Source organism: Hibiscus syriacus, unplaced genomic scaffold, assembly GCF_006381635.1.
Source record: "Hibiscus syriacus cultivar Baekdansim isolate YM2019G1 unplaced genomic scaffold, ASM638163v2 tig00110890_pilon, whole genome shotgun sequence".
Lineage (NCBI taxonomy): Eukaryota > Viridiplantae > Streptophyta > Magnoliopsida > Malvales > Malvaceae > Hibiscus > Hibiscus syriacus.
Genome location: NW_024062900.1, coordinates 15,201,325 through 15,271,234, shown reverse-complemented (window position 1 = coordinate 15,271,234; position 69,910 = coordinate 15,201,325). Strand labels below are relative to the sequence as shown.

The 69,910-nt window shown below is 34.3% G+C and overlaps 4 protein-coding genes and 1 pseudogene across 11 annotated transcripts; 2 read left to right on the top strand and 3 right to left on the bottom strand.

Annotated features, from left to right (window-relative positions):
- Positions 1 to 10,480: 10,480 nt before the first annotated feature.
- Positions 10,481 to 12,179, top strand: LOC120144765 (annotated as a pseudogene).
- A 16,724-nt stretch (positions 12,180 to 28,903) lies between these two features.
- On the top strand, positions 28,904 to 30,195 carry LOC120144842 (pentatricopeptide repeat-containing protein At4g38150-like). Its single transcript, XM_039158804.1, has one exon. It carries the CDS (start codon positions 29,098 to 29,100, stop codon positions 30,106 to 30,108), a length of 1,011 nt encoding a protein of 336 aa, XP_039014735.1. The 5' UTR covers positions 28,904 to 29,097; the 3' UTR covers positions 30,109 to 30,195.
- A 974-nt stretch (positions 30,196 to 31,169) lies between these two features.
- On the bottom strand, positions 31,170 to 32,267 carry LOC120144764. The gene is made up of 3 exons (XM_039158747.1): positions 32,019 to 32,267; positions 31,416 to 31,889; positions 31,170 to 31,373 (listed from the first exon to the last, which is right to left on the bottom strand). Exons 1-3 carry the CDS (start codon positions 32,265 to 32,267, stop codon positions 31,170 to 31,172), a joined length of 927 nt encoding a protein of 308 aa, XP_039014678.1.
- A 6,304-nt stretch (positions 32,268 to 38,571) lies between these two features.
- On the bottom strand, positions 38,572 to 49,655 carry LOC120144840 (phototropin-2-like). 7 transcript variants are annotated; one of them, XM_039158801.1, is made up of 25 exons: positions 49,214 to 49,543; positions 48,681 to 49,090; positions 48,184 to 48,366; positions 48,003 to 48,094; positions 47,831 to 47,933; positions 47,660 to 47,764; positions 47,314 to 47,530; positions 46,981 to 47,051; positions 46,447 to 46,553; positions 46,310 to 46,359; positions 46,117 to 46,221; positions 45,889 to 45,948; positions 42,840 to 42,929; positions 42,617 to 42,693; positions 41,504 to 41,588; positions 41,178 to 41,258; positions 40,706 to 40,809; positions 40,499 to 40,548; positions 40,273 to 40,379; positions 40,039 to 40,161; positions 39,877 to 39,928; positions 39,662 to 39,774; positions 39,258 to 39,398; positions 39,030 to 39,145; positions 38,572 to 38,893 (listed from the first exon to the last, which is right to left on the bottom strand). In XM_039158801.1, exons 1-24 carry the CDS (start codon positions 49,361 to 49,363, stop codon positions 39,032 to 39,034), a joined length of 2,790 nt encoding a protein of 929 aa, XP_039014732.1. In that variant the 5' UTR covers positions 49,364 to 49,543; the 3' UTR covers positions 38,572 to 38,893; positions 39,030 to 39,031. The 7 variants fall into 7 exon arrangements, with proteins under 7 accessions (XP_039014732.1, XP_039014727.1, XP_039014728.1 ...); XM_039158796.1 differs by adding an exon at positions 49,570 to 49,655 and having other exon boundaries at positions 47,660 to 47,933; positions 48,681 to 49,395; XM_039158797.1 differs by adding an exon at positions 49,600 to 49,632 and having other exon boundaries at positions 47,660 to 47,933; positions 48,681 to 49,399.
- Positions 49,656 to 51,202: 1,547 nt separating this feature from the next.
- LOC120144841 (ankyrin repeat domain-containing protein 2A-like) lies at positions 51,203 to 54,375 on the bottom strand. 2 transcript variants are annotated; one of them, XM_039158802.1, is made up of 9 exons: positions 54,276 to 54,375; positions 53,764 to 53,933; positions 53,392 to 53,604; positions 53,126 to 53,274; positions 52,813 to 52,981; positions 52,631 to 52,723; positions 51,696 to 51,835; positions 51,479 to 51,616; positions 51,203 to 51,314 (listed from the first exon to the last, which is right to left on the bottom strand). In XM_039158802.1, exons 1-8 carry the CDS (start codon positions 54,310 to 54,312, stop codon positions 51,517 to 51,519), a joined length of 1,071 nt encoding a protein of 356 aa, XP_039014733.1. In that variant the 5' UTR covers positions 54,313 to 54,375; the 3' UTR covers positions 51,203 to 51,314; positions 51,479 to 51,516. The 2 variants fall into 2 exon arrangements, with proteins under 2 accessions (XP_039014733.1, XP_039014734.1); XM_039158803.1 differs by lacking the exon at positions 51,203 to 51,314 and having other exon boundaries at positions 51,365 to 51,616; positions 53,764 to 53,909; positions 54,276 to 54,348.
- Positions 54,376 to 69,910: the final 15,535 nt, after the last annotated feature.

Sequence of the window (69,910 nt, the reverse complement as noted above, 5' to 3'; positions counted from 1 at the left end):
CGCTGATCTTATGGAACTTCCTTTAGGGGAGTTCGATCTAATCTTGGGATGGATTGCTTGAATAAACACAAGGTAAATTTGGATTGCGAATACAAACATGCTACTCTGAAGACTTCAGATGGTCGGACTATTGTGTTAATTGGTGAACGGCGTGGCTATCTCTCCAATATTGTTTCAACTATGGAAATTGATCGTATGATCAGTAAGGGGTATGAGACTTTCATTGCCTGTATTCTGAACACTAAAGGTTCCTTGTCCACGATCGAGGAGATTCGTACAGTTAGTGAGTTTTTTGATGTTTTTCCGGAGGAGCTGCTTGGGTTACCTCCTAATAGAGAGGTAGAGTTCGAGATTGAGACTTATCCAGGATCTTCACCTATTTCTATGGCACCTTATTGCATGGCTCCAAAGGAACTTAAGGAGTTGAAGGTCCAATTACAAGAATTATTCGATCGAGGATTTATTCGGCATAGTACCTCACCCTGGGGAGCTCTAGTTTTGTTTGTGAAAAAGAAGGATGGGTCGCTAAGGCTATGTATTGACTATCGGAAGTTGAACAAGATGACGGTCAAGAATAAGTACCCATTACCCAGGATTGATGACTTATTTGATCAGTTACGAGGAGCTATTGTATTCTCTAAGATTGATCTTCGTTCAGGGTATTATCAATTGAAAATTAAGGGGTCCGATGTTGCAAAAACAGCCATTCGCACTAGATATGGTCATTATGAATTCTTAGTAATGCCTTTTGGTTTAACGAACGCTCCCGCAGCTTTTATGGATTTGATGAATCGTGTGTTCCGGACATATTTGGATCAATTTGTGGTTGTCTTTATTGATGATATTCTAGTATATTCTCGGACGGAAGCAGAGCATGACGAGCATTTGAAGATTTTTCTGCGGACATTGAGAGAGCATCGACTATATGCCAAACTAAGCAAGTGTGAGTTTTGGCTTCAAGAAGTGTCATTTTTGGGGAACATTATTTATGCTTGAGGTATTCAGGTCGATCCAAGCAAGATCGAGGCTATTGTGAATTGGAAACAACCCAAGAATGTCTCTGAGGTTCGTAGTTTTTTGGGCTTGGCTGGATATTATCGACGTTTTGTCGAGGGCTTCTCGATCATTGCTGCTCCTTTGACAAATCTGTTAAGGAAGAATGTGCCGTTTGATTGTGGCGAGGCACAATAGAAGAGCTTTGAGAAATTAAAGGCAGTTTTGACTCAAGCACCAGTATTGATTCAACTAGAGTCCGAGAAGGATTTTACAGTGTATAGTGATGCTTCACATTCAGGACTTGGATGTGTTCTAATGCAGGAAAGTAAGGTGGTGGCTTATGTGTCCCGTCAACTGCGACCGCATGAGTGTAATTATCCTACTCATGATTTGGAGTTAGTAGCAGTGATTTTTTCCTTGAAGATTTGGAGACACTATCTTTATGGAGAGAAGTGTTACATTTTCACTGATCATAAGAGCTTAAAGTATCTTCTGACCTAGAAGGAGCTTAATTTGAGACAATGGCGCTGGCTAGGGCTTCTAAAGGATTATGATTGTGTGATTGATTATCACCCTGATAAAGCTAACATTGTGGCGGATGCTTTGAGTCGAAAGGTGGTATCGGAATTGAGGTCTTTAATGGCCAGGATGAATTTATATGATAATGGCACTTTGTTAGCAAAATTACAAGTTAAGCCGACTTTGGTTGATGAAATTGAAGTTAAGCAGCCCCTTGATAGCTCCTTGCTATCCATCTTTGAGCAAGTAGAGCAGGGGACAAGCTCAGATTACGCTCTTGATTAGGATGAAGTTTTATGCTTTAAGGGTCGATATTGTGTGCCTGATGATGCTGAGTTGAGGCAGATTATTCTTAATGAGGCTCACAGTAGTCAATATGCTATGTACCCCGGTGGAGATAAGATGTACCAGAATTTGAGGGAGAGGTATCATTGGGTCGGCATGAAGAAGGACATCTCGGATTTTGTGGCTAGGTGTTTGACTTGTCAGCAAGTTAAAGCAGAGCATCAACATCCATCAGGTTTGTTACAGCCTATTAAGATTCCTGAATGGAAATGGGAGCGTATTACTATGGATTTTGTTATCGGATTACCTATGACTCCTTCGAAAAAAGATTCAGTGTGGGTGATTGTGGACAGACTTACAAAGTCAGCTCACTTCATTCATGTGCGGGTAAATTATACTTTGGACAAGCTGACGAGATTGTATATTTCGAAGATTGTTAGATTGCATGGTGTTCCATTTTCTATTATTTGTGATCGAGATCCGAGATTTACTTCGAGATTTTGGAAGGCGCTACATACAGCTTTGGGAACAAGATTGGATTATGGTACATCATTTCATCCACAAACTGATGGCCAACCGGAGAGGGTCATTCAGATTCTGGAAGATATGTTGAGGGGTTGCGTAATTGAATTTCATAGTAGCTGGGAGAACTTTTTGTTGTTGGCTGAATTTTCTTACAATAACAGTTATCAGACCAGCATTCGTATGGCACCCTACGAAGCGCACAATGGGCGTAAATGTCGTACTCCAATATGTTGGACTGAGTTGCGTGACCGGAAGACTTTGAGACCTGAGTTAATACGCGAGACGGAGGACACAGTCAAATTGATTCGTGACCGTCTGAAAGAGGCATTTGATAGACAAAAGTTTTATGCAGATTAAAGGATGAAAGATATTCAATTTGAAGTTGGAGATCAGGTCTTTTTAAAAGTATCACCCTGGAAGAAAGTATTGAGATTCGAGCATAAGGGTAAATTGAGCCCAAGATTTATTGGACCATTTCGTATTTTGAAGAGGATAGGACCTGTTGCATATCAGCTGGAGTTGCCTCCTGAGCTCAATCGTATTCATGATGTCTTTCATGTATCAATGTTGAGGCGATACCGTCCAGATCCAGGTCACATCATTCAGGTTGAAGAGGTAGAGCTAAGACCTGATTTGTCATATGAGGAGGAGCCCATTCAGATCTTGGAAAGTGATGAGCGAGTTCTTCAGAATAGACGTATCCCGATGGTAAAAGTTCAATGGAGTAACCGAAGCCCCTCTGAAGCTACTTGGGAGACATTGGAGTCAATGGAGGCTCTGTTTCCTCAACTATTCTTATAAGGTAAATTTCGAGGACGAAATTTCTTGTAGAGGGGGAGAATTGTAACAACCCGAGAGAAAAAAAATCATTAAATCGGTGTAATTTGGTGAAATTTAGTGACTAATTAAAAAGTTTACAAAACTTGTAGTCCATTTTAGAAGTAAAAGAAATTCAGGGACCAATCCCCCAATTTTGCCAAGGAGTGTCGGCAGCTTATAATCATAAATATGTGCAATGTGTTTTCTGGTTTCATACCAGAAAACAATTGCAAAACTTTACTCTCCCGCACTCTTCTTCAAGCTCAATTCCGACGCCGTCCGAGCTCCAATCGTAAAATTAAAACCACCGTCATGTTCATCTTCGACCCGTGATCAAAACCCAGTAAACCAATTATAGCGAAGCGCTGCCAAACGACGTGAATTTCGAGTCAAATTCTCGATGTTTTTTTAGCACCACCGCTGGGAAAATCTTAAATTCATCTCCGATCGTTGATCGGTTTTCGACACCTGCCGCACCATCGTGTTCCTCTTGTCGTTCCGAGTCTGACGGTGTCGTCCTTGTCTCCGTAGGCGGCGGCGCGTGTGGGAGGTGGAGCGGTCAAAGATTCGACCGAGTAGGAATCGAGCTTCTAACTATTGGAGACCGGACGACGCCTCACGCGCCGCCTTTGCGCGTGGGGGAGCTTCGAACTGGTTGATTTCATGTTGACCGGCTTGACCGGTCCAAACCGGTTTGACCGGTCTGACCCGACCAGTTGACCGACCCGACCCGACCTAGTGACATTCTGGGAATTTTTGTGAAAAAGGTGATATTCTGGGAAATATTTTGAAAAAGGTGACATTCTGGTAATTATTTTGAAAAAGGTGACATTCTGGAAATTTTCGAATGTGGACTATTGAACCCCTTTGACCATAACTTTGACCGGCTTTAAACGGCCATTAAACGACCTTTGATTTTGTTCGAGTATACCTATTCTGACATTTTTCGACATGTGAATCCGTTTCCGAAGTCCGTTTCACCAAATTCGAACCCGAAGACCTCCAAATCATCAGTCAAACCCCGTTGAATTTTATTTTGACCAAGAATTTGAATTTTCGAAAAGTCATACTTTATGTTTTTCGACGTTCTGATTCCGATTCCACAATCCGTTTGGTAAAATTCAGACTTGAAATCCTCCAAATTAATAGTCAAACCTGGAAAATGCTTATATACTTAAGAATTTTAGCTTTAATCAATTAAGTAAGACTTGATGTTAATAAATTATTATTGTTTGAAGGTACAAGAGACTCTCCGGATCGTTCGACAGCTCGACCCAGCTCTTCTAGATCAGTTAAACCACGAGTGCCAGTATTCACCCGTAAGACCCGTAAATCTTATAATTTCAGAAATTGATTATGTTACCCTCTAGTAATGAAGTGTTATTATGAATTAGGTTCGAAAACTGTAGCAGAGCGTGGTGAGGCCAGTACTCAGTAGATCTACAGTTTGATCCTATTATCGAGGTGTGTTCCCTAAGTATTATTTAATTATTTTATCTGTTTTGAAATATGGTAAGTTGAAAGCTATGATTTATTGTTTATTGATGGTTTATGGAGAATGGCTGATATATGACTATTGGTTTTCATTAATATATGAAAACGATGTTTACTGATTTATGGAAATTATGCTTACTGCATAAATAGTATTTTTGAAATACTGATTTTGGGTTCGATTAAATTACGGAGGTATAACTCTGATCAAGCTGGTAAACCTTACGGACTTAATGGACTCTTGGGTAGGCTCACGAGCCCCAAGATGCTCTATTAGGTTGGTCCTCTTTGCTATGTGCTTAAAGTAAGCCCTATGGACCTAAGGATACAGGTCCAAAAGCTTATCCTTAGGTAGGCTTCCTTTTTGCTGTGTGCTTAAGGTAGCCCTACGGACGCGGTTCTGGGGAACTGCGGTTGGTGTATAGGAGAAGGGATTTAAACTACGAGTTTCAAAAGTTAAACTTCATTATGATTTTATGATGATTTACTGAACTATTACTCGGTTATTGTACCTACTATGATTTTATTGTACTATTGAGACACACTGAGCCTAGCTCACTTTTCGAAAATATTTTTTTTCCTTTCAGATATTGTTGGTTAGATACCCCAGATCGAGCACTTGGAGAATCAACATATATCTTGAAGTACATCTATTTGTAATGCTTTTATATTTCAAGTTGACTTTATTTTGGTAGCATAGGCCTTTATTTGAAGTATTTGTTTCAGAAATGAATATTATTCCGCTATTGATAATTGGTTTATAGTGATCCAAATTCTATGACATGTTTCAAAAATTAAATTTTTAACTATTTAGTTTTATATTCATGAGTTAAGTTTTATATTCATGAGTTAGTTTTTATCGTAATTTATTATATCCTTTTATAAATGTATTTATAATGTGATTTTACATTGATCGAATAAGGGTTTCGGGAAATGTCTTTTAAAATCATGGATGTAATCCGCTAGACTTAGTCGAAACGCATAGGCTGAGTCTAGGGGGTTACAATTGATGCAAGGACTGTATTGAATGTAAGGTGAAATTCATTTTGTGAGATTATATAAACAATAAATATGTTATTTACCATCATAAAAGATTAGTTTATATTAAAATAATTTAATATGATTAAAATTAACTAGGCTTTAATAATTTTAAATAAAATATAACACACGTATAGATATCTTAATAACTAATTTTTCATTTATGAACAAACTAGAAATGAAGGTTAACGTTAGGGGTGTTCGCGGTCGGTTTGGATCGGTTTTTGGCTAAATATTCATCCGATCCGAAAGTATAAATGTTTGCGGTTTGGATCGGTTTGGATGTTTCTAAAAAATCTGATCTGATCTAATTAAGTGTGGCTTGACTTGGTTTGGATCGATTTTTGGATTCTAATTTTTCAAAATAATTCTTTAATTTTTTTCATAAAAAAACAACATATGAATAACAAAAAACAAAGATAATATATATTTAACAAATGCAAGCTTATGAAGCTTACAAAGAGAATATACAACAAATCAAGAAACGAATAAGTTTCTCGTCAGTAAGTCACCCATAAAAGTAAAACGGCACATTTTCTAAGTTTTGCCCGATAATTTTCTCTCTACCTCAGAACTGAGGAAATACCAAAAGACTATATTATCCTTCTTTGCTATTATCATTTATTGCACCATTTTTTTCATTGGCATCGATGACTAGAATCTGGAGCAAAATTGTTACGTGTGTGTCGAGGAAAGCTGAATATGTATATGTATCTGGGTTTTGTGAGATTTTGTGGGGCTTTTGATGGGTTTGTTTCAAGCTTGTGAATTCAATATTCCATTTCATCGGTTCGGTTTGGATCGATTCCGGATTTCCAAACCGAAACCGAACCGAACATATCGGTTTTTTTAACAAAAACAAACACATTAAATCGGTTTCGATTTTGTTGGTTATCGATTTTTTGGACCGATTGTCGGTTATTTTTTTGGATCAGATTAGATCTGAACACCCTTAATTAACGCGCGTGATTGTTTATTAAGGTTATGATAAAATATACATGAATTTAATTTTTATGATATCCTCTCTTTAATATGATCAAAAGTGTTATTTTGTAAAATATTTGTGTGTTAATTTGGAAGATCAAATCACAAGATTCAATGTCTTTTACTTATTAACTGATTCAAATATGCTTTTACATCTAATTTTTATTCTTGATAATTTTATGTGGATACTAATTTTTATTAAACTGATGAAAATTTTAATACGGAGGATTAAATTTATTAAATTATTTTAAATTAAAATAAAATTAATAAGATACTATTAATTTGGGAACTAAAGAAATTATTTTATCAGATCACATCAAATCTACGTTTTGATTTTAATGACAAAGTGATCTTTTTGTAATAATATTTTAACTGACTTAAATGACCGTGGATATGAGTGTAATTTACCAAAATATATCAAACGTCCTTATACTTTTCTAAAATTAAAATTTAATCACCATGCATTATTTTGAAAATCTTAACTTATATTCAATCTTATAGTTAATTACTAATCTAGTAGGTAAATAAAAAAATGAAAAATAATTTTTTAATCCATAATATATAATTGATTAATTGACTAATTTAGATAAAATATTATATAAATATATCAGAGAAATAGATTCTGTAATTTTATTTACTTTATTCGTATTGAAAATTTAAACCCTTATTATTACTAAGGAAGTATAGTGTTTCTAACACAATACTAATAATATCAACATTAAATTTTTTAATTTTAATATAATACAAAAACTTTAACGTATTTAAACATTCAGTTAAATTAGTTTAACATTTCTTTTGAAAAATGACTTTTAAAAGTGTTATAGAGATAACTTTTAAAAATATATTTAAAAAATACAGTTTAAAATTTAACTATTTGATATTGATGTTAAAAAGTAATTTTGAAAAGATAAATCATTCATTTTAGAAATTGTGTTGTAAATTAAAAATATAACATTAAATTATATTTACACTTATTAATATTATGATATATAAAATATATCTACATAAAATATAGTAAAAATGTAAAAATATATTTTAAGAAAACTCATTAATAATAATTGTATATATGAAATATTTTATTAAAAATATATGTTATCAATACTTTTTAACATTTGAATTTTAAAATAACATTTTAATTATTTTGATTTAACCATAATTACTCATTTAAAATTTAAAATAAAACAATTTAAATGATAAATTCATCTTTTAACCATTCTTTAAAAATAAAAGTTATATAATATTAATTAAAAAATCATTATTATATATAAAATATACCAATTTAAACTATAAAAAATATAAACTACAAGGCTCTACAGAAAGAATTTAAACTTAAGTTAGATTGACATAAAAATATTTGTATTTATTTAAAACCCAATATGTAAGGTGACACAACATTTGAACATATTAGAAAATATTTGAAAATACAATATTTAAGACTCATTCACAGTCCGAGTGTTTAAACTGAAAGCTCTGATATCACCACGTGTAACCCCCTAAACCTGGCCTGGGAATTACAACCGAATTCAGGCGGTCACATGTCGTATACAAAATCATTTTAGTTAAAATAATATGTATAACGATAAACATATACATATACTAACATCAAAAGTTTGTATATACATGTCCAAAAATAAAATATCGGTAATACAAATACATTATCAGTAATAAAACACGTGTCACCCAAAATATAACAGAAAATGAATGTAGAAATATACAGTGATACAAAACAGAGAATACGATAGTTTAATTTATTAAAACTTTAAGACATGCCATATATTAGAATCAGATACAAAAATACGATAACTAGAGATTAGGTTGTAAGAATAAGGTAACCATATATCATACAATCAGAGTATGTAATAAAATTAGAAATTTAAAACAGTTTAGACAAATATTTCAAAACAAAACTGTAACACTAATAGGAACATACCTATATCGATTTGAGAAGTTTAGGATACTCTCGGGTCTGCCTATCACTTTCAGTGACATTGCTAGATCCTACGAATCGGAATAATAGAAATCAAAATCCTAATAAATAAGTAATAAACTTTAATTCAACTACTTACAAAATCCTACGAGTAGCTCTCGAAGAACGTGAATTTTACTGATCAAACGGATGGAAAACATCATATCTAGTCAACCTTCGATAAGGGGAATCACGAGTACCTTTATGAAAATATATCACATATTAATTCTATAATCAAATCTCAAATAAGTAGTAAAATTGAAAATACTAAGTATTTTCGGATTAACGGGCTCGATTCGGGGCTTTCGGGTCAAAATTTGACAAAACAGACTGCAAATTTGGACTCAGGACGTTGAAAAACATTAGGATAGATGATCTTAGAAAAAGTCGACGTCAACCAACGATCAATGACTCGGCTAGATACGGCTTGACTCGATTATGTTCGGCTCTGCTCGGCTTGCCTCAATCCGGTTTGGTTTGGTCCGGTTTAGAAATGGGCGGTCTGAATTTTGGGTTTGGGCTAGACAGTACACGGGTCAGGTGGGATGCATATACAAGTCGGATTAGGTTAGCTCGTTGGGTCGACCCGCTTTTAGACTATTTAGTAACACTGACGCGTGAGGGCACGTGAGATAGTTTCCAGCAATGTAAAAATTACCAAAAAAAATTTAAATTTATTTTTAAGTGTTTTAAGGAACTTACCTAGCTTGGTTTAGCACAGTGAACGACGAAGAGTCCGATTACGCTTCGTCAAAAAATTGATTCACCGTACCCCTCCACATGCCAGCAAAAATAGTGATAAAGCGGACATCAATAGACTCAAAATGATACAAGGACTTCAGTGGTATGTGTGGTGTCGGAAACAAAGCTACGGTGGGTGACGGAACGACGTTTGAAGTTTTTGAAAAAATACTAGAAAGGAAAGTTTTGAAGAGAGAGAATGATTATTTCTAAATAAATTTTTTTTTTGGATTTGAGTGTTTTAAACCCAATTTCAAGGAAATGACATAAACATGTCATGTCACAATAGAATTCATATATATTTTTAATTTGATAACAATTTTTTAAATTTAGTTCTTTAATTTTTCATAATTTTTTTTAATTATTCGATTTATCATTTATTTTAAATATATTTTTTATTAAATTTGAGCCACATGTTTATATGTCACAATAGAATATCTATGTAACTTTAATTCTTACTTTTTTTTTACTAAAATTGTGCTCTCTTTTTTTATTTAGTCTTTAACTTTGTATTTTACTCAATTTGGTCTTTTTTTACTATACATTTTTACAAATTCTTTATTCCATCAATTTCTTGACTCCTTTATAAACTCATCAATATTTTACTTTCAAAATACCTTTTTTAAAATATAATATTATGAATATATTTTATAATTTTATATTGTATTTGATACATTAAATAACATTATAATGTAAAAGTTATATATATATATATATATATATATATATATATATATATAGTTAAAGAAAGTCAAAAAATTAGAACAAATTATTGTTATAATATTATAAATAATTATAATAAAATCAATATAGAAATTTAAATAATTCAACACGAATTTTTTAAATTTAATTCGACTTAAAATTATCAAATTAAATAGAAATTATAAAATATAATTTAATTTTTTTACTCGACACAATTGAATTGAATGCGCTCTCCTAATTAAAATGGTAGTGTTATAATCTAACGGTGATAAAAGTGGTAGCAAGTCATAGACCCAGAAAACGAAGGCGTAGCAAAACCACCTCCCCAATCCCTCATTCCCTCGAACCATGCGAAATTTGCAGACTTTTTTCCATTGCTTGCCTTCCCTGTGTTCTCCATTTTTACCCTTCTATATTTCAATCCCCCTTTCTTCATATAATTCCCATTTTTAGTTCTAGATTTGTAGGGTTTCTCCCAATTTCTCCATAAACCTACCTCTCCCATCGCGTTTTTAATGTCTTTCATGTCCAAGCTTACTTCTTTTTTTGCCACTTCAATTCAACTTTCACGAAATTAATTTATTTTCCTTAAAAAACAATAATAAAAAAGAAGATAAATTAAATGGACCTGGAGGTTCTTGAATTCGATATTGGCTTAGGCGGAGGTGGCAGCATCTGTCGAGACGGGGATGACGATGCCAATATAGTGTTAGACGTTGAGGAGGACATGGCTGACAGTCCCGCTCCTTCTTCACTTCTTGCTTCCAATAGCGATGGAGGTGGCTTCGTAAACGGCAGCGGCGTATTTTTCCTTCCGGAAGGGGACCTACTGGATCTTGAGCCATACGAAGGTATGGATTTTGAGTCCGAAGAAGCCGCAAAGGCCTTTTACAATTCTTATGCTCGCCGCGTGGGTTTTAGTACCCGCGTGAGTTCTTCTCGGCGTTCTAGGCGCGACGGAGCAATTTTTCAGAGACAGTTTGTTTGTGCTAAAGAAGGGTTTAGGAATTTGAATGAGAAAAGAACGAAAGATAGGGAGATTAAGCGTCCTCGTACCATTACTAGAGTGGGATGCAATCATGCAAGGCTTCTTTGTCGGTTAAAGTGCAGGATTATGGGAAATGGGTTGTAGCTGGATTTGTTAGGGAACATAATCATGAGCTTGTTCCTCCAGATCAGGTTCATTGTCTTCGGTCTCATAGGCAAATATCCGGGCCCGCAAAGACTTTGATTGATACATTGCAGGCTGCTGGGATGGGCCCCCGAAGGATTATGTCTGCTTTAATAAAAGAATATGGTAGAATTAGTAAGGTTGGATTTACAGAAGTGGATTGTAGGAACTATACGAGGAATAATCGGCAGAGGAGATTGGAAGGAGATATTCAACTGCTTTTGGATTATTTGAGGCAAATGCAAGCTGAAAACCCGAATTTCTTTTTCGCTTTTGAGGGTGATGAGGATCAAGCTTTGACAAGTAATGTGTTTTGGGCTGACCACAAGGCTAGGATGAATTATACTTACTTTGGGGATACTGTTACCTTTGATACTACCTGTAGGTCACGATGATGTTATTCGGTCAGCCATTACACAGGTTTTCCCTGAGACTCGGCACCGTTTCTGCAAAGGGCACATCTTCAAGAAATGCCAAGAGAAGTTATCCCATGTGTTCCTTAAGCATTCAACTTTTGAAGCAGATTTCCACAAGTCTGTTGAGGAGTTTGAGTCATGTTGGTTTCTCTTGTAGATCGATATGAACTCAGGGATCATGAATGGCTTCAGATGATGTACGATGACCGCTGCCATTAAATCCCTGTATATCTGCGAGACACCTTGTTTGCCGAAATGTCTATAACCCAACGAAGTGATAGCATGAACTCTTACTTTGATGGTTTTTTGAACGCTTCAACCAATCTGAATCAGTTCTTTAAGCTCTATGAGAAAGCTCTGGAGAGTCGAAATGAGAAAGAAGTGAAAGCAGATTATGATACAATGAACAATTCCCCTGATCTAAAGACCTCATCTCCAATGGCGAAACAGACGTCTGAGCTTTATACCAGAACTATTTATGAGATTTCAAGAGGAGCTAGTTGGGACTTAGACATTCATGGTGTAGATACCCGTTTTTGTCATGGTTCTAACTTCTTCTTCTTCTTCTTCTTATTATTATATTAATATTTATTTACATATTTTGTAGGCCCGAAACTAAGGCCCAAACAATAAAAAACTCGAAGCCCAGAATACAAAAACACCCAACTCGAGGCCCAACAAGGAGTCCACGTATGAACCCAAATGCAGCTAGGGTTTCCAGCTCCAGCTCCCCAATCCTCAAAATCACTCTATTTAAAATCCAATTTATTTAACTCAAAATCAATTTATTGGGTATCAATACTTTCCTCTTATGGTATCGATACTTCCCCGAGTATTGGTACTAAAATTACATTCGATGTTTTGGAAAATACCTTAGTATCGATACTCCTCCTGAGAGTATCAATAAACTACCCTCAGTATCGATACCCCTATTAGTATCGATACTAAAATTGAATTCGATGCTTTGAAAAATACCTTGATATCGATACCCCTACTAAGAGTATCAATACTCTATCATAGGTATCAATACTCCCATGAGTACCGATGCTAAAATTGACTACTAGAATCCGATCAGGTCCCCGAGTATCGATACTAGGCCTTTGAGTATCGATGCCTCCTAAGCAGTATCATCGATAAGCCTTGCTGGGGTATCGATACCCTCCTCATAACCCTTTGAAATTTGCCTACTCTTGACGAGCAATATAGGTATTATTCATACAATATCGATACCATCAACCTAAAAAACTTTGTTTCTCTCGTCTAAGACCTTCCAAATCACTCCTAGAGTTTCTTTAAGGCCCCAAAATAGTGTTTAAAGCTTATTTAGTACTTAAAGGTCATAAAAGGTCATTACTTTATGCATGAATAACAACAATTTTCTCGTTTTCATGCTTTGAACCCCCAAAAGGCACCCAAATAATTCATACACTCATACAAGCATCAAAATTACACATGCTGATCTACAAGTAGTAAAGAAAGGTTAGAAGTGTGTTACCTAACACCTAGGGGTTGTATAAACAACCTCAAATTCACTTAAGGACCTTTTTCTCTTTGCCCTTCCTCTTTGAGCCATCACCCACTTCTCTTATTAGAACACATAATGTTTGAGATATTATATCAACTTAAAGACTTAGGAGAGGTAGAAACAAGATTTTAAGCATTAAAATGAACTAGAATCCTCATAGGGTTCCCCAACTCATAAACCCCTACTAAACCTCTCTCATGGCCAAAACTCTAAAGGAGGAGCTTGATTGGAAGCTTAGGAGATGATGATTCTATTTCTTACCTTCACTAATCTAGAATGAGAATGAATATTATCAAGTCTTCACTTTTGTTTGGCCACAAGAAAGAGAATGAAAGAGATTTAAATGGCGAGAAAAAGACAAAGAATGGAGGAAAAAGATATATGAGAGTTTCTACGTGGGTGACTTCATCCCAATTAAAGATTTTCAGCTTTTGAAAATAAGGGGGGTAAATTGTTTCTTTGGTTCTTCTTAGTTTAACCTTATAGTAAAAATATCATATTTAGACCATAGTGGGCTCTAACCAAGCCCAATTTACTTCATATTTGGGTAAAAGCTTTTCACATGCTTAATGGATTTATAAATTTTTCTCTCGAGTTAGCTCAAATCTAATAACCTGAAAATCGAGGTGTTACATAAAATCTTGATGTAATTGTTAGATCTAAATCATAATAAATATGAAAATTAATCAGGATCTAATCATGTCAAACAATCAAGAATAAAATACTAAATTTGCGGAAGCGTACCTGAATTAATTGATATGTTAAAATCCTTGAATCTTTCTTTGGTTGTAATCTTCCAAGAAGAGAAAGTTCTCTTAAGTATAAACTCTTTGACGGGGATAAGAGTAAATACAAGATAGTTTATTTCTTGGGGACCATAACACCTTTATATAGCTGATTTAAGAATTAGTTATTGTCTATACTTATAACTCTGCCCCTCATCGAATTATAAATTCTACTTTAATAGTATCTACATTTTTATTTACATGAAACTTCTAATACTTTATGCCTTTATAACATAATTGGTCACTTAATTTATGTCATATTTTATGATAACTTTAAACATTATAAATATGTGTCCATAATTATGGATTTTAATCTAACAATCTTCCACTTGGGCAATATATGTTTCATGATAAATGTATAACCTTATGAACTCAAAATTTGTTATCATACAATATGTATTCTATAACAATCTCATCCATCAACTATATCCATATAGGATCAAAGCGGCCTTCGTCGTATCAATCATGAATAGACCCATCAATGGCCATATATACAATCATAGTCAAATGACATAGATCAATCAGGGAGTGTATCATGGAAATTACATGCAATGTGAACCACATATGTCTATTTTCAACTGGTCCTCTTTAAACATTAGTGATATCAAATTTTACCAAAACCAGAGTGGATAAACCAAAATAAACTTTATTTCTGCATAAAATAACTTTAACATAAATATCCTTAAACTGAATTAACTAAAATTGTGTCTATAAAAAACGATCATCAAAATCACAAAGTCCCACTAAAATTGAACATCCTTAAATGATATTACACCTACATGAGTAGTGTGCTCATGAAAAACCTTAGGTGACAGTTCTATAGTAAGTGTGCGGTTATGAGTTTGTACCATCATGCTCTATAAATACACAATTACTCTAAATTTTCTTTAACAAATATAAACATAATGTTTGTGTGCTTAGACTTAAGGTGTTTTTGTTATATATGGAATAAAGAACTACAACTTAGTTGTCATAAAATAACTCAAGTGGGATTTCTTATTAATCCATAATTAGCAGTTCATGTAACAAAATTTTGCATCCATATTCTAATAAGTTGAAGTCCATAAACATGATGATCTCTTACTTACTAGACCTCAAATATGTGAGCATGTAACATTTTTGTTCTTAAATAAATTGTATGAATCAATTTGGCTGCTATCTAACGATCAATGCCCAAATTACTTAAATATTTGCTTAATATCCTAAAATCACATGCTTTGAATGAATGTGTATAAACCTGAGTATACATTAAATTCTTTATTTATTTTGATGCGCAAGGAACCTTTTACATTCCTTAGTTTCAAAATCATCCTTAGGGCACTGATTAAGACTAAATTTGGTTCCTTTAGCAATAAGGGATATTATTTGATTTACTCCCACTGAACTTATAATATACACAATTATCAACCAAATTCATCTCAAAACCAAATGATATAATCACTTGGTGAAGTTTGTTATATAATTATCGGGAGTATTACTTGAACATATAAATGAATTTTCTTAATTTGCATATTATTAATTTTGTATTATTAGATACAATTTTCTAATTACATCATATAAAATATTTCATCAATGTTACTTTTAAGAAACACAAATTTAAAATCCAATTTATTTAACTCAAAATAAAATATGAGCAACAAGTACCATAATTATCCTGAAAGAGTCGTTCAATGAAACCAAAGAGAAAGTCTCTACAAAATTAATGCCTTCTTCAAGAGTATGTCCTTTATATACAAGACATGCCTTATACCTGTAAGCATCACCTTTTGCATCCATTTTGGTTTTAAATATCCATTTGCAACCAATTAGTTTTGCACCTTCAGGTAATGAGACAAGTTCTTAAACTTTATTATCTTGTATAGAACCTATACTCTTCTTCCATGACATTAATCCACTTATGAGAGTTAGAACTTTTATGACATAACAGAAGTTGATTATATTATCCTCCATCATTCCATTGTCATCATTATTTCTTGTAGGAACATAATAATCTAAAATGATAATTCTCGCATCTCGTCGATCTTCCTAATTACATTTGTTCTTTGAGATTGTTGAGTTTGATATTCGGTAACAATTTTTTTCTTAATTGGAGAATTGTTTAAAATAATTTTATTGGGATTTTAGACTCACTTCTTGATTAACAACATGTATGAACACATGAATATCATCAAAAGTTATAATAGTAATTGAGTTATAATCCAATTTCTCTTCAAAATTAATTCCTTAAACCTTATTTCTCCCTCCAAACTCAACATTCTAAAAGACAGTGTTATAGATCACACCTTAAAAATATTTTTAATTATGAGATCATAAAACTTATAACCCCTGAACTGCTCAAAATAACCAAAGTAGTTGCTTACTATTTTAGAATTTAATTTCTCCTCATATGTCCCCAACTTAACTTAAAAGAGAACAACCTTTTTGTAACATATTTGAATAAGATAAAACAAAATTATTTTCTTTAACAAGTGTCATTATTTTCTTAAATATCGTCTCGAAAAAGTAAGTGTTTTTATTCTTGAATAAGATAAAACAAAATTTGAGGAGTCGCCACCAATCATTTATTGAGGTGTGATTGGTCACAAAAAATGCTATATTATTTTAATAAAATTTATAAAAATAATATTAAAGCAACACGAAAAGGGTCTGCTTACCAGAAAAAGAGTTCGTGAGTCGATTATGTGTGGGGAAGGATTAACATCTCCACAACGCCCAAAATTGGTACCTTTGTTTATTAATTAATGTCTTTGTAGTAAAAATTTATAAATTTGACTTTAATTTAATTTTTGATCCCATAAAAAATATTAGGGATATTATTTTATACTAACAAATCATTTAAAATACATTTCTAATAAGTTAAGGAAATATTTTTATGATTTATTGTACAAAATAATATAACCTGAATACATATAATAAATTTAATGATTAATTCATAAAAATATAAAAATTCTAGGTCACTATTGCAAATACTTCATATTTTAGGTACTACAAGTGTAAATTAACCATAAATAATTATACGGGATTAAAATATTAATTATTAAAATAACAGGGACTATAATGGATATTTTACACTAAATATATATATAAATATTGTTAAGGACTAAAAAGAAATAAAATAAAATGCAAATATCAAATTAAAATGCACATAAACCTGATTTCAGTGACTAAAATTGAAGAATTACAAATTACAAATTAAAATGCACATAAACCTGATTTCAGTGACTAAAATTGAAGAATTACAAATTACAGGGACTTCAGACGAGGTTTGCCCATTTCCGAAATTATGCAAATGTCCCTCCCCAAAATGATGTCGTTTGGGGAAGGATATAAATAGGCCAAAACCGGCCCTAATGCCTCCCCATCTTCATTATTTTCATTTTTCTTCTCTCTATAACTCCCTCATCGTAGGGAGAACCAACTACCGTCGGCCACCGATTTTCGACGCAGACAACCACCTCGGGCCACTATCCACGGTGGCTGAAAAACATCAAAATCCCTCCAAATACTCCTCTTAACCCCCAAACACTAATCTAACCTTGTTTTCAACCGAACACTATCATAGCGACATAGATCTACGAATTTTATCTTAAAAATACGATTGACTTCCTGAGGGTAAATTTCTTTTGTTCTCTTATTTTCTATTTTTCTTTTCTATTGCTTGATGATTTCTTGGTTTCCTTCATTGATTGTTGCCTCTGTTTTTTCTATATATAGATCTCTTCGAATCTGCATGTCTCATTTCTCTCGTTCTCTATCTCTGTCTTTGTCTTTCCCTGTCTGTATATGTCTCTTCGTTGTCTATTTTTTATTATAGGTTTGGGGTTTATATAGCCCCCTGGGTACTCGTTCGCAATGATGAAACATAGGTGAGTCACCAGAGCTACGGTGGTGACTCACCCTAGGGCTGTGAGGTATGTGGTGAATGTTGCATCTTCTGGATTCTTCTAATGAGGCGGTGGTGGCATGGTAGCATCAGAGTGGACCATCTGGAGCGGCGGTCGGATATCATCATTATCCTAAGGCGACGACCGGAATAGCCCCTAGGGTTGTAATGAAACCCTAGGGTTTCTGCTGGATGAATATGGGGTGTTCATCTCTATCTTTGATTGAACGGTGGTGGTCTGTGATGGCTGAAATAAGATGTGGAAACCCTAGCTACTGAGTTCGGGCCTTCTGGATCGTTTGGGCCTAGACCGGGTCTGGGTCTGGACCAGGTTCTGGATCTGTTGGACTTCTCAGGTTCAGACCTCCAGTGCATCTTCGGGTTTGGGCCTCTGGGTTCTTAGCTGTAAATGAGGCTCCATCTTATTTTATATTTGGGCCCCGATTTATTTATTTGGTCTTGTAATAATAATATTATTTAATAATAATAATAATAATAATAAATATAATTATATTACTACGTAAACTCAGACGAATATTATTGTCGACAACTGCCCCTCTTTGCTCATTTTTATGTTAACAAGAATAGAGAAAAGATAAAAAGATAAGAAATTTTCGTCTAGTTGACTTCTCTTTACTAAGAAATCAAAAATTTTACTAGGAAGTCAATAAAGACTAAACATCATGCGTGAAGATCTTACGGATAGCCCTAAGGAATTATCATCTTGCTCGAAAGACTGACAGATGACCCTAAGGATTTATAAATTTGTGGGAAATAATTTACTGGGTAAGAAACTTTAGAAATCACTTTCTTACTTTTCAAAAATTTCATTTTCTTGAACATTAAATTAGAAACTTTGAAAATCATTTTCTCATTTTCAAGTGAAAATCATGTGTAAACATCTTACCCAAAGGTATGACGGATGACCCTATAGACTTATCATCTTGCTTAAAAGACTGACAGATGACCCTAAGGATTTAAGTATCATGCTTGAAAGACTGAAAGATGACCCGAAGGATTTACAAATTTGGGAAATTATTTACTGGGTAAGAAACTTTGAAAATCATTTTCTCATTTTCATGTGAAAATCATGTGTAAACATCCTAGCCAAAGGTCTGACGGATGGTCCTAAGGACTTATCATCTTGCTGAAAAGACTGATAGATGACCCTAAGGATTTAAGCATCATGCTCGAAAGACTGACAAATGACCCGAAGGATTTACAAATTTGGGAAATAATTTACTGGGTAAGAAACTTTGAAAATCACTTTCTTACTTTTCAATAATTTCATTTTTAGAAAAGATTAAATGAGAAACTTTGAAAATCATTTTCTGATTTTTCGAACAACTTGATGATTGGGTAACATGTCGCAAAATAATGCTTCTTCTATGGATTGTGTCCATCTATTCTTCAGATGTTTGCATCTCCAAACATGATTCCTGTATTTGAGATTTGAATTCTACCTTATACTTGTAAGGTATTTTGTCATCATAAATCTTTTTTCATACGAAGATGTGTTTATGCAAATGCAATCAAATGTATCAATGTAATGCATTTTCTTTTATGCAAATGATGTTATTATGAATACATGAATATTGATTCAATATTAGTTTGACTCCAAAGTGGTGAATTTGATCTTCTTTTACTTGATCATTCCTTTCCAGGGTTTACTTCAGATATCAGTGTAGCAACTTATCCTTTCAAGCTTGCATTTCCGAAGAGCCATCTGATCAACTTGTATCTTTGTGTCTTCTTTGTCTCAATTTACATTAAAGTCTCAGAAGAAATGTTTCATTTATGGAACTCTTGCCTTAGTCAGAATTATAACCTTGTTGTCCCCATTTTGTCCTTGATAAAACCAGTTTTCTTCGCTTGAACTTGAAATCCAATAAAGCTTTTATCTTTGAAAGGAAAATCTATCATCTTTGAAGAATGTAAATATGTCAAACCTAATAAGGATTAATTAGGAGAGCATCGTCTGTTATAATTTAACTCTTGAAACACATCACAAGGAGGATTTATCCTAATTCCTTTCATGTCTCCACATCTATTTGGATCTCGAAAAATTCTATTTAGACCATAACAGGTCGAGATGTTTAGCAACAACCTATCATTCAATCTTAGTTGGCTCCACTAGCTTTTTGTTGTTAAAATTTCAATGCCCCTTCCATGAAATGAAATCTTCATCATTTATCACTTCTAACCTTGGGGTTTTAGAATAAAAACTTCATCTTGGGCCAACAATTGGAAACACCATATGATCGTAACATTGGTTCAGCACCATAATCACTAGTTCGTAGAACATTTGACAACACATTCATTCTTTCCTGTGGCTTCTGCCTAGATTTTTCATCCAGAGAATTCTTTGCATGGTGTTCAGAGCTTTTGTATGATGTCACAAGGACACTTAAGAAAAAGTCTCAGTGAGAATACAAGTGAGACTCTTTGGCTTGCCAGCATTGAATCACCAAAATAATGCAATTGTATGATGAATAAAATAATTATGTATAGTAAGCTTCACTGTCACTGTTTCACTATTTTCATTCTTCATATCTTTCTATCTCATTGAAAATATTTTCTTAATTCAATGATCTTATATTCTTGGATAATATGGGCCCCCCAAAATGCCCCAATATTTGCTGATATGAACGTTCAAAATGTGTTCAACATTGTTTATTATGATATGAGCCTTCAAAATGTCCCAACAATTTTCATACTGATGTGAGCCTTCAAAATGCCCCATATGGATCATTTCTTTCTGAAATGGGCCTTCAAAATGCCCCAAAATTATATTTCTGGTTAAAATGGGCCTTCAAAATGTCCCGACATTTACATGCTGATGTGAGCCTTCAAGATGTTCCAAATTTTCATACTAATGTCAGCCTTCAAGATGTCCCAACATTCTAAGTTGTAAGGTTCACTCTCAATGTCCATTGGCTTTGAATCTCATGATCCCCACGAGGTCTAATTTTGGTAATGCCCCATTGTGGGTACTCGTGGCTCTACTCGTGCCCAAATCTCTTAATCTTGAATTCTCTCATTCTAGTGTTACTAAACAGAAGTGTTGTCAAGTAACTTGAAGGATTCTTTTAATGTTGTCACAAACTTAAGAAGTAATCAATCATTCTAACATAAATGTCTGAGATATGTACATCTTCCAAATAAGGTGATCATCTTCTTTTTAACTGGTCGTATTCTTGCCTTTTTTACTATACATTGAGAAATGTGCCCCTTTTTTCGAATAAGGTGATCATCTTCTTCTTGACGGGTCGTATTCTTGCCTTTTTGCTATACATTCAAATATGTGCCCTTTTTTGAATAGGGTAAATCACATTCTTCTTGACGGGTTGTCACAAAAGGAATGTTATAAGTTCAATTCTTCAACCTTTTAGATCTCCCAGATTACTTGCTTTCAAGAATATGGAGTGCTTCATAATTTTGGCATTGCTTACTTTTTCTCCAATAGAGGTAGAATAAACATCAATTTGCTTTAAGAACCTTTCTCATTTGAGACTGTCCTATTTGAAAATGTTTTTCCTCCTTTCTTTATCAAAGAATGAAAGAATTTTGTAAAGTATTGTTCCTGAATTCAGGTTCATAATAGAAGCAAATTATAAACATGAGTTCAAAGAATATCAAAAGAATCAATAACTTTTTAATGTTTTAGAGTTATATCTCTTTGACAAGTATCAAAATTGATGAGTTGATTTTAGGCTAGTTTTCCTATTTTCTATGGTTTCATCTATTAAATATGTCACTTGTCTTTCACTCTTTGTGAACATTGCCACATGCCTCACTTTCTTAGCTGGGTATTTTAACTGGATGCGAAAAAAATGACGCAACTAGCATAACCAGTTACTAGACTTTCTAGAATACTTATATTTCGATTCTCTAAAATCTTCTATTTGTGCAAGATTTTTAGACTCCTTTAATCAAGACAGTGCGAAAATATCAGTCTAAAAATGAAATTTTTGTGTGCTCGTGTGAATTTGACTATAACATGTGTTCCTTAACTCCCTTAGTCCATCTTTACCGAAAATTCCCTATTTAGTAACCTTTTCCATTTTTAGCTAGCTGAATTCAGCTTTATTGTATATATAATATAATATAATATAATAACCTTTATCAGGCTAGTTGAAACTTATCCATAAAGCCGAGGCGATTATCCAATTGCTCTGGAGGGATAACTCAAGCTTTATTGCATATAATAGTAATATAATCTGGGTATGCGAATTCAACTTCTTAAACTTGTTAAGAAGAACCTGTTATAGTTTAAGTGTTTTTTTGGAAGTTAGAAAATCTCATCGTTAGAGTTCAGTTTCCAAGCAACTGACTTAAACTAAATTTACCTATTTGTGAAGATTATGATCAATATTGAACGTCATTAATAGAAAACTAGTGTAGTTGGTTTTGCAATATTATACACATAAGATGCCCCATATTGTACGCTCCTATATATAAATACTCAGCCTTTTGTTTAATTCATTGCAATGGAGAAGGCTATCTCATATTTGAAAGAGGATGATATGGTGCTTGAGTGTATTTCTTCTGAGGTAAGGTCAAGGGTATTTGTTTTACCAGTTTTCAAACTTGATATTTGTCAAAGATGTATAACTCTAATCATAAATATTTTTTAATCCAGTTGATATTCAAAGAACTTCAATATTGCAAAATTGATTCAATGCTCATAACCTTTAAAAGCAACACAATATTTATTTAAATAACCTTACAAGAAGGCTGAGAAAGAAACAAAAAAACATGTTCAAACAAGATACTGCAAAATAAGATAAAGCTTCATGACTTATGACATGATCTCTTCTTTATTAACATGCCCCATTACTTATTCATTGTGACGACAATTGACTTCATCATGTTTTGATGTCCTACTTGAGTTTGTCATCCATTGTTCCACTAATTCTCATGTCAATGTCCTATTGTCAACAAGCACTTCTATATCCTTTAACAGTGGTCTACAATTCCCTGTAGAATATCTAGATACTCCCAAGTGGAAATCACAAACACTATCCTGATCATAGCTATGAGTAGAAGGGTTTGGTGGTACTTTCGTTGGTCGCGGTGTGATGTATTGACCTTTAATCAAATGAGGGTACAAATATAAGATAGAAGTTTGGAACACCTCCAAAGTATTTCTCAATCGTATGACTTTCTTTGGTCAGTCCGAACGACTAATTGCTCCTTTTCTTTTTCGATTATGGGGACTCTGGATGTGACGTTAATTTACATCATTAGCTTTCGCTTTTTGATTAGTCGGGCTTTTGGATGTGACTTTTAAGTTTCCTTCATTGATTGCATTTTCATTCAATTCTCCACTTGTCACAAGATGCTTAAATTCATTTTTTGAATTTACCAGCATTAACTCATAGAAAAGAGCTGGAAGAGAATCATGAAACATATATGATATCTTTTCTTCTATCATGGGAGGTTGAACTTGTGTTGCCACTCCTCTTCATCTTAAGGCATACTCTTTAAATCTTTCAGTGGTTTTTACCCTTATTCCTTGAAGATCCTTACGTTTGGGAGCTAAATTTTTAACATATCGATATTATCCCAAAAATACATCAACTAGATCAACCCATCTCTTGATCTGATCTTGATTCAAATAATTGTACTATACTACTATTGGCCCAACGAGACTATCATGAAATGAGTAAATTAACAAATCATCAAAATTTAGGTACATTTCCATTTTTCTACAAAATATTCTCAGGTGGATTAAGGGACAACTTGTGCCATCATATTTCTCAAAATCAGACATCTTGAATTTATAGGGAATAACCAAATCTGGAACCAAACTGAGCTCTTTTGCTTCTAGTTCTTTGTTGGAGGCATTAACACCTTTTATATTATTGATTGTTTCTTCTACCCTGTTGAATCCCTCCTCATATTGTGCATAGTTAATGAGGTTATTATTTAGGTTAGAGTGGGATACCCCAGGTATGTTATCATTCCTGACACATTAATCTAATAGCCATGTTGCTCTTTAGCAATTATATCTCATTCATCAACAGTCTTTGGTTGTAATCAATTGGATAATCTGATTTGATCCATCTTGTAGAGATCTCGATACTTCATTTCTCGTAACCCAGTCAATTATTCTGGTAACTGATCTTGTGATCCCCCATGAGATTGCTCTATTGTTTCCATGAGGATGATACAATAATATGAATGAATGATATTGGTTTTACTGTTACAAAATCTTTCATGAATTATTTACATGTTCATGTAATTAATGTATGTAGTGATACTTAAATAAATAAATGTAATGTAAATGCAAAAATGCAAAAATGGGAATGCAAACTATGCAATTCAAATACATGCAAAAGGTATCATTCGAGAGTGATCATCTTAAAACAACTTTCATTGAACACAAAAGTTTCGATACATCAAACAAACTTTACATATAAGGGATATCTTTCACTCCTAATTTCTCTATTTCCCTCAAAAGCCAAATTAACTTCCACTCATGCTCAGGTGTAGAGTTGTCAATTTGCTTTAACTCTTGCGTAAAGCCAGCTAAATCAACCAGTTTATGAGCCACTTTGATCGCTTGGGCAGCAACTTCCTTTATGACATTGTCTTTTTCCTTCATATTTTGAATCAATTATTGGATTTGTAGACAATATTGTTCATTTTACCTTGTAAGTGAATCTTTGTGGTCAAGAAGTTCTTGTACAATATCCTAAAATGTCATCAATTTCGTTTTTCTGGCTTTAGTGACTTCTAGTTCAACTTCAATTTTACACTGATGGATCTGATATGAATCTTCCATCTTGATTATAACTCTATTCAACATTTGATTTTCGGCTTGACATCCTTCCAAATCGACGATGGTTTTATATCGCATTTCTTCTGCAACCTGTAAATCATGAGAAAACTTCTTGGCTCCATATTTCATGTGACTTGCAATTCTTTTTCAGTTTAGTGACCCCTATTATCCACTTTTTCGGGGTATTTCCTAAACCAGCCTTTTGAAAGGCTTGACTGATCTTTTGGAAATCCTCACGCATGGTTTCAATCTCTGTACTCAATTTATCATTTTCAGTTTTCAAATGATAAATTTGAGCCTCATACTTCAGTAGAACTTCTTCTTTCTGGATTACTTTCGCGACATCTCGGAGCAAATTTAGATGTCGATCAAGTTCCTCTTTCAAAAGGGAGAAACATTTCCTTTTCAGCTCCCTTATATGAAGATCCTTATTCTCAAAATTGAGTAGGTGAAACTATTAACCCTGGTTGGAAGCTGGTTCCAGGGTTTCGACTACTGGAACGGTGTATCAACACCAATCTCGATGAAGACATCATCTCTTTCTTTAACAAAAAGATTTTCGGGACATAATTTGTGTTAAAAGTTATAAAGCGATAAAGTTCGGTATTGAAATCGAATAATCGGAATTTCATAAAAACTTGAAGGATGTTAGAAAAAAGGTTGGAAGCATTATTTCCATATTTTAGGTTAGAGAAATTTATTACAGAACAATGTAATTTATCAGTTTGGGTTGAATAGTGGAATTTTAGTGACTAAAATGCAATTTTTGAAAATTTCATGGTCAAATTAGAAAGTCAAAGCCAAGTTGATTCATCTTTGACCAAGGAATATTTTAATGGAAGATAATAAAATGACATTTGGTAATTTTCAAGATACATTAATGGTATTTTTATAATTTCTCATTAATTGAATTTTAAATTCAATTAAATTAGATAAATGCCATGTGTATTATTCGTTAAATACTAGAATAATCAAGAGAAACCATCAAATTTTCAGCCAAATCCCTCCTTAAGGAAGAAACATCAAGATCTTCAAGGTATGAATTTTTAATTTGATTTTCAAGCTTATTTGATTGGTTTTTGATTAAGTTATTAGATAGAGAATTAACCTACATAAAATTCTCTATCATTTGGTACCAATATTGTTTGGTGAAGATGCTTGTGTGTTGTGATTTGATGATTAGAGTTTAAGAAGGGTTTGGTGATCTTGAAGAATTGGTGAAGGATTTTTATGTTTTTGATGTTGGTGATTATTTTTAAAGCATGTATGATGATTAAAATTATTTGTACATGCATATATAAGGTTTGGACATACTTGGGTTTGTGAGAATGATGGGATTTTGATTCAATTTGATGTTGTGATGATTAGAAATGCATGAATTTAATCATAGGAGGTTGAATTCATGCTTGAAATTGAACAAAAAGTCCCCCTTAGGTGACAAGAAGCATTCGACCATAGGGAAGAAATTGGGGGGGGGGATGTTGAAAATTGTCCTATGGATTATAAATTATATTAGAAGTACTCTATGTGAATTGGAGATTGATTTGGATCAATTTAGAACCTTGAAAGTGTAAAAGGGCTAGTTTACAAGTTTTAAGAATTGTGGGACATTAATGTCTAAATGTGAGTTTTGGGGTGTTCAATATTAATTTTTAATATTAAAATACTGGAAAATTAAGATTGGAAAGTTGTTTGGAACCAAATTTCAAAATTTGGGGTGGAATTCAAAAAGTCCAAGAAAATAGGGGTCTTGTTTACAAGTTATAAAATGTAAGAGTATCATTTGGGTAAATTATGTTAATGCTGGAAATTTGAATTAATTTGCTGATTTTTGGAATTTAATATTGAATTGGGGTTGAACGTCAAGTTTATTAAATTGGATGGTTAAAATTGAAAAGTCGAAGATAATTTAGGATGAATTTGCAAGCTTTTGAATGTTTAAGGGTTGATTTGAAGATTTATGAAAGTGTTGGAATTTCACGTGAATAATGTGATATGATCATAATAGTAAAGGGCTATTTATGAATTTAATGGAAAATTTGAGGTGAATTTTAGAAAGAATTCAAAATTTTGGTTTAAATGTGTAATTGGCAAAAGTTGAGGGATTTAAGTTGGAAATAAATATTTATGGAACCTAAGGAGTATTTTGAGAAGTTTGAATTTTGGATGAAAGCATGATTTAAGTTGTATCGAATTAGTATCGATTTTTATATTATATACAATTTTATATTTTAAGTTTAAATTATGTTAGTATGATACTAACTTATAGTTGAATATATTTATATTGTCAGACTATGATAAATCTATTGATACGAACGAATCGAAAGGAAAGTAAAAGTACACATCGATGACGACTTGCGATAAGTCAACCACACATTATTTATTTCAAATATATGAATTATGTTTTGATTGTGGAATTATATCCGTAATATTTAATAAGTTTTATGAATGATTTTGGATATGAACTACCCATATCATGTTTTGCGAATATGATCTGAATATAATTATGATTTAGATATGATTTTTATCAGATAATTATGAATTGAAATGAAAGCCTATTGTATGTTGTATTGAAAGTCAAAGGTACAATTGGTATGCTATGAGGTGGAGTGATTATATACTAATTTTGATATATTGTGGTGTACTGGTAAGTACACTAGTAAATATATATATTCCGTTGTGATTGCACTTTTTGTGCATATTGTGATTTCCGATGTGATAGCATTGTGTGTGCTTATATGTTTCGATTCTAATAATAGCACTGAGATGATTATTGTGCACATTCGTCTGGCTCACGTACCTTATATTCTCTTAAATATAGTTTGGGTTGTAAAATTAAAATATAAAAGTTTTAAAAAGTGTCTAAATAAAAAGAAATGTTGACTGATTATTTTGTCTGATATGACATATTATGATTTTGTAAAAAAAATTATAAGATGATTCTTTTCAGGTTTTTGATAAAGATACAACATAAGATATCATGTTTGAACGTTTTGAAAGTTTTTTTGAATTGTTTTTAATATTTTTATATATTTCGATACTTTATTTATTTATTCTCATATTTAGTATTCATACCTCACTAAGTTGTACTTAGCGTGTGATGATTTTCATGCGTAGGGTCTGATAGAGATGCGAACGTACTGTGAGGAGCCTCCCGAGCATCTTGTGAAGACCGCCTATAATATCAGTATTAGTAAGACATCATCGATGTTTCTTTTGACTAGTAGTGACATGTATAATTATGTTATTACTCTGCTTTATCAATTTTTGATTAAATGTTTTGTAACAGTAAATTAAGAGTGTTTATTTTAACTAGTTTAGTTTATCAATATTTAGTATGCATAGAATAATATTATGTTTTTAAATAATATGGAAATTCAAGTAGATATATATGGTTTTAAAGTTGAAATATGAATGCTAATTTTTTTAAGTAATTGTGAATAGTAAATATTAGTCAGTTTGATGTTATTTTTAGATGTTTACGGGTTATGGGTATTATATGCACTCTAAAGTTCTAAATGTAATTTTTAGAATAGAATTTTTTCTTTTTCTTTATATATAGTTTTTTTTCATTTATTCATCCTGGTTTTTATGATACACTTTTGGTTAAATAAATATATTATTTTATTAAAAATCATGAATTTAATTATATTATAAATATATATTTTTAGTGTTTTTATTTTTAAAATAATATTAATTATAATTTATTGTTATAATTTAGTTTTAGAAGAAATTAACAGTTATATGTCAAATTTATGGAGTTTAGGTTATTTTTTATTGGTCAAACGAAAATTGGATTTGCTTTCGGGAGGTAAAAATTGATTGAGAATTTTAGGGTCTAACATTCGTTAATAATGACGATTTAATGTGGTTGGAAGCAATCGAGGACGGTAGTGACTGTTGGTGACGTGAAATTTTGATTAACTTATGAATTAAATTGATATTTTATCTAAAATTTAAGAATTAAATTATTATTTTAATTAAAATTTAAATATAAAATTAATATTTTATAGAATATCTAAATATCAAACTGACAATCAACTTCTTTTTAATAAGTATTAGTTGATAACATCCCAAAAACTTAAATATTAATTGATAACATAAATGACTAAAACGTTATAAATAAATAATATAAGGACTAAAGCGTTATTTTTAAAATTTGACGAGTGTGAATACTTATGGAACAAAAGTGACCATTTCATTAGTTTACCCTAAATGTTTCCCCCTCCATCTGTTGCCTTTTGGGCAGAAACCTAAATTATATGAGCGTTAACCCTCACTCCCTGTTAAACCCATAGCAGTTCCTTTGAATTGTAAAAAGAAAAAGATCAATCTTTGATTCTTCTGGGCGCAAAAACCTAACTCCTCTCAGCGTAGAACCTCATCCCCTGTCAAATCCATAGCTGTTTCTTTGAATTGGAGAAGAAAAGAACAGCCTTCGACGGTACTCGAAACCAAATCAACATGGAATTATCACAATATCGGAGGGTTTTCGTGAAGCTGATGAAGATTTTCGCCATGAAGCCCCATTACCCCATTTCAAGAGCATCTCCTTCGATGTATCTCTTGCAAACGCGCCTCTTAAGCGATAGAAGACGACCCATCAGAGAAAACGAACCCATCGGTTTTAATGGCAATGAGAACGATGATGAGGTTCCTCAACGTATCCCCAATAGGCCCTTAAGGGATCAAAGGCCTTTCAATATCTCTTCTCGAGAAACCAAAGGAACCAACTTTCAGCACTCCACGGCCATATTTGCTTCTGATCTTATAAAGAAGATAGAAGATTCTCAATCTGATGTGCACTTCCTGGAAAGGTTCAAGCTTGGGCTTGATAACAAGAGAGAAAAACTGCCCTCAGATTCAGTAGGTATAAATAGGAAAGAGCACGAAGAAAAGGTTCCCCCACCACAGGATGCTGATGAGATTTTCAAGAAAATGAAAGAAAACGGTCTTATCCCGAATGCTGTAGCCATGCTTGATGGTCTGTGTAAAGATGGGCTTATCCAAGAAGCAATGAAGCTTTTCGGATTAATGAGGGAAAAGGGTACAATCCCGGAAGTTGTTGTATACACAGCTGTTGTTGATGGCTTCTGCAAAGCACACAAACTTGATGATGCAAAGAGAATTTTCAGGAAGATGCAATCCAAAGGTGTGGTTCCCAATGCCTTTAGTTATAGTGTTCTGATTCAAGGATTGTATAAATGTAATCATTTGGATGATGCTATTGAGTTTTGTTTGGAAATGCTTGACGCCGGCCATTCTCCAAATGTCATCACTTTTGTGGGCTTGGTTGAGGGGTTGTGTAAGGAGAAGGGCGTGGAAGAAGCAGAAAAGGTTATTGGAACTTTAAAACAGAAGGGATTTTTGGTTAATGATAAAGCTTTGAGACAGTTTCTGGACAAGAAAGCACCTTTTTCACCTTTGGTTTGGGAAGCAATATTTGGGAAGAAAACATCTCAGAAAACATTCTAACTCCTTTTTTAAGTTTCATTGCCCTGCCCCTTTTTTCTTGGTTTCCTGTTATATGTTCACATTTATGATATGGAGGCTTCTTAGACTTAATGCATGGATGTTACCTCTTCTTTTCTTTTTACAACTCATTTCTTTATTTTGCTGCCTGAATGTGTTGGTTGGTATGCTTTTCAACTGTTATCTGCATGATAAGATCAAAGCAACAATAATGGTGCCTTTGCAGATAATTGCTGGTATGTTGTGTCCTAAACTGTAGACATTGCAGGAAAAAAACAAGTCATATCAGAATATATGTGACATAATGATTTGATAAATGGGTTAGCCTTAACTGTAAGGAGAGAAACAAAAGGATAGGGAAACATGGAAATCATCGTTATTATTATGAGGCTTGCCCGGACAGCTTATGTATATCTGCCATGGAGAGGGCACACCAGATGCTTTAAAGTTCAACGGTCAAATGTACAGGAAGTTCTTAAAAATATTGAAGATTTGTTTAGTATTAAACTCACAGGAACCAAGATTAATAGGTCTGATAGGGTGAACCAGCGATTGTGTATAGATTGGAATATAGGCTCATAAGCATATTATTTGATTTGTACTTGTACATGGTGTAAAACAGTACCACTGTAGCAGTTTTTCTTCTTTCTTAATACCAAATTTATCCCCCAAAAAATGTTGATATGCAGAGTTCTCATTTCATATCAGTTGCTCCAGTGATAAGAATGCCTAAGGTAATTCACGTGTGAATTATGTTTATTGTTTAAGCTGTGTAAACCATTGCAAATAGAGATCCTAATTAATATCCCTTACCTTCATAATATCGCTTGTACCTTATAGTTGCATAAGCATCTAGTATTTTTTTTATAAGAATAGTAGGCCTCATTAAAAAAACCCCTTCATGATTTAAGGAACTTGAAAAATAGTTCTTTAATCAGCGGAAGGAGGAAAAGAATGCCCTAGGAGTTTATTAACAACAATATCAACATAGGAATACAACACCTAACTCCCTTAAGGAGATAAAAAAACCAAAAGGAAACATCCTTTTAAAAATAACATGAGAATTAACCAATGCCAGCCTTAGCTAGGGCATCTGCCTCTAGGTTGGCAGTCCTATTAACCCATCTAATAACGTCTTCACAATCTCTGAGTTTTTGAATAATATCTTTAACAATATGAACATAAACAACAGGACATAGAACAACGTCCTTAACCCAGTCAACAACCACTCTACTATCACTCTTGATAATCAAACGTTCCTTATATCTCTATCGAATAGATTCAAAGAAAACCAGACCCTTTAGGATAACTTTCAATTCCATCAATGTAGGAGGCCCTGGACCAGCAGGCTCTTTGAAAGATGCTAGTATCGAACCAGATATGTCTTTAAGAACACCACCTAAACCACTCCTCTTCCAATCACTAGTAGTAGCAGCATCCACATTAAGTTTAATAAGGTCCTTGGGAGGAGGGGACCACAAACACTTTGATAAAATCCGATTAGAATATGGTAAGCAAGAATCCCCTAAGGAAGGATCAAAAATAAGACAATCCTTAGAGATAGAAACCTGAGAATATTTTGCTAAAAACCATGAAGTAAGCCTGAACCTTGCTAAAAAGAAAATTTCAGCTTGATCTAACTTCCCTCCTTCAAACACAATAGAATTCCTAGTTTTCCATATTGTCCATTGAACCACTCCAGGAATAAATGACCATATGAGAGAGTTAGACCTCAATTCTGCCCAGGCTAGAAGAAAACTTTTAGCATCCACTTGAAAAACAGACTGAATATTCCAGTAGCACATGAACTTGTTCCATATTGACCAAACCACCGAACAAGAAAAGAATAAATGGGAGGGGGACTATTCCATTAACTTACATAAAGGACATAACAGATCAACTATGCCCTTTACTTGTTTAACCAAAGTTGTCTTCACTGGCAATTTCTGCAAAATCACTTGCCATAGAAAAGTCTCCACTCTTGGAGGCAGCAGGCCCCTCCAAACAACAGTCTTCCAAAAATGAGCTTCTTCCGAATCTGAACTCCCCGAATAACATAAATTAGCACAAGATTTAACTGAGAAAACCCCATCTTCAGAGCCCTTCCAAATCAGCCCATCAGCAGAATCATCAGAAATAGAGAAGACCGAAATGACAGCCATTAAATTTGTCCATTGCTCATATTCCCAGTCATTCAAATCCTTCTCAGTTGAACATTCCAAAACCAGTCCCACGAGCTAAATTCCCCAAATTGGAATAATTTACCTGTTTTATTTACTGTAATAGAGAACAGTCTAAGGAAAATGACCATTAAAGGATTATCCATAGCCCAAACGTCTTGCCAAAATTGAATAATTCTCCCATTTCAAATTTTATAATTGTATTTACTCCTGATTTTACAGCCAACATAATATGCTTTATAATGATTACTCACCATAGCTCTCTAAATCCAAGAGAACTTAGGGGAAACATTATTGTCAAACAACATTAAAGATGAGTCCATTTTGTATTTAGTACAAATCATTTCCCTCCAAACAGCCTTCCTCTGACCACACTTAAATTAGGAATCCCCAAACCTCCTTCAATCTTTGGTTTACAAACCTCTGACCAACTCACCCAATGGATCTTATTTTTCCATTCCCTCTTCCCCATAAGAAATTGGATATAATTGAATTAAGGGACTTGTAGACCGAAACTGGGACCTTGAACAATGAAAAATAATATGTAGGAAGAGAACATAAAACTGATTTAATTAAAACCAACCTCCTTGTCAATGAAAGAGTGGATGATTTCCAGCCCGCTAACATTTTATTAAAACTCTGTACCACTGGATCCCACAGTTTGTTAGAATTTTTGTGTGCTCCAAGGGGAAGTCCCAAATACTCTGAAGTAAAATTGCCCACCGAACATTCAATCGTAGCTGCCCAATCCTTAATTTCCTCTTCATTCGAGTTAATCCCAAACAATTTACACTTCTTCAAATTTAATTGAAGACCAGACATAATTTCAAACACTCGGAGCACCCTCTTCACATTCAAAATCTGCTTTTTCGATGCACCACATAATATAATGCGATCGTCAGCAAATTGAAGATGAGTTAAATTAAAATTTCCCTCCTCCCTATTAATGACCAGACTTGAAAATAGCCCCTTTGAAACTGCCTTAAGAATCAATAAATTCAAAAGTTCTCATACTATATTAAACAGTAAAGGAGACAATGAACAACCTTGTCGAAGACCCTTAGCCATTGAAAATTCCTCAGTCAGAACCCCATTCACCAATATTGAAACAGTAGCTGTTGTGATGCATTTCGAAATCTAACCTCCCCATGTATTACCAAAGCCCAATTTCCTCATTACTTTGAACAAAATAGGCCAATTGATTGTATCATAAGCCTTCTTGAAGTCAACTTTGAAAACACAGCCCTTTAATCCATTCTTCCTCCAAAAATCGATCTCTTCATTAGCTATTAAAGAGCAATCCAAAATTTGTCGACCGGGGATAAAAGCGAATTGAGAAGGGCTGATTAAATATGATATACAACTTCTAAGTCTCCTCGATAGACACTTAGACAAGATCTTGTATAGCCCACCAACTAATCTAATAGGTCTAAAATCTTCTAGGCCACCAGTGTTATAGTTCTTTGGAATGAGAGTGATAAAAGTATGGTTTATTCCATGTTCCCATTCTTTCCCCAAGTAGAAATTATGAAAGAATTTCATAATATCTTTCTTAAGGTTGGTTGTCCCTTGTTCCCATATGTAATGGGGTAAGGGGGAGGTAAGATAGTAGACTGCCTCCAATACTAGGTTAAAAACAATTTCCGTAGGAGACCTCCGAATTATGAAATGCCCTCCATGGGACTCGATCCCATGACCTCAAGGTTAAGAACCTTGTGCTCTACCAACTGAGCTGGATGGTCATATAATATCTTTCTTAAGGACATGCCAAAACCTTTTGAAAAATCCCAGATTTAAACCATCAGGCCCCGGAGCCTTGTTGCTGTCACATGACTTCAAAGTTCCCCAAACTTCCTCCTCAGAAAATTCCTTTTCTAATAACTGTCTCTGCTCCACAGTAATTCTGGAAAAATCCAACCTTATATCATCAGTTTCTAATGTAGATTGCTCATTGTAAATCTTAAAGAAATAATCTTTTACTAAGGCCTTAATATCTGTCGGGTCCTCAACTGAATCACCCCTAAATTTAAGAGAAACCAGAGTATTCCTCTTTTTCCTGACTGTAGCACACATCTGAAAAAAATTTAGTATTACCATCCCCATCCTCTATCCACTTTGATCAAGAGTAATGAAACCAAATCTGCTTCTGAATTTTATAAAGATTCCACAATTCTGCTCTGTGAGATTTCAATTATGCTAAAACTCCACTGTCAATAACACCTTGATGTTGCTGAATATCAACCTCTAACTGCTGAATTTTCTTTTCTAATTCAGAAATCATGGCTACTGGATATTGATGTCTCTTCTCAGCCCACTTTTTAATTGCATGTTTTGTACTTCTTAGTAAACTGAACACACCAGCCTTTTTATGAGCTTTCTTGCAGTTTTGAATTGATGATTTAACCAGATCCTCAAAACCCTCCTCCTCCATCAAATAGTTGAAAAGTGTGAACGGTTTTTGACCCCACTCAACACCTTTATTCACAAGAACTATAGCATTATGATCCGACACAGACCTAGGGAGTAGTGACTGAACAATATCTGGAAACGAAACCAAGAACTGACTGTCAACCAAAAACTGATCCAATCTTACAAAAGTGGGATTATCTTGGTTATTGCACCAAGTAAACCTACCCCTATTCATAGGAAGATCAATTAGACCAGTTTGAAGGATAAACTGACTAAATATCTCCACAGAACTTTTATTTAAACCTCTGCCCACCTTCTCTTCTTCTTGTAAATAAACATTAAAATCCCCTCCCACACAAAGAGGATAATTCTGCCCCCTAAGGAACATGCTCAATTCTTCAAAAAAAAAAAACTAGGTTTATCCTCCTCCACTGATGGTCCATAAACATTGATGAAACCACATCTGTAATTATTATCCCGAAATTTACCAAAAATTACTATAAATCTCCTGCAAACATACTGTTTTTCTAGATCAAAAATATTGTCGTCCCAACAACACAATAAACCCCCTGATAATCCGATCGAAGGAGATTCTAAAACACCTTTTATATTATTGATCCCACTTCTTCTGAAAAAAGACCTATGGATTTTCTCTGACTAGGTTTCTTGCAGCCAAAGAAAAGTAGGATATATACTAGAAACTAAATTTTAAACAACCATTTTTTTTTCTTTTTTCCCTAAACCCCTAACATTCCATGAACAAATTATTAACTTTGACTTCATCATAAAAGAGAAAAATGCAAACTGAAAACCTCTACCAGTATCACCTTAATTAACCCCATTCAAACTTTTCTCTAAAGCCATGATTTTCTCCAGAAATGCTTCTTTCCTTTCCTTAAAAGACACCCCCAGAAGCTCACTCACCTGCCAAGTAGCTAGAGCTTCTTCCATTAGAACCGAGAAGTCTGAAGAGGAGACTGTATCAATGCTTACTTGTTCAAGGGCATCCCGTAACAAATTCCTTTTTGTCCTTCTAATTAACAAGCCAGATTTGAATCTTAAACAGTCTCCTTCTTAAAAGTAGCCATCAATCTCCCTAACCTCACTCCCATCCACTGTGCCACTGTCAATATTAAAAACTTTGCTCCCATTTACAATAAAAAATGGTGGTAAACAAAGATGTTTATTAGCACTAAAAACCACATCAATCTTTCCCTGACTAACTCTGACCCCATCAGCTACAGGCGTTAACTTTAGCAAATCCCCATGCCAATATCTCCTTTCCTTCGACCTTCTGTAGACCCTTTTACATCTGCCCATGCTTCTAGTTTCTGACACATCACTCTTTGGTTTAATCTGACTTCTGGATCAGTGTAGTTGTCTCCTCCTTGAATTATTCCCTGAATCAGATGTAACTAATTCAACCGGCCTTAATTTTTCTTTTTCTACTTCTATCTCAGCATTAACCAACTGCACTTCCATTGAGCTCTTTTCCAAAACTTCAATCTTTTTACTACCTTTTTCTTTTAAGTCTGGATCATGAACCATTTCCCAAACTTATTTTTTTAAAATGCTGGCCCAGAAGGAAAAACTGTAATTCCTTTGGACCCAGACTGGCCAGAATCCTCATATTGGGCTTAAGATCCACCAGTCAAAAAATTTGAATTTCTAATCCCCAAACCTGCAAACTCTTCTACTTTTATACTCCCAACATGTTGAATTCTGGCAGCCCACATTTAATGTCTTTCCTCTCTAAGAAAAGTCTAGATAGTTGTATATCATCACCAACTCCTCCAGAACCATGAAAAACTACCTGATCAATCCAATTGTCCACTGTCAGACGATATTTCCCTGCTCCACCTGCTGCACTATCTAACCACATTTTATCATCCTCTTCCTCAGACATCGTCTCAAAAAATCCCCCACCAGAACCTTTCACCGGAAAATTACTGAAGAAAGAACTTGAGTATTCGTTTGCCGATCTGACCTTGATACTAACTTTGAAAGATCTTTCATAAGATCCACGAGTGATCACATATGGAACATCAAAGGGGCTAGCCACCCTCAATAAAATTCTTGCCAATGTGAGGTCTTCTCTTTTCCTTGTAACATCATGTATATCAACCACTATACCCCATCTACCAGCTGTCTTCTCGAAGAAAGATTCATTCCAGCATAACAGAGAAACCCCTAATAATTCCACCAGACAGAAAGCCATTGGAACTCCCTCATCATTCATTAATGGTTCCACTCGATCAAACCATTGTAGAAAAGCCTCTTCCCTGTTCTCCCAAATGTCCAGCATCTCCTCGTGAGTTTTAAAAACTATAGCGCAAGAGTTCCATACATAACCCCATCTAACAATTTGGACATCATAGACATCCTTAACTAATGCATTTTGAATAAACTCAGCCTGAAAAGAATGTCTGATAATCCCCGCTAAAGACCTCTTCGCCCAACTTGAACTTTCTGATGGAATATGCATTTCCAAAATATTTTTCTTGACACTCCTATGGTGATCATCGGAAGGCATGTCTTTTTTTCCCATTGCATCTCTATGTGACATCAAAGCATCTCTATAAGTTCTGTCGTCCCTTATGCTTCTGTTGGAGTTTCCTCCTTTTTTTGACGTTGAGGACTCTGCATTATTCTGACTATAAACCTTGTTTGAATAAATATGCTTCCCCCTAACCTTGGACGCCCATCCTTGTATCTAGCCAGACTAACAGTGATCTTCCTTCCGTCTATCACAACACCATTCAAATCATCCACAGCCCTCTTCAAACCAACCTCACTCTTAAAATGAACAAAAACAAAGGTGGAAAATTTGTATTTTGGATTTTTAGTTTCTAAGACCATGTACTAAGAATAAATCCCTTAAAGTACGTCGAGAAACCCTCCTACTGAGATTGTCAACAAAAGCCGAACCAACTCTCATCGGAAACTAGCTTTTCTTTCAAATTCTCTCTCTCTCTACGTTTTTCTCTCTCTCACTCATCTTTTTTTTCTAATGTCGGAGAACAAAGCTCTCAAGCATCTAGTGATGTCTTGCAAGTGCTGCTGATGTAATTAGATGAAAGCTGCTTCTCGAATCAAATAGTTGTTTTATATATTTTGAGATTACCAAGGTTTGATCCCTGACTAGAGAACCTGATAGTCCAGCACTCTACTAATAGAATCGCATGGTTCTTGACCACAAGAAGTCATTATTTTTCTGGTCAGGTGTTGTATATTCTTCAAATGGTCATTCCTCAATATCTTTCTTGATAATTTCAGATAAGCGTATTTCTCGTGTTATTCCCTTTTTTGTTGCATAACATAGAGCTATATTATTCTTCAATATTATATGCTGAGGTTTTGTGAATAAATGTCAAGAATGGCAGCAGATGTTAGAGGCAGCCGTTGCTATGGTCGATGGCTAAGCTTCAAGCAGATATAAAGAAAACGACGTTAACTTTCTAGGGATTTGTGGTTGATTAGCTATTAGCTTAATGTTTTCCCCTTTAATTGATTCACATGTTCAATGCAGTTAGGAGGAAATTGCATAATTTTTGAGTGGTGAATCATTGATTCCTGCTTCCTTTGTATTTGTTTCTTCCTTTTCAGTTGAGGAGAGCTGAAACAGGCAGTTGTTGGCTTGTTGAAGCAATCATGTCATATTGGTAATACTTGCTAAATCTGGAAAGAATGAGGATAAGATCTGGGTAAAAGAAGTGAAAAAGAGGTTGATGTGAGTCCAATCTCCATTTTCAGAGACAATTCAGACTTCCGTATCAAGTGCTCTGGAACAAATTTATATATTTGATCATAGAAGAATAAGCCAAACTATCTGGTGTTCTGTTTTGCTAATCTCGGAGTTTCATATCAGCTATCCCTGTTTTCATTAAGCAAAATCTTATAGCATTTAAATTTAGTATACAATTCCCTGTATCAAGTCAAAGTCATGGTACAGCTTCACTATGGAGTTTTTCACCAGGAGGCTCCTCCAAGTAACTGACTTAAAGGTATGACATTGATTTACCTGCCACTTGTGTCTCCCAGCCTAACCAGCCAAAATAGTCTATATGTTAATAAGGACTGATTTGTCGATCTTTAGTAATCAGCGAGTGTACTGTCACCTGGCTAGCTTCATCTTGAGTCGCACTGGGAAGCATCTTGTTTGTTGTCGTACTGCAATGTCCCATTTTAAGAGTTTATACCCGTTTAGTGTAAAGAGTAGAATCTACGATTCATTCTTTCTGAAATTATTATGAACAAGGTAAATCAGCATTGCTACATAATCCATATCCGTATGATGTGTTGATAGTTTTTTAAAGCTACGATTGGTTAACGAACCTTTAGAAGAAAGTATCCAAGTCAATAGAACTAACAAGCACTTCTTCCCACTTTACGTCTTCGGTTCTTGTATCTTTCTTGTTTAAATGAAGAGGTACTTCCAATAGCGGTGGGCTCTGCAAGTGAAAAACAGTAATCAAAACAATGTATCAGGAGAAGCAGCAACAAGGTATCTTCTTATCATTTGAATTGGTTTCAGTTTTCTAATGTATCAGGAAGTGTTATTACCGTGTATCGTATAAGAGGCCAATTAATGCCGTGGAAGAAAGGGTGTTGTTTAATTTCAGTGGCGCCAGTTCTCGACCCTAAACGGCCGGAGGGGTCTCGGTTTAACAATGCGTTAATCAACTGCCTAGCTGCAAGACTAACCTGTATTTCAGTTCAGCGGCACAGGTAAACAGTTATATCACAGAATCTGGTTCTTGTATTTCATCTGATGCATCTAGAAAACAATATGAACATGCGGAGAATCTAAATATTTAAAATTGCATGAACATACTGATTGTAGTTCAAAATCCATAAAGATTATGTTTATGCCAAGCAATTATGTTATGTCATCTTCGAAAAGATGGTGAAAGTTGTATAATCTACTGTTATATAAATCATTCATACTCGATGGATTCGAATTGTACCGGAATGCTACTTGGGAAAGTGAGTTCTTTGTTCAAGATGTTGTAGAAAGTCTTCTGCCTGTTTTTACCCCGAAAAGGCGTCCGGCTGTAGAGCATCTCATACAGCAAAATACCTAAATTCCAAATGTAATTCCATGCATGTCATGTTTAACAGAATATTAGCAATGCTCTAGACCCAGTTTAGAAGGAATGATACAAAATCACCATTTACTTACCAAGAGACCACCAATCAATGGTGCTACTGTGTCCCGCACCGGTAATAATTTCCTGAAAGCAAGAAATATGAAAGGGAACATATTATTTGTTGCAACTACAATAAATCATAAATAGAGTTGAACTTATGAACATTAAGCATGAAATGAATAAAATCATTTTACTGGAGCAATGTATTCTTCGGTTCCAACAAATGAATTCGACTCTGTAGATGGCTCTGCAACAAACGTTGGAGGTGGTTGACTCCCAGATCTTCTTCTCTTGTTAGGCATGGGGTGCTTTAAAACCTGTAAATCATTATAAACTTTAATCTAATGCAAAAACTATCATTATTTATCAAACAATCTTATCAAATACCTAGTGAAAACATTAAAAATTAAAATGAAAAAATGACCTACTTTGGAATGACAAGAAGTCAGAAAAGATAAATCGAAGTCGGTTAATACGATGTGGCCATCCTTCTGAAGTAGAATATTTTCTGGCTTCAAGTCTCGATATATTATTCCTGTTATAAACCAGAAAATAGTTAAATCATATTATTGCAACTTTTGGGTTCATCAAGATACCATGAAAAAAGAAGTGTTAATATTGACAAATATATCTGTTCTGAGTTTATTAAGATACCTAGACAATGAAGATATTCCAAAACAATGACAACCTCAGCTGCATAGAACCTGGAAAACCAATAACATAGCAGTAAAAATATCAGACAGTAGGAGAACAACTAGGAATCAATCTGTTTCTGTCAGAGAAGCCTATTGCCCTCTTTTTATGTGGAGATGATTATATTCTTTCAAGAAAGAAAAACGGGTTCTTTTTAGTGCTCATCACCTTGCAGATTCTTCTTTGAACATTTTCATAGGTTGCTTATCGAGCAGGGCAAATAACTCTCCACCAGGGCAAAAGTCTGTTATTAAACAAACATGTGTGGGAATCTGTGGAGATAAGAAGACATTAGTGTTAGTGCACTTCAATTTGTTTTACAAAAATAATTCAATACTTGAGTCAATTTAGCTTGTTAAATACCATAATTAACAATTATCTTTTTGTTTGGGTGGTTTATCATTTTGTTTTACGGGATTTCAGTTGTAAGGGGAATGTTCTTGGATGTATTCTACTCTATGTAACATTTTTAATAATAAATTTTGAGGCACTCTTTTCCTCATTCCGTTAATTAAGGAATTCCATTAGGCGTTCTATTAATCATGAAGGGGGTTTTTAACGAGGCCTCCTCTTCTTATCAAAAAAAAAAAATAACAATTATCAAATGGTTTGGAGGAAGAAAGGGTGAATACAAGAAAACCTGGAAAGAAGAGTATAATGAGGGAAGGAAAGGATGATCAAGAAGTGAGATGATTTCCCTTTCAACGCATGCTCGATGTACCTGTAAAGGCACCAACTCAACATGTCTACTCGAAAATGCATATCCATCACAAATTCAAATTCTTATGATTTATTTGCTTCAACAATTTATTTTTCTTCAGCATGGGAAAACCTAGAAAATTTGAACATGCATGTGTAGGACACATCCGTGTCCAACCATCATAGGTATGTAGCAATTTGTAGGTCAAATAAAGTCGCATCAAAAGGAAAATTTTGGATTTTGAAAGAGTTTAAGCAATAGCAGACCTTGTTACGATTCAACATGACCGACTTCTCCATTGCCTTCATAGCAAATAATTCTCCTGTACCTTTCAGTTCCACCAGATGAACACTGCATTAAACACCAAATAATTTAGGTATCAAAAGTAGCCAATAATTCATAAATATCATAATGATTTGGGGTTAACAATATTAGAGAAGCAATAGCATACACCTGAAAACGAGTAACGAATTTAAGCATCTTGACTTTTTGAAAATTTATTTGTATATGTACCAGAATATATCTTAGAATCATGTTCAAATATATATCTAAAAAATATTAAGTATCAATACTACTATAATTATTAGAATCAAACCAACTTCAATTTCATATTTACCGTATGTTTAGATTGATAAAAGAATTAAGGGTGCAGGTAAACTCAAAACAATAAAATAATAGAAAGGATGCGTCGTCAAACCAAATAAATTGGTACGAGTTGGCTAATTTAATAATGTATAAATATTTTGAAGTAACAAAGGAAGTTGTGGTAAGAATTGTTTCTAGTGTTTGCTAAAGGCTTATAAATAGGCTTACTGGTAGTGTATGAAGGGAGAGCAAAGGGAGAAAGAAACTGAGTGAGCGTGTCTGCAAGTGAAGAATTAAATCGAATGTGTCCAGAGGCTTGAACGAATAGGAAAACAACAAGCGAAAGAAATTCAAATATTTTGTGTAAACTAATCGTGATTAGTATAGTGAGGGTAAAGAAAATTTATCTTTACATTATCATAATATTTTGTATCTATTTAGGGAACAATTATTAGGTAGACTATTTTGACCACCTCAACAATGATCTCTAACTAATAATATCACATATCAAATAAGAATTATTTTACATATCATTAAATATTTTGTTAACACACCATTCCAACTTAGTATTCCTATTCCTCCATTGTTATTTTTTTTCCTGTGCTATTTCTCTTTCACAATAAAATATTTTTCTCAATTTTGTTAATTCCAGAAATAATTGTCTCATAAGAATTTAAATCCATAAACTAATATATTAAGAATGAAAAAACATCTTTATATTATAATAATATTTTATGTCCACCTACACTTTCAACATATTTAAGAAGAAAATGAACAAATTCAGAAAGCAATACCTGCCGGTGTCACCGCAACCCAAGGGTCTTATGGGTCTAAAATGATGCAAACCAATTTTTTCACCACGAGAAATGATCTAAAGAGAACCCAAAAGGGATAAGTTAGTGAGAGAAAAAGCAATGGAGAGGCATGCATGCATTACCGGGGCCTGTTTGTTTGCAATAGATAACACCATGAATGTGTCTGAATAAGCGACTTATATCTAAGTTTGGAAAACGCGACCTTCTGAATTGCTAGCCAAGAAGAAGTATCTCTTTTGTGAGGCCGTGGGAAGACTGGCTGAGAATGAACTGCCCACAAATCCTCCGGTCTCTGAAAAAGAAGACATCAACTAAAAAGATCGCTCGGTGTAATACTATAAATTCCGTGTTAGTAATTTCGGTCAACTCAAAATCTGTCAGTAGAACCCATTAGATTTTCCAAGCCAATTTTAGACCAATTCTTAAGAGTATTGGGCCTAACCCAATAGTTATAGGGAAGTGGGTTTTTTTTAGAGTAAGTAAATAGGAGAAAGACCTAAAGTGTAGTTTACCCTTTTTGTTAAAGCCAAAAATTTTTCCCTCCTTTTTTTTATATCATTTCACCTAACCAAACTCCCCATAATATCTCACTCGCTCTTCTTCTTTTTCCTTCCATTAGTTTCCATTTCTTCTTCGTTTCAAGAGTCAAATTTCAAGTATTCTAAGCTTAGTTTGTTGTAAAGGTAAATATGTTTTTCTCGATCCTTCAAGCTTTGTTTTAAGCTCTATTTTGTAAGTTTTAGAATTTATTTTCAAAAATGAGTTTTATGAAAGTTAAGGGGATCCATGAATCCAAGCTTGGTTATAGTGTATTCAAGTTACCTAGAGCATCTAAAGCTTTAATCCAAGAGCTTAGTTAGTTTAGTAAACCCCCTTTTCTTGTCTTTGTTTAGTAAGGGAGGTGGAAGAAAATTATAAAGCAAGCGGGAAAGAGAAGTTGTTCCTTGGTTAACTTGATAGAGTTTCTAGCATACAAGAAGCAAGGTAAAACATTATCAACTCTTCCGTACTCCTAGTGATCATTAAAAATGAGATCTAGCTTGATAGTAAGTTATGAAGCGTAGTGTTATATGTTAATGGTAGATTGTTTAATTGATGTTATTAGCATGTATTAAAGCCTTATTTATGCTCTTTTATGACCACTTAAGACTTAATAATGAATGAGAAACCTCAAGGTAGGAAATTGGGGACGTTAAGATAGTTTTGAGAGTGTTTTGGAGAGTTTTTTTGATGAAAAGTGAAATCTACAACATAGGTTTCGAAACCCCTTGTCCATAATGACATTTTGCTTGAGAGGTTTTAGAGGTTTCAAAACCCCTACCCAAAATGTCAAAAATGGCCTAAACCGTTGCCCGGGAGACACTAGACCCATAGTATGACCATAAATGGGTTCAAATACGCGTAAAACACTAGAATAAGTGTTATATATGGTGTTTGAAGTTGAGATGCAATGAATGAAGTAGTTGTAGGGTTATCGATACCTTGGGTAGGGTATTGATACTGTAAGGCTAGTATCGATACCATTGGTATGGTTTGAGCTTTAAAGCACAAGTAAATGTAGAGCCAAGCGAGGGTATCGATATTGTAAGGTCAGTATCGATACCAAGGATAACAAATGGGATTTAAGTCAAGAGAAAATATAGAGGTAATTGAGGTTTCTTAAAAGTTTATAATTACTCTTAAATAAGACTACAAGTGAGAACATTAGTATTGCTTAATTCAAATGTAGAAACGAGAATAAAGTTAGGTGAAATAAGATTTACTTGTTTGAATGCTTGGGAAACGACCAGGACACCTGAGTTTCTTTAGAAAAGCTAGCAGTTTCGAAAGTATAGATTCAGTCCGGATATACTTAGGGAGTGCGCAAGGCACTTTAAGATGACTAGTTTGGGCTCAAGGTCCGACACTCAAGGAGTGGGCTAGTCGAGAGTATGGTGTCCGATACAATGATTTTGGGGGCCACATTCTCGGTAGACTATAGGGGTGTGTGAGCTCCGAGATGCAGAACCCTCAGCCGCACCATGATGTCTACCATAGAGTAGAGAGCGACTATATGAGTGTACTCACTAAAGTAGAACAGAACAGACCAGTAGACCAGATAGCAGTAGACTTGATATCTTAAGCATTTCATTGTTAAAGTTTTAGTATGTTTTAGTTGTTAGTGTGGCGCTGAGCTATTTCGGATTGCTTTCCGTAGGCAGGTCAGTAGATCGAGAGTTCGAGGAGCAGTAGATAGATCAAGGTCTAGACCCAATGCAGATTCAAAGTACTACTCAACAGTTTTTGAAGGGCATGTATATTTTATAAACCATGTTGTATCAGATGAGTCATAAATTTTATTAAGAGTTGGTCTATAATATTTTGATTGTAAATACTTGTTTTAGGAGATCCCTAGTATAAAGTTTAAAATTATATCATTTCATGGATGTTTTTATTTGTGGAAATTGTAATTTTATAGTACAAGAAAAGAGTAAGGTGTTGGTCAGCTACTCCGGTAGTTCCGCGTGACATCCTACATCAATCGACTGTGTGTCGTACTGGTCTAGGGTGTTACACTCGATTTCTAGACACAGTCAACTATGAGACTTTGGTTACAGTTAACCGTTAAAAAATTTGATTTGGTTTGACTTGAATTTTTATTTTTAAATTCGAGTCTAATTATAAGATAGAACTCATATAACTCGAATAATTTGAAATTTTTAGTAATTAATATATTAATTTTTAAACTTGAGTCGAACCCTTTACATGATATATATATAGATATAGAAACTGTTTAAATTGAAATCAAATAGTACCGTAATAATATAAATATTTACAATTAAATTTAAACAGAAACTCGAACAACTTTACTTGAAAATATTCTAAATAAAATATGAATTATAAAATAATATTTGCTAGCTCGATTAAATTGAATTTTTTTTGACTCTACTCGATCATGTACTGGTCCATAGTTTGGAAATTTTAGTCCAACTTGGCTGAGCAAATCATTATAACCTGATGTAATTGTGTTCTCAAATTAAATAATAAGTTTGTTTTGACTATAAAAAGTTTGCAGTTTGAGATTAGCGAAAGGGTTCCAAATATTGGGATTTGAATATTAAATAGGTTAGATGTTTTTCGATAAGTGATTGCATAAATCCGCGTTTAAAGTAAATCATAAGATGCATACAAAAGTTTATAATGCATTCAAGAAAGGTTGAACAGATTTATAATGCATTCAAGATTATAATGCATACAAAAGAATACCTTACCAAATTGGCATCAGGAAGTTCTCGGACTGCTTCATCCACATTTCCTGCTGTAGCTTTGACCTGATATATAGAAGGACGTCAACATATCAAATGAATTGATATTCACCGAGATCTTGATAACATACGTTATGTCCTTAAGTGCAAAGAATAATACCACACTGAAAATGCGTTCATGACCATAAATTAATCACTGTTCGTGTAGATAATTGGAAGAGAAAGATTACAAACCAACTTAGCACTTTGTTGTTCTGTTGTCTCAGAAAGGCGACTTCTTAGGGGTTCAACATGATCACTTCCATCAAGTTGGACACCAATGAAATATTGAAGCTCACCCTATAAAATAACCAGGAATTTGTGACAAGTCAGTAAAAAAGAGTATGTTCTGCAGGATAATCACATGAAAATGCTAACTGTGAACTACCTTTTGGTCACGCATAGGTTGCAAGTGAAACAAATTCCAGAATTTCTTGCCTGCAGTTCATAAATTTGTAACAATTCAGTGAAATAATGTTTCTGTCAGCATACATATTCTTCTTCTTTTTCATTGCTTTTACCAACCATTTTTTGTGTAGTTGATCAACTGAACAGTTATTTCCCTCTGTTCTTTAATTGCATCTCTTATATTCAACACAGTTTCTTGATCAGTTTCTGGTCCTTGAAGAAACCTGTGAAAAAGAAAATGTTATGCAAGTTCTATATGGTTCAGGAAAACACCCCATAGAAAGTTGATTGAAGTAGTTAGTTTGGTTAATCAAAAAACAACGTCGTAGTTAGTTTGGAAAATAGGGGTTGAACCGGTACAAGGTTAGAAAATATGGTGTAATCTATTAATCGATTAATTCGAATTGAGTATTTCAGAGGCCCATTCATAAGTGACCTCCCAACCCAGTTTATTTCATTTTCAAATCTCTGACCTTGCTTAGACCAATTAGTTGTTGGTTAGAACTTAGAAAATAACTTTAGGAACATTCAAACCTAGACTTAAACAATAATTGCGATGAAATTGATGGCAAATATTCATAGCAAAAATAAACCAAACGCAGAATAGTTACCATAATTTTGACATTTGAAGTAGTGGTATAAATTTCATACCTACAGTTCCTTCCCAAGATTTCCTCACGTGTATATTCTGTCAATTCCAAGAAGCTATCAGATGCATATATCTGCATACATTTGAACATTACAGTGGCTTTTCAGATACATATACAATCGAGGCTAAAACACCACACCTTGTATTCCACAGTTCCAAAACAGGCTCTGATAAGCAATACTCACTCAATGATTTCGCATAACTTCATAAAGTAGCAAATAAATTACTGTAGAAGCATACAGTTTTAAAGAAAAAAATCAGTAATCTCAGACTTTTGATTAGTGTAAAAAGTTACGATTTCTGTGAGAAGAACAATAATGAGATCTCTTCCTTACAATGGGATTATCAGGGAGTCTTGGGTCTGTGATCACAAAATTCTTTTCAATACGTTCCAATGTGGTTGCTAGATCCATCCCTTGGCGTATGTTCGTTTCTCTTTCACCATGTTCCAAGCTGTCAACGCGTTCTATATCTTTGATCATTAACTCCTCTGGTTCAAGCACTGGTTGTTTTTCATGCTTGGCTGCAAAGCTGAAAGACCTGCTTTTAAACCTGAGGGGAAGATATCATGTATCAGATAAGGAAGAAAATGCTCTCATTTCATTACAATGGAGTTACTTCTTAAACGTGTTTTGAATAGCGAATTGCTGAAAGATGAAAGCTTAAACCAAAAAGACTCACCCCTTCAACGAAATGCGAGCTGATTTTCTATTTTTCTTGCCAATTTCATGTCCTGGAGTAGCAGTACTGATGTCTGATCGGGGAGTATATCTTCCAGGGGTACTAATGCTTCCGGTTTTGGCAGATTTAGTCAGAAGGTAATTGAGGTTGAACTTTTCCTGATCTTCGAGCTTGTTAATGGCATCATTACTTGTTGTTTGAATGTGAGTTTGAGGATGTTTCAGAGTATGAACAACCTCTGTGATGTCATCTAAAGCCTTAACCTTCTGTCGAGCTGTTCAGAAATGTAGGATTATTACATGATAAAATTGAATGCAAGCTATAAAATACTCCAAAAATTTACCGTCATAACGGATTAATGATTGGGACTGTCCATTAGGCCTCAGTGCCTTTTCATTGACACCTTCTGTGTATTTGCTGACCTCCACCTGCATTCTGCACAACACAGCATTATACAATAACTTTGTATCCGTTTAATATTGACATGAAATAATTATGAAAGAAAAAAAGTAAAGGGAACTAACCCAATGAATTTGATCGTTTTTCCTTTATCGTCTTTGATGGGATTGATAGTGAGAAGATTCCAGAAAGGACTTCCATCTTTTTTGTAGTTGAGTAGCCTGCCACAAAAGCTTTTTCCATTTTTAACTGCATCTTTAATCTTGGCAACCTCTTTCCTGTCTGTTTCTGGTCCTTGTAGAAACCGGCTGCATAGCATCCTTGAACTCTCAAATTCGTAGTATTTGAAAGTATGGTGATATTATCAATCACAATACGATATAGTATGATGTTAAGAGCTTTATTTTAATTGACATTTGAAAACTACAATCTCTATCAGTTATGGGTGTGCAACAGTACTTGAAATAATTACTATTCTAAAATATGTAAGAAAATTATCTACAATCTCTATCGTGTGCAATGAGCAGTGGAAAATTGCAGTCATTTTGAGCTGCAGAATGATTGCAGTTCCTTTGGAACAACTCCCAACTGCCCCTCTACATATTTAAAAGCTTCAACTTACCAGTTTCTTCCTATGGTCTCCTTCGATGAATAACCCGTCATTGCAAAAAATCCGCTGCTGGCGTACATTATAGGGCAATCAGGTTTAGTGGCATCAGATACAACAAAAGTTTGTTGCAGAGTTTCTAAAGCATCCTTCAGCTCTTGTGACACCCTTGGAAAGGCTCCTCGATCTGATCCATAACTTGTTTCCTCCGATGTCCTTGTTGAGTCCACTGCAAATTTGTCTAATGAGGTTCTGTTCCGACTTCCTTCTCCGGTTTCCATTCCTCTACGAATCACTCTGAAACTTCCTTCTCCAGCATCCGACTTCACTGCAATACCCCATTCTGCTGTCCGTTCAACTATACTGTCTATATTAGCTTTGATCGAGGACTGTCCATTTGAATCTTCCCCTGCAGTGCTACCCCCATTCAAGATTTCGAAGGAGTCATCATCGAACCTTATGACCTTAGAATTGTTGGAAGCTTCTCCTTCCAGTGTCAACCACTTATTCATAGGCTCTTTCCTTGTAGCAGTAGTGACTTTCGTAGCTGATCCGTCCTCAATGTTCCGAGTTCCCAAAGATTCAAATAACTCAATCAATCTCTGTTGTTCCCTACTTCTTGATAGATTATTTGATGACGAGGGACTAAAACTTGATTCAATTGATCCCTGAAGCCCCATGGCCGTTCCTTTCTCCATTTTCGACGTCTCTCAGGTGAATGCAGGCAAGGCTGCATACATTAACCAAGTAAGAAATGATCATAAATCAAAGTAACTTTTTATCAATCATCTCCCATACTAAAATTCAGTGCTGGAAAGGTTTCTCCTATATGAACTCTAGCAGACATGAAGAATACATGATTTTAGCACCTAGCAACAGAAACTGTACACACAATTATACCTACTTTTAAATGAGCTCAAACTTGTAAAGCACTTTAATGGCAATGGAGACAGTGACGCTGCTCTAAATTCATTCTAGTTCCAAAGTTTCTGGTTCTGGTTTCTATTTAACATAATGGCAGGATAATTACGAGTTCACTAGCTCCAATGACCATGAGATTTTTATATGTGGATAGTTCAAATAGATACATCAAGATCGTCGATTTTTCCATCAAATCTATCCGGAATTTTGTCACATTTAGATGAGGAAGAAGATTTTTATCGTCACAGGAGCAAGAAAGCAGTACCAGATTTGTGAGGCTGCAATGCAAAGGACCCGTACGTCGAGATTTAATGAAGATAACTTTCACTTTCACTCTCAACGTCTGCAGTTTTGGGATGTTCCTTGGGAGGCAGATAACAGCAAAAATGGAGTTTTGTTTTAGGAATATCATCAAATGAAGATGTCAAGATCAAGGACCACAGCATTAACATTTGTTTGGTTTTTGTTAGAATCCACATTTTATACCCATCACCACCATCAACATCACCACAACTGATGTGACATAAAATCCTTCAAAAACATCAATCTGCAAGCTGAGATTTAAATTGGTAATTTAGATTAAAGAAAACAGAATCTCTAACCTTTTTTTTAAGGAGATACAAATACAATCATATTGATTAATGAGAGTTATTATTGAATATGCAAAATAAGATTCAAATCTAGGACCCGGTCTTTGTTTACTGTGCCAATTTTTTTTTAATTTTTTATATATATTTTTGTATGTATTAAATTCATAAAATATCATTTTTATTCAATTATTATATAATTACATCCACAAATACATGAATAAATATTTGATATATTAAGTGTGTGTTTTGCTAGGCATATAATATATATACCAAAGCAATTTATTAAATACATTCAACCGATTGAAGTATGAATTAAGTGACCTCAATGATTGAAAGGGATTTAAAAATTATAATGATTAATCATATAATTATTTAATCTGAAAAATAATAATGTTTGAAATAATTAATTCATATAACCGGCAAGTTAATTTTTTTTATTTTTTAAATAAATATTACAAATTTAAAATTTAGGATAATATATTATTAATTTTATAAAACAAATAATTATTTATTTTTTTAAATAATAATTTTAGTCAAAACTTAAGTTAAATATTAAGTTAATTAAAACTATAAAAATTATATAATTCGATTGGTGTCTGAACTCTAAACTCATTTTTACAGAGGTTTCAGATTTGAACAATTTTAATTATATTTTGACATAATTTAATGATAATGACAAAATGTAACTAAAGTATAAACTTCAATATAAATCTAATAAAATTCTAAAACATTTAAGTGGTTAGGTACTTAACCCCTTAGACAAGAGATTTAGAGTTCAAATTCCTACCCACCCTTTAGTGGCATAAATTCTATCTAGTTTTGTTTGACTAATATAATGATAATTGGTATATTAAAATTATTAAAAGTAATGAATGAACATTCTTTACTGTAACAACTCAATTTTAACTATAAATTAATCTATTTAAAAATTAAATTATTCATAGCTAATGCGTTAAGTAAAAAATTCGCCGAGAAAACAATTGGAACTCAGATGACGAAGAATCCGAACCCACGCAAGAGATGCGCTTGCCAGAAGCTTGAGACGTCCCAAACAATATATTCTACTCTTTAGTCTCAAAGAACTCTTATGTAAATTTCTCTGGTCCACAAGTTGTCCCCGTTATTCCCCATGTAGAAACTATTTCATAAAAAAGCACTACATTTTAATAAATACTCAGAATGCAGGCAGAAGCAAAATAAGAATAGAAGGCATCGAGCCGTGATTAAAACCAAATTTGTCTAATAGCGGAAGTAAGATCAAATGCCTATAACAAGCACGCTTCGACCCAAACATACACATACCATTGCCCCCCCTCCATGGCCTCTCCCCACTTAAAACTTCAAAGGAAGGCGTCCTTCTCCAGCAATTTTACTACCTCATTCTGATTGTTGAGCTTCGCAACGTCGATGGGAGTCTTCGCATCCATGTTTTGGAGAGTGCTGCAGTCAACATCAAAGCAAATAATCATTAAGAGGTCGGGTCACAATAAATGTTTAGCCAAGACACTTCATTACTTACACAGCAGCACCGTTTTCCAGTAAAAGGGCCACACACTCTTTCCTTCCATAACCCGCCGCATAATGAAGTGCAGTATTCTTATTCTTGTCCAAAGCATCCACTTTTGCCCCAGCTTCAAGAAGGATTTTAGCACATTTCACCTGAAATAAAACCAGAACCGCATTTGCTGTTACCCAGCAAACACCAAACCTAATACTAGTAGCTCAAGCAACCAATAATCTAATCTCGGACAAACTCATGTAAACTGCTACATTATATCTATCTTGTTTCTTGTTTGTCATGCATAGCCGCAATTTGGTAGAATAAATCCCTCAAACGAAATATGTCCATAATTTATTAAAGGAAATGTAATGAATATGCCCACCCGATGGCAACAAGTACTGTAAAAACAAGTAGTGAGCATTGCTACTAAGCCCACCCGATGGCAACAAGTACTGTAAAAACAAGTAGAAGCATTGCTTAGTAGCCAACAGATTCCGTTATAAACTAATATCAGATAAAATAGTAAAAAGAAAAGCCTGATTGATTTGTTTCAGTCTTTCAAATACGTATTAGGCATTAGCTACAAAGATCCCAAGATGAGATGCTACAAACAAAAGAATGCTTTAATCCAAGTCCTAATTCCAAACTGCTTTTGGCAGTCTATTATTCGGTTCAATGTGTCCGTCCTAAAACTTCCACTCAATGAGGGTATTAAGAAGCCCTTAGTGCATTAACTATGGTTATTCATGTATGATGTAAAGAGAGAGAGTCAGCAATTAGATATTGGTATTGGATACTTGCATTACTGATTAAAACCATCTGATTTCCACACCAACTTTATCATCGCAAATGAAACTATTTCATTTGTTAGGTAATGCAGCAGTGCAGAGAGAGAGAAGGGCGAGGGGGAGGGAGGAAGAGGGAAGAGTGATTTGGATAAAAATTATTATTACCTCGCCATAACCACAAGCAAAATGCAATGCAGTCCTTCCCTCTGAATCTTCTTCATCCTTGTCAGCACCGGAGGATAGTGCAGCTTTCAGACCCTAAACCATGAATACATTCAAGAGTTGAGACATTTCAGATTATCTGTCAAAGGAGAAAACATATGGAGAAAACATTCATTCTACCATACCTCAATATCACCAACACTAGCACAGTTATGTACAATTGACTCATCCTCATTTCCTTCTTCTTCCTCTTCACCTGCCGCAGAGTTACCAACAGAAGTTGCTGCATCTCCTGAAACAGCAAGACCCATTGCTTCGCCCAACTTCTGCAGGACATCTTTATCATTCCAATACCTAAACAATAAAACCTTTCTTGATTAATTTACTGAAGAAATCGTAGGATGCAAAATCATACATCCAAAAGAAGAAAATGTTGTGTCCACAAGCTTATCATAATGGTTCCCAATCTCCTAGTATTTTACCATTGTAAATACTCACCTCATCATTGCTGCAGGACCACCAGTCTCTATTTCTTCTAAAATAGGTTTCAAGGATGGATCTTCTTTTATACGAGCCATCCTTTCTTCAATCTGGTCCTTTTGTTGAGGATTAGCCAAACTGTCAAGCATGCTAGACATAGCTGGATCCTGAAGAAGGACAACAAAAACTTCATCTGCCAGAAGTGATTCATGTAATTTAATATTAGGGAAAAAGACTAGAAGGACCGTTAATCCACTCCAAGTGGCAACAGAGCCCATATATACCTGCATTAGTGCATTACCAAGGCGCTCAGCCATGGTCATAAACTGGGGATTCTGCATAACTTGTTGCATGGTTGAATAGTACTGCTGTGGATCGAAATGTGGAATGGTCTCTTCAGTTGGTGCTCCTTGAAATGTTTTCGTGAGCTGCTCTGCCATTTGATTAAATGAAGGATCTTTGGCAATCTGCTCAGCCAGTTCTTTGATACTTGGATCCTAACAAACCAAGATGGTTCAATCAATGAGATCAGCCAGAAATCTTAATATGCTCTACCACAGCAGCATTAGCAAGGATACAAACCAAGCAACGATAAAATCATTATGCTCACAACATTTCCAAACAATAATTTAGAAAATAAAAGGAGAAATGCTTACATTAAGAAGGCCACTCATGGCTGAGAAATCAAACGGATTTGGTGGGGCAAACCCAGGACCAGGCATAGTGGTGGCAGGGGTAGTACCTGCCTGTGCTTGTTGTGACCCCCCAGTGGTGGATGTTTCAGGCTTTGAACTTTTTTTATCTGTTTCCAAAGTCGATTTCTCATCTAATAAATACAAGAGAAACATAAAGAATAATCAATTCACTATCTTCCAAACCAACCCATATCTGGATTCTTCCACACTAAACACAAACAAATTGAAACTACTCAATCCTCAACACAATTGCCAGACCACAAACTTAGTAAAATGAAAAAGGAATAGGCATCATTTCCGAATCGAAAATCAGATCAATCCGATACCTAAACTTCGTAGTGAAAAAAAGGAATAATCAGAATAACCTAAAACAGTAAATTAAGCGCCATGTAAGCATGAACAGCTCAGATAGATCTCAGAACAAATTCCAAAAACCGATGAAGAAAGAAAGGGAAATCTGGGATTATGCTCACCGGCAGCAGTGAGTTCCTTCTTCAAATTGGAAGCCATGGTGAAATAGCTGAAAACTACAAATTTTTTTTAGAAATGAGTAATTTAAAAGAAGAAAAAATTAATCAGAAACTAGATTGAAACATTGATTACGATGATGCATGGCAACCAGTTTTTTTATATAATATATTCGAGATGAAAAATGAAAAAGAAAAGGGGAAAAGATAAACAGAGAGACTAGAAAACCCTTTCTTTGTTTCTGACAACGCACAGCAGGAGGAGTATAGGTAGCCAAGGACCAAGGCTTAGGGATTTATAAAGCAACTAAAAATAATAACTAATGAAAAATTGGTGTATTTTTTTTTATATTTTGAATTTTTTTAATATAAATTTTAATATATTCGTATTTTCATATTATATTTTCTTTATTATATGGTATGATCTAATTATATTATTAATCCATATGTTTAACTATTTATTTATTTATTTTTTTAAAATTTAATTTGATTGTTTTTAATTTATGCATTTTTTATTTTAAAATTCTATTCTATTATAAATTGTTGTCGTTATATCTGTTAGATCGAATTTCGTTATTAGTTTACATGTTATATAGAAATTTTCAATTTAACCAATGTTGTCTAGTTTAATCATTTTAAGTCTTGAAATGTATAGACTAAGATAATCAAATTGAAACATATGAACTAAATCCATACCTTCATATCATACAAGGATTAATAACATAATTTACCTAATTTCATTGTAGGGTGGGTTAGTCCAACTTCTATTTGGTTCTTTATGCCTTCGTAAAAGGGATAGATTTCTATTTACAATCCCATGTTTAAAATGGGCCAACGGAAATGCTCCACAACTTTTGAGAGTTCCTCTTAGGCTTTTTTTTACCGATAACGAGTTTTTTATTTAGCCCATTAACGTATTTCAGTTTATATTTTAGGATCTATGATATTTTTTATAGTGTTATTGGAACTTCTCATATCGAGGTGACGAGTTTTAATAAAAATATTTTTTTATTTGAATTCGTCACGCCGAAGTGACGAGTTCTAATAAAATATAATTTTTTTATTAAAATATATCACATCGAAGTAAAAAGTTAGAATAAAAAATATTTTTTATTGGAACTCGATACCCGGTGTAGAAAATATCATAGATCCCAAAATAAAATTTTACTTGCCCTATTAAGCTAAATAAAAAACTCATATACCTTAATGGGTCAATTCTGTCTTCCTCTTATAGTTAAGTTTTTTTAATAATAAAATCTAGGAGTCAATATTAGTAGATGTTTTTAAATTATGATTATCATATTAAACTAGACTTTAATTTTTTTTCTATTAATTCTTAAACTTTTAAATATTTTATTTTCATCCCTAAATTATAACTCTAATTTTATATTGGTCCTCAAACTTTTGAATGTTTCACTTTCATCATCAAACTTTTGAATGACTTTAAAGGGTGTTATTGGAATGTTCAAAAGTTTGGCGATTAATTTAGAATGAAAATGATAATTTGAGGATAAAATTTAAATATTCAAAAGTTTAAAGACTAATTTAAAATGAGATAAAATATATAGTTCAATTAACTTTAAAACTTGAGTCACTAAGTATATGATGGGATTAAACTCTTGTTTAACTTCTTCACTTTAGTACCTAAAGAACAAATTTATTTTATATGTTACACGTCACTTCTGAAATCAGTGGTCATATCATCAACAACATAAAATAATAGATTAATCGCATGGAAAAGAGTTTTAAACCCAATGTTGTAAAAGTATTTAAAATGTTTTTAAAGTAGTGCAAAACCAATGGTTTCACCTTGTCTTGCAACAAAACATAAGATAGTTTATCTTTTTTTTTTAATGACACCAAACGGTCCTTTCCATGTTAATTTTGCCATTGCATCTGCACTCTGTTCCTTTCCCTTAGGGTAAACCAAAACCCTAAGTGTTCATTCCTCTTCACTAAATCCAGTACGTGAGGAACCCTAGGTGAAATACAATCCATCGCCCCCCTTGTTTAAGTAAGAGCCACACTTCTTTAGAATCAACCCCGACACAAAGCTACTTAATGTTCATGCTCTCAGCTAAACATAACCCCTCGTTTACACCCCATAGCTCAACATCGAGAATCGAACAAACTCCAATAGTTCGTGTGAATCCTTTGATCCGATAGCCATTATTTTCTCGAATTGAACCTTCACATGTCGCTAGGCCAATTGAGGGGTTTCTTGCCTCATCCGTGTTGAGCTTAAACAATCCTCTTGGTGGTGGCGTTCAATTTACCTTTCGTTTATCAATCTCCATTCGTTGCCTATTTTCATCACACGCTTGCAGAGCGTATGTGGCTTCTTGCATAAATCGTCGGCTTGATTGCAACACGCTCTCATCCTCCAAAAACTATGGATCAAAAATTGCTTTGTTCCATCGCATCCACAACCCCCAAATGATTGAACCAAAAAACATATCCCACCCTTCTTCATTTTTAGCAAAGTAAATTGGTTGTTGGATATTAATTTGAATCCAGCCAATTATCGGTAAACTTCAAAATTTCGCTGCTCGTTCGGGTTTCACTAAGGAATTCCAAGTAGCTCGAGCGTAAAAGTATTCCCGAAAAACACGAGATATTGTTCCCGTACTTGCACCACAAATCCCACAAATTTCATCCTCCGAAAGGTGTCTCCGGACATGTTCCTCATTTGTCAATAATCGATTCTGACTAATAAGCCAAAGTAAAGTTCGAATCTGTAGTAGTCCTCTATAACTCGATAAAAGGTTCCAATAACATGTGTTAGTTGGTGTCATCACCACATACGATACTTGGTGATGATAAGCATTGCGTACCAAGAACTGTCGACTTTCCTCCCAACGCCACACCAGGTTATCTGCACCATTCGTGTCCTTAGGTTGCTTCGTTGCACTTAAAGCAAGCAACACCGGATTAGGAAGGCAATGGAGTAAGATATTCCATTTCCATTCTCCATACGAATCTAACATATTACATATAGGGGTGCAGTTATGTAACTTCCTAATCCAATTCGACCTGAAGACCGAAGGATTAAAGTGGCAAATGGGACCACTGAGGTGGCTAACCCAAAAAATCTTTTAAATCAACTATAAAACACCATGTAAAAATATATCCAAGGTAAATGAAATAAAAATATAATAATTAAAGTTTACTAAATACAGGGAGCTCTCAAATCATCCAAATAAATACACTGTGTTTAAATGAAAGTGGAGTTACAACTAATTACAAAAAGGGTTTACAATAGTACATGTCCTCTAATACAAATCAAGATGTACTCTAAAGCCTCGACTATGCTGGAATATCTGGCGACGATAACACTCCATAGACTGTCTCCTAAGAATATGTGCATGGAAACACATTTCGAACGCTGAGCTTAGGAAATCAGTGCCTCGCTAATAATTGTGCTATACTACATGTATTCGTTAAATATGCATGCTAGTGGCATAAGTATGGAAACATAGAGGCACTGTTATAACATACTGAAGTTGACATCATGGTGTGGTTGAGGGTTCTACATCTCGGAGCTCACACCCCTCTAGCCTTCCTAAAATACCCTTGGGTATTTGGGGTGAGATCCAAAACTGCATCGGAAATTGTACGTGGGTACTTAATAACTCTCCAAAAGAGTTATATTTTAGATCCTTTTTACTTAGGTTAAGTTTACACTCTAGCATTTTTAGGATCATATTTACATTTATTTTAGCATATTTTACATCATTTGCATATTAGGAATGAATTGTTAGTACTTAGGCTGATTTTAATGTTTATGTTGCAAAACTAATGCATGTGATGGGAGTTTCCTCTTACCTTGTGCTTTTATTTCATTTATATTTTATAGGGTTTTATGAAATAAATTATTTCTTTGGATGATTTGTACCCCACCATGAACTAACCTTATTTGGTGTGGGTTAACTATGGATGATTAAGTTTTTTAATGGATGGTTCATATTTTTATGTTAATATTTGCTTTGCTCATTGTATTTATTTACTTAGGATTGTAAGAGCTTATGAGAGTGGCCTTTTCTTAAGTTTGATGCCTAATATTCGAGAGAGTTAGGTGAGATCAAAGTGTGTAATGGGGCTTACTTGCTAACTAGGTCCTAATCCACCTTAGAGATAATGATAGGATTTCAACGACTAAAATGGGTAATACTTAATCGGTAGGATTTGTGCTGCAGTTTACACTAAGAAGTATTACCGTAGCATTTTATTCTGTCAAGTTCCTTACTAGAGATAGCCTAGGGACTCTTTTAGCAAACTCTATCGAGCAAGTAGGCATAGAAGACTTGAACCATTCCAGAAGGAAAGGTTTAGGATTCCTTAGTAACCCTACCAATTATCCTCATTGTATCTTATTTGTGTGAGGTTGTTAGCTATCTTATTCATTCCCAGATTCTCAATTTAATTTGCTTTAGCATTTTTAAGTTGTTACAATTTAGTTTGCCCTAGCATTTCCAATTGTTACCATACCACATTGTCATTGCAAATTCATCTTCATACATTTCATTTTGCTTCTACACTCTCAATTGTCAATACTATCACTTAGTCATATATTAGGTTACAGTTTAGTGTTTTAACTTAACTTGTGAATTCCTAGAATCCCTATGGAGACGATATTCACTTATTATATATTACTTGTTCGATTGTGTATACTTGATCATATTTTGCGTTCAACTTATAGCACATATAACAGCAGGTGGTCCTCCCAACTACCCTCAACATCGATAATGGTTCATCTAAGCATGTCCTCTAAGATCCAAATGACACGTTCTGACTGGCTGTCTATATGAGTGTGCTAAGTGGTACTAAAGTTTAGCTTGGTGCCTAGGGATTCATGAAGGGCTTTCCAGAACCGAGAAATGAATTGCGAATCTCTATCGGATATGATGAAATTCGGTACCTCGTGCAACCTCACTATCTTACGGATGTATAACTGAGATAACCTCTCTAAGTTATAATCCATCCTAACTAGGAGAAAATATGCTGATTTAGTTAAACGGTCTACTATGACCCAAACTGCATCATATCTCTGTCTAGTCATTGGTAACCCAGTCACGAAGTCCATAGTTACTCTATCCCATTTCCAATAAGGAATCTGAATTGGATGAAGTAACCCTAAAGGAACATGGTGTTCTATTTTATCCTACTGACACACTAAGCATCTAGCTACAAACTCTGACACTTCCCTCTTTATGCCTGGTTACCAGTACAATTGTCAAAGCTCTTGATACATCTTGTTACTGCTTAGATGAACTGAGAGTGGACTAAAATATGCCTCATGAAGGATCTTATTACATAATTGAGGGTATGCGGGTACACACAACTGACCCCATCATACAAATCTCCCACTACCTGGATACCCTCGAATATTAGAACTGAAATTCGGGTATCGACCACATAAGCCAAGAAGGCCTCATATCCCTAGTCAATCACCCACTGAGCTTTTTATAGCTAACGCGATCATTGACTAGCTCGACTTCTCACTAGTCATCACCAACTTAATACCATCGTTTTCCATGATATTAAGTTGTCTGGCTTTGTAATTCAAACTGGTGGCATACTCAGATAACCAATCCATACCTAAAATCATGTTGAACTCTCCGAATGGTAACTCCATTAAGTCCGCTAGGAAGGTCTGACCCTGATACTAAGCCCTTCAGTATCAGTATTAACCTCTGGGTATCGATACTACTGACTATTGAAAACTGAGAGAAAAAAGGCTACTATCGATACTCTAGTTTGAGTATCGATACCTCTGGTATGTGGTATCAATACTATCCTGAGTATTAATACCAAATTTGACTTCTATATTTTGAAAAATACCTTAGTATTGATACCTCTAATGACAGTATCGATCCTCTAGTATCGATACTCCCATGAGTATCGATACCACACATACATATTGAAATAAGCTAAGTGTGCTAGGTATCGATACTACCCCGTGAGTATCGAAACCGAGCTAATAATATCGATACTCTATGGGTGAGTATCGATACTTCCCTCTCAAAACTTTCTTGTTTTAAATTGATTGATGAATATTATCAGTATTGACTGATACTTGAACCTAAAAATGTCCTATTTGGGTATGAAAATGACTTCTTATTTTATCCATAAACCCTATTGAGGTTTCCAAATGTTATTTAAGTTATATGTATATTAAGATGGGTTATAATAGGTCCATAAACATACAAGAAAACATCAAATGTTGAATATACCATGATCATGCTTCATATTTCATGCAAGGCACCCAAACATATCTAGTGCCCTACATATGGTAGAGTTGAGTTAGAAGTTAGTTACCTTGGATTTATAAGCTGTTGGAAACACCCAAGGTTCAACCAAGAGTGAGTTTTTCCTTTCTCTTGCACTTGGAGCTTTCTCCAAACTTTCTCACTAGATAAGAATCAACTACAAGTGTTACTAATGTTGTTGCAAAGTTTAGGAAAGAGTTTAGAACATTTCTTAAGGCTTGAATCTATCAAAACAAGTTGGTTTCCTTTAGATTTTTAAAACTCCCACCAAACCCATATTTTGGATGCTATTATAGAATGAAGAGATTAAGGGCTTGAATGATAGATATAAAGAAGGGATTGTGATTCTTACCTTACAATTCCCTTGTTACACTTGGAAACCCTCAAAGTTATTACCTTTTTAAAACTTATTCTTGAAGAATGGGATTAAGAGAAGAGATGAAGCTTTTGGGAGGGAAACTGAAAAATGAGGGAAACAAAGAGAGGCATGTAATTTTGAGATCATCCCACATAAATGGGATTCAACCTTTCAAAAATAAAATGGGTAAATATCTCTTTTGGTTATTCCAAATTTAGTTACACTTTAGAAACACCCATTTATCATCCGATGGGCCCAAACTAAGCCGAAACCAATGCTGTATTGGAGCAAACTTCCTTACAAGGTTGATGAGTTCAACTATAACACTCTTGGGCCAACCTGAAACTACTAACCCAAGATTCGGTTCATTACATGTTATGCAAAGTATCTTTATCATCCATTTGAAGTAGTCGTAACTGACCAAAATTTCCCAACCAACCATTATTCCAAAAATCAATAACAGATCCATCGCCATTGTTCCAAACCAAGTCATCAACAACATCTTTTCAAACCATACAAATTCCTGACCAGGTGTTTGAACATCCACGCCACGTTATGGATTCCGACACTGAATTTGGCAGTTTGTTATCAGGCGAAATGCCAATTTCGATTTGTGTTCGTTATCAGGCGAAATGCCAATTTCATGAGGAAGACCTTGTTTTTTAAAAACATATTTATCATACCTAATTTTGAAGGTGAATAGTGGTAGATTGCGACAACCGATTACGGGGGTGATTAAAGTCAATACGGATGGGGCCTTTGATGATAATCGTCATATTGTTTTTATTGGTTTTATAGCTCGTGATTGAAAATGACATGTTATTAGAGGTCTTGCTCAAACAACTATTGGTTGCTTTGAAGCTATATTTATAAAATTTCATGCGCTTCTTGCTAGTTTATGTCTTGCATGTGATAAAGGTAGGAGGATGTTCAATTTGAAACTGATTCGTTGATGATTGTGCACAAGATCACTATGCTCACAGAGGACATTTCTACGCTTGGTCTTTTTTGTCAAGGAAAATCGTGCTATTTTCCAATCTAAGCCTAGATTCCATATTACCTTTACTCATCATTCTTGCAATATTGTTTCTCATAAGTTAGCTAGTTAGGCAATTAGAAGAAGTAATTCTTTATTTTTTTACTCGGTTTTTCCTGAAATAATTTACGACATTATGTTTGATGTATTGGATTCTTGATATATGGTAGTTGGGCACTCTTTTTCCCTTGTTAGGTTTAGAAGGAGTTTTTAAGGAGGCCCATTATTGGTTTTGTTAAAAAAAAATCTCATACCTAAACCACCATGCTCCATCGGACGTCACATGTCCTCTCATTTCACTAGATATATTCCTTTAGTCTCCTTCAAATGTCTACAAATAAAATGTCGGATCAGTTTCTTAATCTCATCACATAATCTTTCGGGAAGCTTACAGTTCTACATCCCGTAGTAAGGTAACGAAGATAACATGAATTTGGCTAAAGTGATCCGCCCTGCTAAAGATAGTGATTTTGACTTCCACCTAGAAAGATATTCCCATATTTTTAGATTTGGATATTCATACTTTGCATAAGTAACCCAACTATGAATTAAAGGAACTCCTAGGTATTTTCCTAAATTATCCACCGGAGTATACTAAAATCCACCACTTATCTCAGTCCTTAGAGCCTCATCAACATTGATCGAGAAGAAAATATTGGTCTTAAAAAGACTTACTATATGACCCGAACTGATACAAAAATTCTGAAGCACTCTGTTGTATAACATCCAATCGGGATAGTGAAGCTTCAGCAAACAAAACTAGTAGCAAAGAAAATATGGGAGAGTGGTGGCCCTCCACGGGATATATGGATCGAATGTCATTCTTCATCTTAAACTTCCTTTTGTATGGTTTGTGCCAATCGTTCCATACATAACATAAATACGTACAGTTAGAGTGGGTCTCCTTGACAAATTCCTCTCAAAGGGTTAAAGGAACCCGTTCTTATTCCATTGCAAACCACTTGAGTAGATACCAAAGTAACGCAACTCATGATCAGTTGCAGGAGTTCAGTAGGACAATCAATATCTGTAATGTGTCATCAATAAAAAATCATTCCAATTTATTGTACGCTTTTTCCAAATCACTTTTAATAATCATCCATCCCGCCATTCTTTTTTTTTGTTTCATTGAATGTAATACCTCTTGCGTAATCATAATGTTATCTGTAATATTCTTCTTGGGCACAAAACTAGTATGGGTTTCTAAGGTCCACCTTGGCAATAAGAGTTTTAACCGATTGATAATCACTTTGGTAACAACTTTATACAAGACATTACACAGGCTTATAGGTTGAAACTGTGGAATATTTTCTGGAACCTCCACTTTCAGAATGAGCACAAGGAGAGTCCGATTCATTTCTTCTACCATGGTCTTAGAAATGAAACAATCCCAAACAGATTGTATAAAACAGAGCCTACTACCTCCCAGTTATTTTGAAAGAAAAAGGTGTGAAAACCATCACAACCCAGAGTCTTCGATGGGTTCATCTAAAAAATGGCATTTCTTATTTTTACTAATTGGAGGAAAATTACCATGAATCGTATATGAGTATCTAGCTTCCCCATTACCTCAGAGATGTCCTTTAAAAAAAATTAATTGCTAATTGCTGAAGCTCTTTTTGATCATCAGTCCAATTGTCATCTTCCTTTTTCAACATGAGAATTGTATTTGGCCATCGACGCCCTTTGGCACTAGTAGGAAGTATTTTGTATTCCTCTCACCGAAAGCGATCCAATTGCACCTAGATTTTTGTTTCCATACGCTCTCCTTCTGTTTCATGACGGCTTCAAATTCTACTTTCAACTCAATTTCCAAGTTCAAAAGAAATTCAAAGTGTTTTAATGCCAAGGCAGCTTCAATACCCTTCAATCCTACCATAATTTTGTGTTTCTTCTTCCCAATAGAGATGAAAGTATCTCGGTTCCAACTTTGCAGGGTATAACTGAACCTATTTAAATTTGTAATCACACTCTTATGCGATGCCCAATGCTCCTATAGAAATTCTTAAAACCTAGATGTTGTTGCCAGGAAAAAAGAAATTGAAATTGCTCAACTCTTGGAACATGTTGATTTTTGAATGTTTGCAAAAGTATCAGCCGATGGTTTGAGCCTAGCCAGGGAAGATGTTGGACAATTGTCTCGAGAAAACGGTTGAGCCATGCATAATTCATTAAGAACCTATCTAGCCTTTGATGAAGAGAACCCCGTGACCACGTATACCTTGGTCCATGAAATCCACAATCAAACAAGCCAGTGTTTTGAATGAAATTGATGAAATTCTAGCATGGTTTTGCTTATGAAAGTACCCTTCAATTCTCTCATCTGATATGAGGACGGCGTTGAAATCCCCTTAGAATCCAAGGGGTGGCATTGCCTGGATCTTAGCCTTCAAGTTGCTGCCAAAGGAGATTTCGGATTTCAGGATGAAGATTGACGTACACTGCTGTAATAAACACTAAAATCGGTGCATCTAGGATATCAATTTTTGCATGAATGAATTGATTCGATACACTAATGATATCCGCCATAAGTCCAGTTTTCCAAAATAACCAAATTCCTATAGAAAACCCTACACTTCCACCCGAAAAGAGTAAGGGAATCTTATTTTTTGAATGATCGTATCAGCCTGACGGCCACTAGTTCTGGTTTCAAGCAGTGCAACCACTAAAGGATCATGATCTTGTACCATTTCTTGGAAGTAACTTCGATATGTAGGAATTGCAACGCCGTAACTATTCCAAAAAGTGCAAACTAACATGAGTTGAGGATAAAAGTTGAGTTGTCTCCAAAAGGCCCCTCGCCCTGCCCAACACCCTCTAAAATTCTTTCTTATAGAGTTTTAACAGCAGTCATCTCAATAATGGAATTAGATGGTCCATCCTTCCTTGACTCGGTCCTGATTATTTAAACTTAGGGGTAATGTAGTTGTTACCTTGGTAAGCTTTGTGGTAAGGCCTTGTACCCGGTCGGATAACATTGGACAATTTGACAGTTTATAATTTTTATTTCTTTATATGAAATCCTTTCTTACTGCCTTCCTTGAGCTCTTTCCGAATTCCCACATTTCTAGTATCGTTCTTCCCTGGGCCTCATCTTCCGATGTGTTTGTTCCAAAATCGTGACAGCCCGATGTGAGCCAACAATACTGACCCTCTCCTTCACCTTTACCCGTGACACCACTCACCCTCCACTTAATTCCATAGAAAAGCCTTGGTTTCCCACTACTTCATAATTAGAGTCTTTATCACATTGTTTCTCAATCGAACTACCATCTTTTCCTTTGATATGTGTAGACACCCATTTTTGTCCGGGCTAAAAAAATATATATTAATATTATTATTTTACAACTTGTGAAGGCCTAATACAACACAGGAGCCCAACAACCTACTAAGGCCCAGTATAAGTAGATCCGACCCAACAGCAGAATCTATCATCAAACCCGGGTATAAACCAGATCCGTGAACCCGATCCAATAACCCGACCAGTTGTGAGTCGAGTCACCGAGCCAGCTGTGCCTTATTATGCTCTATTAAATGTTAACACCAATCGGGCCACCTCAACCGAATTCATTAAGTTGCATGCAACAAAGTCAAAAGAAAATCCATAAATCATACCTAAACCTTTCATTTTCATACCAAACACAAAGAAAAATTCAGATGTAGTCATGGGGATTTGGTGAAGAAATCAATGATAAATCAAGGGTGTTCAAACAGATTAAGGAGGGGCGGGAACAAGTTGAAAATGGAGGGGGTTTTCTGCTGCTATATTGGAAAAATATATGTATTGGGCTCTAAATATTCCGTTGTCAAGCAATGTAAACAAAGGGTTTTTTAATCCCTTCATTTTTGAATTAACATAAATTAATAACAGTTGATTGAGGTACCTTTTGATTTTTTTTTAATTCATTTATGTGTTCTAGCGTGTGGTATGTGTGTGTTTTGTTTCAAAACAGAAGCACAAAGAAAAGAATGGTCGTTTGAGTTTACCGATTGTTAGGGGTCTCTTCGTTGGAGCCAATGTCGCCGAAGTTGATTTCGTTGGGGAGGAATTGAAAACTCGAGAACTCTTAGGCTTCTAAAAGCTTGCATGTAGATTATAAGTTAGGTTTTCAGATCTGAGTTTAAAAAAAAATAAAAAATAAAAAAGGTAAGAGTAATAGAAGATGGTTTCGATTTAGCTTACCTTGTTGTCTATGGATTTTCACCTGAGAAGACAAGAGTTGTCGTGGGAAGAGTAGAGCAGTGCCGCATGAGCGTGAAGAGGAAGAGTGTTAGAACTCTCGAGTTGAATGGATGAGAGGGTTGAGAGGGAAGCAAAGGTGTTGTGTTTCGTTGGGCTAGCTTAGGACCTTCTCCGGTTAAGGTCTGGCTTGAGAGTTGAAGGACCATTGTTGAGTGGCCGAAGGAGAGAGTTGAAGTAGATGAGAGAAAGGACGATAGTGGGTTAGGCATAGCAGGAGTGGGATTTAGTTATTAGGTTAAATAATAATAATTTAAAGTTTTAAATTCCAGCGAAGTAGTAACAATAAAAAGGGTACCAAGCAATCTCGCAAGCTTCCACTTCCAGTGTAGCTAAAGTGTATTGTTTAATAAAGGTTAGGGAAATTCATTTTGTGCGAATGGGTTTATTAGTAACGAAGTCACATTTTTTTAATTTAGCGCATTCTGGTCCTAAAATTTCATGTTTCCTGAACCTTTTAATTTTACCTTCATATTCTACGTGCATTCTAACTTGGTCCCTAAATCGAATGTTTTTATGTTTCTAATTTTGCATCTTTATTTTACATTTTATTTCAGTCCCTATAATTTAGTTATGATATTTATTCATATTTATATTTTGGACTTCTAATTGCATATTATTCTATTGTAATTCTTAATATTTATTATTGTGTATTTTATGTTTTAAGTCACATGTTCTGCATCGAATTCATTCTAGTCATCATCTTTAATATCTATAGGGTTTTAGTTAATTTCATTCGATCCCCTTTGTATTTTAAAATATCCTATTTTAGTCCTTAAATCGAATTTACTCATATTATATTTTGAGTTTTGAATTATTTTGTGTTTATGTTTTGGTTTTTGTCTCATACGTTTGTCATTTTTTTTTGTGTAAATTATTATTATGTTTGTCAGTTCTTATTTAATATTTTTAGTCTTTTTATGTGTCTTAATATATTTTGGTCTAAGATATGTGTTATGTTTTTATTCCTATTTTAGTTTTTTAGACCTATGTCTGTAATTTAATAATTATTAATGTTTCGATTTCTAAACTTGTTTAACTTTTGTTTTAATCCTTTAATTATTGTTTGGAAAATAAAAGTTTTGTTTGTTTAGTTCATTTCAATGTTATTATTCTGATTCAAATGTTTTATTAATACATAATGTTTATTTATTTCTTAATTGCATATTATTAAATACATATTATTATGTTATTCGATATTTATGTATATTTATGAGTTAGTCTTTTAAATGTTTGCTATTTTATTTTAGTCATTTAAGTTTCTATTTTTTCTATTTTTATCCTTTAAGTTTTCTTTTTTATGGACTTCATAAGCTTAAATACCTATTTTTGATCATGTGTATTTTGGTTTGTAATATTTATTTGTTTTCATTTCAATCCTTTGAATTTCATTAATTCGAAGCAAATTAAATCAACTTCGATAAAAGGATTATATTTTAATTTTATATTCGATTCATCATTTATACCATTACGACAACATGTAAGCTAAACAATACTAATTTTGGGCGTTGTGGGGTGTTAATCCTTCCCCACGCGTAATAGACTCCTGAACCATTTTAATCGAATCTTTGGTAAACGCATACCAATTTTTGTCTTAAAAAATGATTTTTCTTAAATTTTTTTTTAAAAGATGTTTTTAGGTATTCGATCTACCTAACCCAAAAGTTGATGGTGACTCTATCCAATTTAATTCAAAATCACCCATTTTTCAAAATTAAAAGTCGTAACTGTTTTTTAAAATAATATTTAATTGTTCTACCTAGAAAATGGTTATGACAGCTTGGCGACTCCGCTAGGGACCTTTTTAGAGAGTCAGGTTGTAAATCGCTTACACATTATCGTTTGATGGAAATTATGAATTCGAGTCTTTAGTTAAATTATGATCATTTTATTGAAGTTTTTAGTTGTTTCATTATTTTTATTGTCATACTAACATTTGAATTTTTGCTTTCAGATCTATCCAAGTTTTTGTCTAGAGGTTTCATTTTTCTTTTGAGTCAAAGGGTTTAATGTTCCTCTTCACACACATCACGTGCATTTGCATGACATGAGCTCTAGACCCGAGCTTTGATCCAAATTAGTCGGGGTGAATCCTTTACTCTCGTAAGAATTTATTCTTCGTATGAGTTTTAGCAAATAACATACGGGATACATACTTTATTCCTTCGGAGGGATTTATTCCTCGTATGGGTATAAGGTAGTGAATCCCCTCGAATTGAACTCGTTCCGCTTGAAACCTGTAATGGGTGAGGATCGAGGGTTTGGCAGCCCAACGGGGCACCGACATCAAGGACAATTCGAGTACATTTTCCTTATAGAACCGAAACCATGCATATAGTGAACCGTATAACGACCACTCAAGGTATAGACATATCAAACCTCTGTCCGTCAGTAGGTACCCAAAATAGGTGTACAAAAAGGACGAGCGCTTCTAAACCCTTTTCTTTTACTTTAAATTCATAGAATATATATTTCTTTTCGAATAAAAGCATGCGAACTAGATACCATGCGGTTAGGATTATTTTCTTAAAATTAATCATTTTGGGTAGATAGCATGTCTGGGTAGGATTACTATTTAATTAAAGCATGTTCGGGTAGATATTATGATGGGGTAGGTGTTTTATTCTTCTTTGAATAACATTTTTATCTGTATTGATTATCTTACTTGTACTAATTAATTTTTTTTCTTTTGTTTGTGTACACTAACTTATTTTTGTGTGTGTGTCATATTTCATCTTTCTTTGCATTGCATTGCATCAACATAACATAATGCAAAAGTGTTGATTCGCAAGGGGATACTCAAGTGGAAATTTTGCACAATAAGAGATAAAAAAAATTCAATCAAGCAGTCGCGTACATAGACATGCGCCGAGGGCTAAGAGAAGTCCAGAATACCAGAATAAGACTTTTTTAAAGATCGTGCAACATTTGAGATTGGAAAACTGATCATTTGATCCAAAAAAATAATCCAATATTAGATTCTTATCTACGATCATCTCACAATTAGTCATCAAGGAACGATGTATTAACTTCAACACCGCCAAAGCATTAATGGAGTTAGTTTACAGAGCATTGAGGGGCATCAATTCCAAAGATGAAGATCCAAGACGAAGCAGTGAGATTGAAGATTGTGTAGCATTCGAGACAAAAATGACGATCCACTAATCCAAGGAGTAATCCATCAATAGATTCTTATCTATGATCATTTTATCGTTATTTATCAAGGAGTGATGCACTTCAGCACCGCCGAACAAAGTGCTTGAGGGGAATCATTTTCAAGGATGGAGACCCAAGTTGAAATGACGATCCACTTCAGACTCAACATCTAAGTGAAAGCACATGTCTGTAAAATGGAATGTGTTATAATGTGAAAGTTTTTATCACTGGTGAAAAATATTCTACAATATCCATCGTTGGGATCAACATTTTTTCATCTGCATTTGCATCTTTTCCTTTTGCATCTACATTTCATTTTTAAACATTTTCATAAAAAACATGGAGTTAATTCATGAAGGATTCTGTAAAGTGATCCTAACCACGAGACACCACAAATAAGCAAGAAGCTGAAATCAATACAGTGAGAGCTTGTTCAGTTAGTTGTAAGACTGAGCCTTCCAGGATGATTTGAGCAAATAGTCCCCATAACCTGAGGGTTACGATGTTGATCTCCTGTACAATGACCACATAGGAAGCTCCAGACATTCCGTTGAAAACTGTAAGGCACTGAAGCGCAAGATC

Bases quoted from the DNA above. Each gene is read 5' to 3' on its own strand.
- LOC120144841 (XM_039158802.1), bottom strand. From the start codon at position 54,312: ATGGCTTCCAATTTGAAGAAGGAACTCACTGCTGCCG. The intron at 53,275-53,391 runs GTATATATGGGC...GTCCTTCTTCAG, and splicing joins TTGGTAATGCACTAATGCAG to GATCCAGCTATGTCTAGCAT. The intron at 52,982-53,125 runs GTGAGTATTTAC...TTTATTGTTTAG, and splicing joins GGTCCTGCAGCAATGATGAG to GTATTGGAATGATAAAGATG.
- LOC120144842 (XM_039158804.1), top strand. From the start codon at position 29,098: ATGGAATTATCACAATATCGGAGGGTTTTCGTGAAGCTGATGAAGATT.
- LOC120144840 (XM_039158796.1), bottom strand. From the start codon at position 49,363: ATGGAGAAAGGAACGGCCATGGGGCTTCAGGGATCAATTGAATCAAGT. The intron at 46,222-46,309 runs GTAGTTCACAGT...GTTATTTTATAG, and splicing joins AACCTATGCGTGACCAAAAG to GGTGAGCTTCAATATTTCAT. The intron at 42,930-45,888 runs GTAAGGTATTCT...CTTCTTTTTCAG, and splicing joins AACTTCCTGATGCCAATTTG to AGACCGGAGGATTTGTGGGC.
- LOC120144764 (XM_039158747.1), bottom strand. From the start codon at position 32,267: ATGGCTGTCATTTCGGTCTTCTCTATTTCTGATGATTCTGCTGATGGG. The intron at 31,890-32,018 runs GTAAAGGGCATA...TGGAATATTCAG, and splicing joins AGACAACTTTGGTTAAACAA to TCTGTTTTTCAAGTGGATGC. The intron at 31,374-31,415 runs GTTATCCTAAAG...TCTATTCGATAG, and splicing joins CTACATTGATGGAATTGAAA to AGATATAAGGAACGTTTGAT.